General features: G+C 38.5%; 1 protein-coding gene across 2 annotated transcripts; it reads left to right on the top strand.

Moving 5' to 3' along the window:
- The first annotated feature begins 8,381 nt into the window (after positions 1 to 8,381).
- On the top strand, positions 8,382 to 46,070 carry galnt13 (polypeptide N-acetylgalactosaminyltransferase 13). Of its 2 annotated transcripts, none has more exons than XM_067409587.1 (11): positions 8,382 to 8,523; positions 15,571 to 15,739; positions 22,938 to 23,104; positions 23,345 to 23,552; positions 28,792 to 28,962; positions 30,349 to 30,466; positions 30,665 to 30,845; positions 36,843 to 36,982; positions 37,186 to 37,284; positions 39,499 to 39,633; positions 45,885 to 46,070. In XM_067409587.1, exons 1-11 carry the CDS (start codon positions 8,382 to 8,384, stop codon positions 46,068 to 46,070), a joined length of 1,716 nt encoding a protein of 571 aa, XP_067265688.1. The 2 variants fall into 2 exon arrangements, with proteins under 2 accessions (XP_067265688.1, XP_067265689.1); XM_067409588.1 differs by having other exon boundaries at positions 45,915 to 46,070.
- Positions 46,071 to 68,070: the final 22,000 nt, after the last annotated feature.

Consider the following 68,070-nt stretch of genomic DNA (forward strand, 5'->3'; position numbering starts at 1 on the left):
ATCAGATCTCGATCACAGCATCGGAAGGTGAGCCAGAGTCCTCGGGGGAAGACCCGGACGCGCTGCCGCCCTCCGGGACGGTAGCGTGGTCCGAGTCGGATCCCGAGTTGACGGCTGTGCTTTCCCGGGCCGCCTTGTGTGTCGGGCTCAAGTGGAACCCTCCACCATGTCCCGGCCCATCTCGGTTGGATGATTGGTACCTGGGGGGGGGGGGGGGGGGTCGCGCTGGCCAAACCCAGTGTCCCGCCCCAATGCCTTTCTTCCCGGAAGTGCACGACGAGGTGACCAGGTCTTGGCAAACACCGTATAGTGTTCGTTCGAGGCCTGGCCCCGCGTCCAGCCAGGGGGTACGCGAGGATCCCGCCAGTCGAGCGGTCTGTTGCGATGCAACTGTGTCCAACGGCCGCTGGCTGGCGTGGTGAGCCGCGTCTCCCGTCCCGGGCCTGTAAATTCTCAGCCGGTCTGACTGAGAAAGCTTACAGTTCCTGTGGGCAGGCTGCCTCTGCCCTGCATGCGATGGCGCTTTTGCAGGTCTACCAGGCAAAAGCGCTGTCAGAAATGCCCCAGGAAGGTCCTGACCAACAGCTGCTGGGGGAGCTGCGCGCTGCCACCGACCTCGCCCTCCGGGCGTCGAAGGTGACAGCACGCGCTGTTGGTCATGCGATGTCTACCTTGGTAGTCCAGCAACGCCATCTCTGGCTGACCTTGGCGGACATGCGGGATGCCGATAAGCAAAGGTTCCTAAATTCCCCCGTGTCCCCGGTCGGCCTATTCGGCGACGCGGTGGAGAGCTTCGCCCATCAGTTCTCCGCTGCACAGAAGCAGGCTGAGGCTATCAGTCACGTCATGCCGCCCGTGGCTCAACCTCAGCCCGCTCGTCGCCGAGGGCGCCCGCCTGCATCGTCCTCCGCCCCTGCTAAGACGGCAAAGCAGCAGCCTACACCAGCCAGACAGCAGGGTGCCGGTCGCGGGCGTGGTGCCCAGCCCGTTTCCGCTAAGCCCGGTGGTAAACGCAAGAGCAAAACACGGCACTGAGACAGGCAACCTGGAGGGGAAGGATCTTGCTCTTCGGGAGAGTTTTCCACCATCTCTCCCACCCCCTGTGATGGTGCAGAACGCGTCCCGTGCGCTGTCTCCCATGCACACTGCTGCCTCGCAGAGTCCGACCCCACTCCGGGCCGCCCCCAAGCCGTCCAGGTCGGGTCCCTCTCTGCCTTGCTGCCCCACCCCCGGTGCGTCTGTGGTGCCTTTGGTCCCGCTGGCTCAGTGTCTGGAAGCGTGGATCACGCTCCCCAGCCTGTCCAGTTGGCTCATTCGTACTATCAGACTCGGCTATGCGATTCAGTTCGCCCGGCGTCCCCCGGTCTTCAGGGCTGTCCACTTCACTCCGGTGTCGTTGGACAGTGCACCTGTTCTCCGGGTGGAGATTGCTGTCCTCCTGGTGAAGGATACAATCAAGCCGGTCCCTCCAGCCGATATGAAGTCGGGGTTCTACAGCCCCTACTTCATTGTACCGAAAAAGGGCGGTGGGCTACGGCCAATCCTGGACCGTCCCCAGGATTGGCTTGCAGCAATAGACCTGAAGGACGCGTACTTTCATGTCTCAATTCTGCCTCGACACAGACCCTTCCTAGGTCGGTCTGCGTTCGAGGGTCGGGCATGTCAATACAAAGTCCTACCCGACATGGTTGTAGCTCCCAGCCGGTTGGGTCTTCAGGTCAACTGGGACAAGAGCAAACTCGCCCCCGGGTAGAGGATCTCTTGTCTCGGTCTCAAGCTAGACTCGGTCGCACGGACTGCGCGTCTCACCGAGGTGCGCGTCCAGTCGGTGTTGAACTGCCTGAGCTCGCTCAAGTGCAGGACAGTGGCTCCACTGAAAGATTTTCAGAGGCTCTTGGGGCATATGGCATCTGCAGCCGCGGTAACGCCGCTCGGATTGCTTCATATGAGACCGCTTCAACACTGGCTCCGCGGCCGGGTCCCGAGATGGGCGTGGCAGTGCGGCACGCTCCGTGTCCCCGTGACACCGAGCTGCCGTCGCACCCTTGTCCGGTGGTTGGACCCTTCGTTCCTGTGGGCCGGAGTACCCCTCGAACGAGTGTCCAGGCACGCTGTGGTCTCCACAGATGTCTCTGCCACGGGATGGGGGGCCACGTACAACGGGCATGCAGTGACAGGTCTTTGGACGGGGCCTCAGCTGCATTGGCATACCAATTGCCTCGAGTTGCTAGCGGTTCGTCTTGCGCTGGCCCGCTTCAAGAAGCTGTTGTCAGGCAAGCACGTTCTAGTCCGCTCACAAAGCACTGAGGCCGTTGCGTACACCAACCGTCAAGGTGGTCTACGCTTCCGTCGCATGTCGCAACTTGCCCGCCATCTCTTGTTGTGGAGTCAGAAGGATCTGAGGTCCCTTCGGGCCACTCGTGTCTCAGGTGTGCTCAACCGTGCAGCCGACGAGCTGTCACGGCAGCATCTACTTGCGGGCGAGTGGCGGCTCCACCCCCAGGCGGTCCAGCTGATTTGGCAGCGTTTCGGCGAGGCCCAGGTAGTCCTGTTTGCCTCCCCGGGAACTGCCCTCTTCCAGTGGTTTCATTCCCTGACCGGCGGCACGCTCGGCACGGATGTCCTGGCACACAGCTGGCCCCCGGGTCTGCGCAAACATGCGTTTCCCCCAGTGAGCCTTCTCGCACAACTCATGTGCAAGGTCAGGGAGGACGGGGAGCAGGTTCTGTTAGTGGCTCCGTACTGGCCCACTCGGACCTGGTTCTCAGACCTCATTCTCCTCGCGACAGCACCTCCCTGGCCGATTCCTCTGAGGAAGGACCCCCTGACTCAGAGACGGGGCACCCTGTGGCACCCGCGTCCCGATCTGTGGAACCTCCACGTGTGGTCCCTGGACGGGATGCGGAGGTTCTGAGTGATCTCCCGCAAGCGGTCGTAGACATCATCACTTCCGCTAGAGCTCCTTCCACTAGGAATCTCTATGCGTTGAAGTGGAACCTGTTTGTCGAATGGTGCGCCTCTCGCCGAGAGGACCCCCGATCATGTTCGGTCGGATCCGTGCTTTCCTTTCTGCAAGATGGGTTGGAGCGAAGGCTGTCTCCCTCCACCCTCAAGGTGTATGTTGCCGCTATTGCCGCACATCACCATGCAGTTGAGGGTAAGTCCCTGGGGAAACACGATCTGATCGTCAGATTCCTGAAGGGGGCCAGGAGACTCAATCCTCCTCGCCCTTCCTCCGTACCCTCTTGGGATTTGACCCTGGTTCTCACAGCTCTCCGGGGTCATCCCTTTGAACCTTTGCAATCAGTCGACCTGAAACTAATGTCTCTTAAGACGGTTCTTCTGGTTGCATTGGCTTCCCTGAAGAGGGTAGGGGATCTGCATGCATTTTCGGTCGATTCGGGCCCGTTGATTCTCACGTCATCCTGAGACCCCGGCCTGGATACGTGCCCAAGGTTCCTACCACTCCCTTCAGAGATCAGGTAGTGAACCTGCAAGCGCTGCCCTCGGAGGAGGCAGACCCAGCCCTAGCTTTGCTCTGTCCCGTCCGCGCTCTGCGCGTTTACGTGGACAGAACGCGAAGCTTCAGGACCTCAGATCAGCTCTTCATCTGTTACGGAGGCCAGGAAAAGGGAAAGGCTGTCTCCAAGCAGAGGATGGCCCACTGGATAGTGGATGCCATCGCCTTGGCGTACGAATCCCAGGGCGTGCCTTGCCCGCTCGGGTTGAGAGCCCACTCCACCAGAGGGGTGGCCTCTTCCTGGGCGCTGGCTCATGGCGCCTCGCTGACAGATATCTGTAGAGCTGAGGGCTGGGCGACACCAAACACGTTCGCTAGGTTTTATAGCCTACGTGTAGAGCCGGTATCCTCACGTGTACTCGCATCCACTAGTCGGTAGACGTGTTGTACCCACTCTAAGTGTCGGCTTGCAATGCCATTCCCGCCACTGGCCGGATACGTTCATACTTTCACTCCAGTCGTGTTCCCCGCTTGGCGAACCCTGTCGAGTTCCTCCGCCTCCCCCTTCGGCTCGGACATTGCGGAGTGTCTGATGCCAGGCCTACATCCGTCGCTGACGCTGTCTGTTGGCTGGGGCCCATATGCCGTGACCCCCACGTGAGCGGTCCCATATGTGTATTTTCCACGGTTTAAAACTCCCTACGGGCCGAGTCCGTGTCTTTCCCTTAGCAGAGCCAGCTCTGCTGTCACCTGTCAGATGAGTCTCCCCCTACCAGGTGGAGCCATCCCAGGGACTCCATATGTGTACTGCCCCCCGGGCCAGTCCATGTGTGTATTTCCCATGTAAACTCCTCCCCCATTGGGTAGGTAGTGGTCTCCGCAGCGTCCCTTACGGGTTCGCTTCCCCAGTGTGTCTAGTTTACTTAGTGGGTAGTGGTTATACAGCAGTAGACTCTCTCGGTGTAAGCTCGCCTCTTCACCGCCAGCCGGTGCTATGGGCGGCTGAGCTTGTGCTGGGCACTGGAAGGGGTTTCGTAACTGTGGCGCTTTAGTTGGGATCCCAATTCGTCGGTCACTACTGACGTACGTCGAACGTGACCGACTGAAAGGGAACGTCTCGGTTACGTATGTAACCCTCGTTCCCTGAAGGAGGGAACGGAGACGTACGTCCCGTCGCCACAGTTTCTGTACCCTCGCTGTAGTGCGGACACCAGTTGTCTCCTCAGCGAAAAACAGAGTGCGATTGCATCTGCTTCCTATTTATATACACCTGACGGGGGCGGTGCGCATTATGCAAATATCGCACGCCAATTCCATTGGCTTGTTTTAGTTTACACGAAGATGATAGGGCTCTCTAAGCGATATCCCAATTCGTCGGTCACTACTGACGTACGTCTCCGTTCCCTCCTTCAGGGAACGAGGGTTACATACGTAACCGAGACGATTTGAATAATGTATTAGTAAATGTAGAAATTAACATGAACTAAGATTAATATGCTGTAGAAGTGTTTTACATTGTTCATTCATGGTAACTAACCAATGTTAATGTTAAAAGTGGAACTTTATTGTGAAATGTAAAGTGTTCCTGGCGTCTGTGGCATGCTGTACATTTGGATAGATGCTGAATCGTACAATATGGATGCTTTGGCAACATTTAAACATGATTCCGTTTTTACAGCTAAAAAAACATAGATTTTTTTTTTATATCCCTAAACCTTACCCCTATAGATAATATAAAAAGAATGCAGTGTAGTGGACAGAAATGTGTAGGAAAATTACAATTTTGATAACAATATAGCATTAAAATTATATTTTAAGCTGCTAATCCTACTCTTACTCCTACCTCTAAACCTACCCATAGCCATTTCTGAAAAATATGTGCAATTATGAAGAAAAAACATAACAGACAGACAAGTGTATCATAATAATTTATTTATTGCAAAAATGTCAAAATGGGCAACACAAGTAGTCCAAATGACAATATGTTGCAGTCACAGTCCTCTCTGGCAGAAATTAAATTATTAATAGCTGAAAATGTTATCCCATTTCACTCCATGAAGGCACACACCAACCGAAACATGACATGTCGCAATCTGTGACGAAGCAGGCGAGACCATAAAGTTGCAACCTCTGAATTGAGACGCAGCTAATGAGCGTTTGTTATCTCTGCTGTAAAACGTGTCGTAACGCTTCTTGAGGCGGCAATTTTTGAATTCATAATGAGTGCGGGATTTGACATTTACGTTCTCTGTTGAGAATGGAGATGAAGATCACTGAATAAAGGCCTGAATTTGGATCTGTTCCTCAGAATCGTATAGATAAATATTTGGATTATAGCGAACTAATAATTTGATGACTTTGTGTATTTTATATGGTTCTGTTGTCAGTCACACAGACTATGCTGAGAAAGCACCTTCTGTGTCCCACAGCAAACAATATATTTATTACAGGATACATTTTTACGATTACAGGTTAAGCAATTACAGAAATGGTATTCATTTTAAGGTTTTAAAGTGTAGTCTTGTTTAACATTATGTAATCCTCCGAAATGAGTTTGCAGCAGAAGTCATGAACAGAGCGAAATGTTATCTTCTTCTTCTTAGGTTTTTATTTGTGGTTGTTTTTATTGGTGACAGGAGTGTGGATCAGACTATTTGGCAGGAATTTAAATGTTAAAAGGATAGTTCACCCAAAAATGACAATTCTGTGTAATGATAAATTAGTCACCCTCAGGTTGTTCCAAACCTGTATACATTTCCTGTTGAACACAAATGTGTGATGTGTCTGACAGCACATCACTGATTCTGTTAATTTTGTATTTTGAACATAAAACATTCCTTTAATCACATGCATAAACATGTAATGGTGCTATGAAATCATCTGCTATCTAAATGCATTGGTTTTCTCATAGCTTTCACTTTGACTTTTTGCAGCTTTCATTGTCAGCTTGTGCTTTTGAGTATATATAGAATGGATTCTGGAGTTTGAGTTCACTGTGTGCTGTCCAGGCATTCCCTGGAGGAAAAGGACAGACAGTCTGGAGTGAGTGTACTGTTTCCAGACTGCAGGATAGAGCTTAGAGAAGGGGGAGAGGAGGCACAGAGAGAACAAGAGAAGACATTTTAACAGGAGCGATCTTGTCTTGTCACACCCCTAGCTTGCAGTGTAGACAACATAGTTGGGAAGTAACAAACAAACTAATTTAAAAAATGGAAATAAAAAACACTAATAACAATTTTTTTTTTAAATGGTAGTTTTCAATATAGTTTGCTTTCACAGCAAAATCCACAGAGTTAAATCAACTCTGCTCAGATTACATATGGTCCCTCTCTATATAGTGTTAAAGTAACACTGAAGCAGAGTTAAAGTTAATGAGATAATTAAGTGATTAATTAAGTTATGATTGAGCATTAGTGATGAACACCTGCTGTTAACAAGCAAGAATCACTGAAGAGAAACACAATAACTACAAATAACTTCTAGCTACAGTCTTAGATTAAATCAACTGAAAAAAAAGACATTAAAACTCAAATCTCATTAAACAACAAACAACCTATCTCATTAACATTAACTCTGTTTCAGTGTTATTTTAACTCTATGTAGAGAGGGACCATATGTTCTCTGAGCAGAGTTGATTTAACTCTGGGGATTTTGCTGGGTAGTAACAAGCAACTATTTCAAAGTGAAATGTCCAGTGAGTGTCACTAAAAGTGTTCAGCTTTATCTTAAACAGATGAATGTGAATCTGGCAGCATTTTGTTATGTTGGTTGATGTATGTATTGCAGCATATTGTAAATGAGTGGTATGCTTTATCTTGTTTAAAATGATGTACCACCTACACTATACCATATCCTAAACCTAACTAAAATTGCTAAAGGGTTAGTTCACCCAAAAATAAAATGTCTGTCATTAATTACTCACCCTCATGTCGTTCCAAACCTGTAAGACCTTTGTTCATCTTTGGAACACAAATTAAGATATTTTTGATGAAATCCAAGAGGTTTTTATATCCCCCATAGGAAGCAATGTAATTAAAATATCATTCAAGGTCCAGAAAAGTAGTAAAGACATTGTTAAAATAGTCAACATTTCTTCAGTGGTTCAACCTTATTGTTATGAAGCGGCGAGAATACTTTTTGTGTGCAAAACCAAACCATTCAGTGCTTCCAGGATCTACATCAGAATGCCAACTCAGTATTGGCCGACGCTGTTCATGTGAGCAGCACGACACATACGCAGGAGCATGGCAGGGGCAGGGGAGAATGAGGAGAATGGCAGGGGAGATACAAATTTGTTGATTCAAGTCATTATTTTAGTTTTGTTTTTGCGCACAAAAAGTATTCTCATCACTTACAAGCAACTTACATTGCATTCAAGGTACATTTGATCAGTTAGCTTCCACTGGGAATAGAACCCATGACCTTAACATTACTAGTCTCATGCTTTACTGTTTGAGCTACAGAAAAGACATACTTGCAGTGCACTTTGAATTCTGAGCACAACAATCTGTGAAATCAAACTTGCATTTCTACAAGCCTTTGCATTCATGTACTTATATATGAAATACTGTAGTACTGTATATATGAAAATGACTTCTTTGAGAGTTGTAGAGTTGAAACACAATGAGTAGATAAATGACTGTCAGAGAATCAGGGTTTATCAAATCAGCCTCAGCATATGTCTGTTATTTGGTCTTTAACTCTGCCTTGCTATGTATCATTTCTGAAGGCTGAATGAATAATGTGACTGCTCTGTTATCAAAGTTTGCAAAGAAGGATTCCAATCCTAATAGTTATGCATTTGTTGTCTTCTTCCAGTGGGATGACGTCTCAGAGCGTGTCCTGTCACAACTCCCCCTGCCCCATCTCCTGTGTCCTTCTCATCTGCCCATCTTTGGGGTCCTGACGCCAGCAGGGGCTCATGAGACGCTTTATGTACTGTAAGGTGGTGCTGACCACCTCTCTGGTCTGGGTACTAGTGGATGTCTTCCTTCTGTTGTACTTCAGTGAGTGCAACAAATGTGATAACAAGAAGGACCACTCACTCCTGCCTGCGCTCAGAGGTGAGTCAGACCGTTTAACAGAATGGTAAGATTTATTCTTTACCTCCAGGAGTACAAGTGTCCACTGTTCATATTTACTGCCTCGTAAGATGGCTCGTTGTGCATGCAGATGTGTTTGCATACTTGTACACTTACTTTTTAAACATAGTGATAAGCATACAGCCTATATTGAAAGGAATAGCTCAACCCATAATGAAAATTGTCACCGTTTGTGTTCTTCCAGACCTGTGTGACTTTATTTCTTCTGTGAAACACAAAATGTAATGCTTTTGTTCAGATTGCAAGTTGCTCCATTTTATACAACCAATACTTTTGAGGGAAAATGTACACCTTGCAACACATCACCAAGCTTGAATGTTTGCCAAAGCACAAATAACATTAGAGAGCTACGACAAAATGCGCAGAACATTTTCAGTAAATGCGACTATGCAAGTACAACTAAAGTGGATATTTCTGGCTCAGTGCAGGAGAAAAAAGAAAGGAAAAAAAAAAACTAATTTTGAGAAAACTGCCTTAAAATATATGTATTGTAATTGAAATCCACAGACATTAAAAATAAAAAGTGTGTAGTAAAATAAACATTTAAATATGTATTTTGGATGTTTCACAGAAAAAAAAGTTTTACACAACATGAGGGTGATCATTCCTTTTAATAGTTAAAAAGAAAAGAGTTAAATTTAATATAAAAAATAATCAGATTTATAGATGTTACAATCAAGCTATTTCTGTTTTTTTCCTGTTTCATTATGAAGTGAGTTGTCTTTGTTTTCTGGCCTTGAAATCTTTTGAAGTGTGCACACCAGCTGCTCATTTCTTACTGTTTAATCCCAGCATCATCAGATCCTTGTCCTCACTTCAACGCTCTGCCTGGTAAACAGGTTACGGTAAACTCATACTCGTAAGCTGCTTTCAGGTTTAGATGTGGCCCACCAACAATCATAAGTCTTTTTTTCACAGTCTTTTTCTGAGTCTCTGGAGCACATCAAATGTCTTGTTATGCATCCAGATTCTGTGGTCTGCTTGTTGCTTCTAATGAAGTGGACAAACAGGAAGCCTGTGTCTCTCTGAAATACAATCTGTATCCATGCATTCAGGATTTAATAATGGCAGGAAAGCAATTAGGGTATTAAAAAGTCAGATGAGGTCTAAGCAGCCACAATGCTGAAAGAGCAGGGCTTAGAAGCACTGCAGTCTGTCGGCTGTTTGCACTAGATTGTTTTTTTTTTTTGTTTTTTTTATAAGGTCGGGCCAGTTTAAAGATCTTCTTTTATTGAGGTCATTACAAGTGTTTAGTAAGCCCTGATTGTGAGAGGTGGTTATCTAAAGGCTAAGGAATTAACACAAAACTTGAAAGTTCAGTTTCAAACAGGGAATTTTATACATTTCAGCAAGGCACATGTACAGTGCATGTACCAAAGTGCACAATAATGATTTTATAGCCATAATTGCCTGTTAATTATTACTTTTATATTTTAGCCTGAATTCTTATTACCTACTGATTCTCTTAATTAGTTAGTTAATTATAGAGTTTGACTTCATTGGCTAGCAAATGTCTTATACTAAAATGTGTATATATATATATATATATATATAATATACAAATATAGATATTGAAAAAGCAGGTATCAGACATCTAAGCTACTTTTAAATAAGAAAATTCATAATGCCAGAGGAAACCAAAGAGCACACAAACAATATGGGTGAACGTGTGTGTGTGTGTGTATATATACATATTGTAATATTGTATATCTCCACATCCAGAATGTGTAAAGCATATGATCATTCATTATTTACTGCTTTTACAAAAAAAAAGCTCATGCACAGCTTGTTGTCACTATACTAGTGTGTTGTCAGTGGTTGCTAGGGCATTGCAATGAGGTTGCTAAGGTTGTCCTGAGTGTTTTTAGATGGTTGCATGGAATTTCTAGGTGATTGCATACTAACAGCATAAACAGATGAATGTGAATCTGGCAAAATTGCATTATGTTAGTTGTTTTCCAGTGAATGGCTCTTAAAGGATAATTCTCTATCATGTTTCAAAATATCGTACCACCTACACTAAACCAACCCTCAACTTAATCAATAGTATGAACAAATTATATGTGAGATATAACAAATAATTTATTGAGGCAACCATGCCATTTTAGCTTGCCTCTACAAGTCATTGAGCTCTTTATTGTGACTCATGCTTCACAGGACTCGTACCCAAGCATTTTGCATTGTAAGTGCAATACTGGGTAACACTTTACTTGAAGGGGTGTGCACAAGACTGCCATGACACCTTCATAATCTTGACATGACACGTGTCATGAATATGAAGGAGGTTTTATGCATGTTTATGACAACTGTCATTAAGTGTCATTTGCTTAATTATGTCATTTTTAATGCAAATATGACATTGTTTGAGATGTCTTTGTTACGACAACTTGACATAAACCAACATCATAACCTGTCAGTGTCTTTGTCATGACAACTTGACATTAGCAAAACATCATAACCTGTCATAAACATGACATAGCAGATTAATTATCAAACTTAAAAAAACTACTTAGCTTTATGGGTTAACATTACATTAAATTATTTTGGTAACACTTCAGTATAGGGAACACATATATAAACCATTAACTATGACTTTTCCATCAATAAACTCTTAATCTTCTGCTTACTATAGTTAATTGTTAGGTTTAGGTATTGGGTAGGATTAAGAATGTAGAATAAGGTCATGCAGAATAAGGCATAAATATGTGCTTTATAAGTACTAATAAACAGCCAATATTTTAGCCATATGAATGCTAATAGTAATAAGCAACTAGTTAAAAGACCCTAAAATAAAGTGTTACCATTATTTTATAATAGTGTCATCTTTTTTACGAAATTTGAAATTGTCTATTATCTGATAGACAATTTCATGTGTCATGTCATGATTATGAAGGTGTCATGTCAGTCTTATGCACACCCCTTCAAGTAAAGTGTTACCCAATACTGTACCAAGTGAGCTACTGTTTACTACATCAGAAAAGCTATACATACGGAGCTAGTTATGTGATTCAAACATCAAAATATATTAGTCTACAGATCATGCATTATGCTAAAAGTGTTTTGAGGTATTAGAACACAGCTGTGAGGTGTTGTAGGTGGGCCTGGAAACCAAGGCGGAGCAGGAGGCCAGGGCAGAGCCAGCAGGATGGGGAGCCAGGGTGGAGCTGGAGACCACCACGGTGGAGCCGGCGGAGCTGAAGACCACCAAAGTAAAGTTGAAGACCATGCTGGAGCCAGCAGAGAGTTCAGAATCAACTTCTGTGGCCATGACATAGCCAGAAGGGAGCACAGAGAATGTCAAAACAGCCTTTGTGGCCCTAACAGAGCCATCAGGGGGCACAGAGAGTTCTGAGATGGCCTCCATGGCTGTGGTGGATGCCGCCACATCGGGTGTAGTGTGTGCCCCCCCCTTGGGATGCCGGCCGCATGAAACATCATCAGTGGTGGATCCGCCACACTGGATGCGAGTCTTTTCTGCCATGAGACGGTTGCAGTGGCCGGGATGGTGATGGCCGCTGAAGTCTGTAGTGGACCAAGTTCCGATGGCTGAAATAAAAACACATGCGATGTGAACCATTTGAATACATTTTGTAAATGGGTGGTTTGGGAAAAAAAAAAGTGTTTATATAGGGATGTTTCATGTTTCATGTGTATTTATTATAGTGCTACAGTATATTAGTCAGTTTATTATAAGTGTAATAATAGTAATAGTAATAGAAACACCACTTATGTGATCAGTCTTGTCCAGTCTTTACAGTTTCCTGACAAGAGAAATTGAAACAGAACTTTCTATTTCATGTCTCTGTTAAAATATCTACTGGAGATAAATTTGACTTTTAGTCTGTTCAAAAGACTATGTTTATTTTTAGCTTTATTATGCAGCCAATTGTTCAGTTGTGCTTGCTGCAGTAGATAACACTTAAACAGCCACCTTTAAGAAAGGACAGAGGTTGCTTCAGATATGGATCTTATTGCTAAATAAATAGTGTACTGGGATCAATGCAGTAATGCAGTGGGGTATTGTTGCTTCCACATAATTGCTACATCATTAAGTATATAGCACCCTCTTCCTAGACTGATGATATAACAGAGCTCTACATTCTAATAAAACAAAGAGATGCTTAGTGATGCTTAGTGGGCATCAATTATTTAACGTCTTTTATACATCTTTATGAATAACTATAGAGAACCTCTTTAAAAGGGTCAGACTGGCTCTGTTCCAAAACTCTCATACTTTATTGACTTGGAACTGACTTTCTTTTGCTATGTCTGATTTCTTGGATTTATAATTTTTTTTTTTTTTTTTTTTTTTTTTTATTAAAGCAATACATTTTGACGCAGTTCATTGTCTCCTGCACAAAGTCTACAAGTATTGCTGCTTTGCAATTTGTCCATGATGTGGTGTATTTCCTTTTCAAAAAAGCTTATAATACTGCTTACAAAGGCAGCTCACTAGATTTTGGAACAGAGCGATAGTATGGGACAATGCTTCCAGATTTATTTCAATGACATGATATTATGGGTTGTCCTTGTGCCCAAATGGATGCTATTTTTGGACTAGGCAGCTAAGTAAGACAGCAGTGTATAAGGGTATATCAAATCCCCCGGTGTTCTGCTTTGAAATACTGTGAAGGTTGAAAAGAGACATTAAGAAGCAATGCTGCAGAGTTTCATTCTTGCACTTATTGTCAGAGACCTTGATAAGTTGCTCTTCGTCATACTGCAGTCACAGCACTCCTTCTTATATTGCTGTCTTTTGCTGCATGCTGCATCATATGCGGTTCTCTGTCAGTATTCATAAAGCCATCATGTCATGCATATGCTGTGCGGAGTAATCCTGTCTAAACCTGCCCCTGCAGACCACCAGGTTCACCCTGACCTCTTAACTGAGAAACCCATCAAATCAGACAAGCCATTACTGAGGACTGTGATTGGCTGTGAGAGGTTTGGATTGAACCCTCTTAACCTGCTCTGCCGCAGATTGATTTATCGCTCTGGGAGAGCTCGGACTGTAGGTTTTAAAAGAAGGTAGTGATAAACACCCTCAAATAACATTGTAGAATAAAAAGTGATGGTCAAACCACTCATAAAACCCTACCAACAACTCAGAACAACCACATTGTAACACCCTAGCAACCACTTAAAATGCACCCTAGCATTGTGGCGGTGAGTTTTGCCAGGGCAAAACCACTTACATTTTCTTCAAAAAATCCAAAAACGGAGTTCTTATCTGTTGGCTGTTTAAATGATTCATTTGTTTTTGTGTTTACATGTACAAATACTATTTTTGTTTTAATTTCCTAGTAATCAGATGCAGTCTGTAGGAGGGTGATTCACTAGCAGACATGTGCTACTTGAATGTTTTTGAAGGAGCATCTTCAGTTATCACAGGGCAACTATGGGTTTAAACCTATAACGCCTACTGTATTGTATTTAACATGCAAATTTCTTAAGGCATCTAAATTATTAACATGATCAAAACTTTGCTGAAAAATTTGTTGTACACAATCTGCCTTCTCTCATCTCACTGTGTAACGATGTGACTGCTAGCCAACATGTACAATGAGGGATACACTGGAGCTTTCAAAAATAACAGTTTTTATTACCATAAAACAAAACACTCAGGAGATCACACAATGTGTCAATGACAGCAGACAAAGAATTGAAATCACAAGTCTATAGAGACATTGGACGAACAAAGGCAACTAAAATAGACACATGTAAATGTAATGCGTAACTGTAGAAAATGTAAATGCCATTTACATTTAAAACAGTACAGAATGTCGAAATAAGAGTCCACATAACATGACATAAACACCCCCCTGCAGGAAGGCATTTTCTCAAGCTGTCCAATAGTGGAGGGAGGGTGGAGGTTTTGGAGGTGGATGAGGAGCTGGCAGAGGTGACTGGGTACAGACGGAGGAAGAGCCAGATGTAGCTGAGTAGTTACCCAGGCGTAACTGAGAAGCTGACAGTCCAGGGCAACATCTAAGGCCTGGAGGGAATGAGGACCAGGGCAGAGCAGGGAGGAATGAAGAGCCCGGTGAAGCCGAAGGTGTGGAGAGCTAAGGTGCAGCCGGATACCCGGAAGTCCACAGGAGGTCCAGGGTGATGATGGACCACGGTGGAGCTGGAGGGATGAGGAAGCTTGAGAGATGATGAACCACGGTGGAACTGAGGGAGCACAGAGCTCCCTAGATATAAAGATATAAAGATCATTGATTTACATTTCAAGCTATCCAAATTTATTCTTAGATTTTCAAATATCAGCAACTGTACTAAATTGAATTTTTTTTTTTTTTTCTCAGATCGGGCATATGAATAAAACAATTTTTTTCTCCTCGAATATGACCTCTATTTTCACCAATTTCATGCTATATGAGCCTTTGTGTGTGTGTGTGTGTGTGTGTGTGTGTGTATCTTTAACACACAGGTCCATATAGTATGTAATCTCTGATAACAGTGTTAAGTCAGTTTCAAGTTTCAAGGACAGAAAGTTGTGTTGACAGATCCTATAACATGGATCAATGGTTCAGAACACTGTTGCCAGTTTAGATGGATTTTAGCTGCAGTGAAGTTTCTGAAAGTCTTTGTGTTCATATACCACAAGTCATGTGCAATGTGTGGTTGTGATATCTGAGCTTAAGTATTTACAAGCCATTTCCATTATTTCCATATGTGAAGTAAATTGCAAATAGCTTCTAAGTGTAAAAGGATGCTCAACAAGAAATAATGAAAGGCAGGACTTTATTTATTTATTTATTTTTCAGTGGGAATTGATTGAGAAAATCCTAAATAATTACTTTTATAATTACCTTTAATTTCAAAGCACATTGCACCTTTTTAGATGTCATGGCTGACACTTTTGTAACAAACCAACCAGAGACACAATGTGTGTGCAATAAATATATGGGCAGATTGGGCTAAAGGACAGAGTATCATGCATTTTTTTATTTATTTTTTTATGTGTAATCCATACTGACTGTCAGCCTGCTTTCTCTGTTCCAGCGGTGATGTCCCGCACCCATGAGGCTCCAGGCGAAATGGGGAAGGCTGTGATTATTCCCAAAGAAGATCAGGACAAGATGAAAGAGCTCTTTAAAATCAATCAGTTCAACCTGATGGCTAGTGACATGATCGCACTCAACAGGAGTCTGCCAGATGTCAGGCTGGACGGGTGAGCATGTGTGTGTTTGCACAGACGAATGCTCCGTGATCACATTAATGATCCTAATCAGAGGATCCAATCAGCTGCCAAAATCCCAACAACAAAAATCACCATTAATTTTTTGCCCTTTGTGTTTTATGAAGAAAGATTTCAAGAAAGACAATGACAAGAAACTCAAACAAAAAAAATTTTTATGTTTATTTTTTAATAAAAACAACATTAATGTATTTTTTAGAGTCAAAACTCACTATAAACATGGAGATTCTGTGGCTAGTTGCATTTTGTGTATTTATGGAATGGATGGCATATGTGGTTACCTTGAAATTCATGGTTACATTTGCCAAAAGACCCGCTACGCTGTTACTTACATCCAAAAACTTAAAATTTTGCATGAGAGTCTGCCATTTTCTCCACACTCAAGCAGCTTTACTGACAACAATGTCTAAGGAATCCCGGTGTTCTGTTGTTGGATGTAATAGTGAACATAGGAGTCTTCATTTTCTCACAACATCTGAGCCACTGAGGATGCAGTGAGTGAATTACAAACCCGATTCCAAAAAAGTTGGGACACTGTACAAATTGTGAATAAAAAAAAGAATGCAATAATTTACAAATCTCATAAACTTATATTTTATTCACAATAGAATATAGATAACATATCAAATGTTGAAAGTGAGACATTTTGAAATGTCATGCCAAATATTGGCTCATTTTGGATTTCATGAGAGCTACACATTCCAAAAAAGTTGGGACAGGTAGCAATAAGAGGCCGAAAAAGTTAAATGTACATATAAGGAACAGCTGGAGGACAAATTTGCAACTTATTAGGTCAATTGGCAACATGATTGGGTATAAAAAGAGCCTCTCAGAGTGGCAGTGTCTCTCAGAAGTCAGGATGGAACACAATTCACTGTGCCATTCGCCGTTGCCGGCTAAATCTTTATAGGTAAAAAAAAAAGCCATATCTAAACATGATCCAGAAGCACAGGCGTTTTCTCTGGGCCAAGGCTCATTTAAAATGGACTGTGGCAAAGTGGAAATCTGTTCTGTGGTCAGACAAATCAAAGTTTCCTTTTGGAAAACTGGGAAGCCATGTAATCAGGACTAAAGAGGACAAGGACAACCCAAGTTGTTATCAGCGCTCAGTCTGCATCTCTGATGGTATGGGGTTGAATGAGTGCGTGTGGCATGGGCAGCTTACACATCTGGAAAGGCACCATCAATGCTGAAAGGTAAATCCAAGTTCTAGAACAACATATGCTCCCATCCAGACGTTGTCTCTTTCAGGGAAGACCTTGCATTTTCCTTGCATCAATTACAACATCATGTCTGCATAGAAGAAGGATCCGGGTACTGAAATGGCCAGCCTGCAGTCCAGATCTTTCACCCATAGAAAACATTTGGCACATCATAAAGAGGAAGATGCAACAAAGAAGACCTAAGACAGTTGAGCAACTAGAAGCCTGTATTAGACAAGAATGGGACAACATTCCTATTCCTAAACTTGAGCAACTTGTCTCCTCAGTCCCCAGACGTTTGCAGACTGTTATAAAAAGAAGAGGGGATGCCACACAGTGGTAAACATAGCCTTGTCCCAACTTTTTTGAGATGTGTTGATGCCATGAAATTTAAATGAACTTATTTTTCCCTTAAAATGATACATTTTCTCAGTTTAAACATTTGATATGTCATCTATGTTGTATTCTGAATAAAATATTGAAATTTGAAACTTCCACATCATTGCATTCTGTTTTTATTCACAATTTGTACAGTGTCCCAACTTTTTTGGAATCGGGTTTGTAATTTTTTTTAAGCTAATGTGCCCCAACATATTTTTTTATTATTATTTTTTTTTTTTTGTCAGCACAAATCATTTCACTCCACACTGCTTTGTGAAGGAGGGTCAATGCACAATGGTCTGCTACAACAGGCTTGTACTAATAGTGGATAAAAGAAAGGTGACAACATAATTTATACTATACTAAATTATACCTGTTCTGTTTCCATGCAGCATATATTCTCTGACTTTGTAGAGAATTGTCTGACTCTGGTTTGAGAACCATTACTGACACTGTTTCTGGCATTTTCAGTGCTTGAGATTGTCCTGTTTGTTTGTTTGTTTGTTTGTTTGTTGCATGAGCTCTTGAAGCTCTGCCCTCTTCTTGAAAGGGGGCTGGGAGCAGCAGCTCATTTCAATTAAAGGGATACACAAAAACTGGCTATTTTAACATGCTATAAAAAATTATCTGTGGTGTATTTTGAGCTAAAACTTCACATACACACTCTGAAAACATCATAGACTTATTTTACATCTTGTAAAAAGGGGCATCATAGGTGCCCTTTAAGTTAGCAAAATAAGGCCCCAGGTGTGACTCGATCAAAATTCAGCCATAACAAAGTTCGTTAAGAGTTTGCTTCGGTGGTTCCAAACAGCTGACCACTTTCTAGAAAAATTTGCGCTGGCTGTCAATTGGTCTATGATGATTACATAATGGGTTGGAGTGCACTGAATGCAATATGGTATTTGTCATCACAGTGGTAAAAGTTTTGTGGTTTTGTACACATACATTCTAAATCTTGCAATTTCTCTGGGAGAATAGGGTAAGATTATGAATTGACAATTAGTCAGTTGTGTTAGTGTTAGTTAGTTGAGCTGAAATATTGTAGACCAGTGGTTCCCAAACTGGGGTACACGTAGCCCTGGGGGTACATGAGGTGACAGAAGGGGATACGCACACAAAATGCTGAGTAGTTCATTTAATTCTACCCTACTTTAAATTTAATAACATTAAATAACATTAAATAAAACATTTAATAACATTAAAACTGAGCATGTATTTCCATCTGGCAAAATGTTGTAAATCCATGACATCCAATCAAATTACCTCATCTTTTGTGGTCAAAACTGACTGCATACACAAAAGCAGCATGCATATGATAGGTAGTGTCGAGAAGCATCACGCTGCAGCCTGTGGTGGACATCCAACCCGGCCCACATCCAAATGTGACATCTGAAGCCAGGCCCATGCTGCCCTGTAGCCGATTCTTAAGATTTTATTGGTCATGTCAATCACAGTACTGATTGCCTACACCAAACACTAATCCCTAAACCTACCCCTCACTGTAACCAATGAAATTACCTGCAGGGTGGGATTTCTGGTGAAGTGGTTTAGTGGGGAGTCACCAGGTGACATATTGGGCATGGGCGTGGCTTCTAATGTCACACTTGGATGTGGGCGGAGTTGGATGTCCACCACAGCAAGCCCTACTTGGCAGAGTCTAGCAAATCAAGCTAAATTACTGCCGTTCTCGACAATGCACCTTTGTAAAAGTAGGGATTTAGCACTTACTCGCATGAAGAACAAATATAGAAACAGATAGTGGATTGAGGTCGATTTAAGATTCAAACTTTCTTTGATACAAAAACGTACCTTGTGTGAGTTCTTGTATTTAATGTTAATAATGAGCAGGAATGCAATTGTTCCCAAATATCCACATGATTGCAAATGTGACATTGATTATTATACAACAGGTCAAAAACGTACATTTTAAACACAGTACTCTCAGTACTGTATTCTCCGTACATGCACTCTATTTTGCAACTAAATAATAGTTCCAATGAAAGCCACAGCTGAACTACAACACACATCAGTGTTTTGTGAACAATTCTGCAGCTTTGAACGAATTGTGAGAGTCAATGATTCAATGTTTCATTCATAAATACAGCCACTTGCTTTGTTACTGAATGAATGACCCAATGACTCACTCATAAAAACAGTGACTTGCCGCCACCTACTGGCGGTTTTAGTTTAATATTTGAAAGTATCACTTCATTTTTACCATCATTGCATATTTCTCTATTGAACATTTTTTTATTTAAAGCATTATTTATTTGATAAAGTTAATCATAAAGGTAAAAATATGCACTGGAAAATCTATTTAGGGGACAAATATTGTTCCTCAATGGTAAAGGTGTGACTGCAGGCTAAGTGGAAGAGAGGGGGTACCCAGAAGTATGGTAAACCCTTCAGGTGGTACTCCAATCTAAAAAGTTTGGGAACCACTGTTGTAGACAAACATCAACCACAAATACACAAGCCTGGCACAACTTTTATAAATTTAGATTTAAATTATTGAATTGAGTTTAAATGTTTTAAACATCCATTTTGTTATTTGTTAATAAGAATAGGTAGTAAGGATGAAAACATATTGTTTAGTTACTGTTCATTATTAATATTATTAATATTATTATAAATAGTAAACGTTTTAATTGTAGAGTTTCCTGAAGCATTTAACTGTCACTACACATTCTCTTTAGGGTATTAAAAGCATTAAATGGTTAGTTCACCTAAAAAAGAAAATTCTGTCATTTATTACTCACCCTCGATCATGCTGTTCCACACCCGTAAAACCTTCGTTCATCTTCGGAACACAAATTAAGATATGTTAGTTGAAATCTGATGGCTCCGTGAGGCCTCCATAGGGAGCAATGACATTTCCTCTCTCAAGATCCATAAAGGTACTAAAAACATATTTAAATCGGTTCATGTGAGTACAGTGGTTCAATATTAATATTATAAAGCGATGAGAATATCTAAATAACGACTTATATAGTGATGGCCGATTTCAAAACACTGCTTCAGGAAGATTCGGAGCACAAATGAATCAGTGTATCAAATCATGATTCAGATCGCGTGTCAAACGGCTGAAATCACGTAACTTTGGCGCTCCGAACAGAAGATTCAATACACTGATTCATTTGTGCTCCGATGTTTCCTGAAGCATTGTTTTAAATAAGTCGTTATTTTTTGGCGCTCCAAAAATATTCTTGTCGCTTTATAATATTAATATTGAACTACTGTACTCACATGAACCGATTAAAATGTGTTTTTAGTACCTTTATGGATCTTGAGAGAGGAAGTGTCATTGCTCCCTATGGAGGCCTCACGGAGCCATCGGATTTCTTAATATCTTAATTTGTGTTCTGAAGATTAACAAAGGTCTTACGGGTGTGGAACGGCATGAGGGTAAGTAATAAATGACAGAATTTTCATTTTTGGGTGAACTAACCCTTTAAGGTCAAACAAATTGGAAGAAACAGGGAATGAAAATGCCAGATCTTTGGTAAACTGCCGAGCAAATGTTTCTTCAAAGAGAATCATACATCAATGAGTGCAGGAAGGGGTGACATCTTTCAGTTTGCTGAACGGTGGCATAACTCAAACACAGCAGATGAATGTGGCATGTTTTGCTCTAACAGCTCTCTGGGATTTCATTATGTAACTCAAATGGCTCTTTGGATTCTGTAAACAAAGACCTTTTTCATTGCACTGAGAAAGAAAGAGGGAGGAGAACAACGAGATTTTACACTTCCTGAAGAAAATGTCAGTGGTTCTTGGCCATACAACATTCACTACCGCGATATTAGGTGGTACACCAATGTTGCTATAAGTTTGCTAATGTGTTTCTTGGATATTAAAGATGGTTGGCAAATGGTTGCTTACCAGCCCAAGTTAAAAGAGCACACCTCCAAGTCTAGAAATTCTAGCCTCTATAGATATATTGCCGTTTTATCTACCAGGTGAAAATTGTCAGCTGAACATCAAAATTGTTGAAAATGCCAGATCACTTACGCAATTAACAGCCAACAAGGTGCTTGATTTGAGGAAACATTTATGTCCATACTACAGTGTGGTATGAGTTACATGCTTCAGTTTAATACTTTGGGGTTATGGGTTTTTTCAAATCACTAATCGTAGCTGTGAGCAATAGTAACAGCCATAGTAAGCACTGCTAATGAATACTTTAGAAAACATGTAAGAAATCTCCTTGGGGTAAGATTAAATCCATTTGTCTCCCAGAGCAACAACATTGGTATAATAGTGTAGTAAAATAACTCAGCAGCACTATTGTTTGTCCAATTCACTCACTGCCTACAGCAGAAATCTCCTGTGGGTCGCCCTTGGCTGATATTCATAGATAGATGCTGCATGCCATCATCTGTAATCTGCCTCCAGTTTGTACCCTTTTGCCCCCATCCTGTCTGTGCACACAAAGAGAAGCAGAACTATTAACCTCTTTCCCCAGCTGCTCATCCATTTATTCACCCATCTCTTTTCGTTCTCTCTCTCATTGTCTCTGTTTTTCAGCTCACTCCATCTTTAGTGCAGTTTCATGCTTTATTTAGGATCTCTTGGTGACACTAGACCACTAGCTACTGTTGCTACATTAAGCCAGCAGCAGAATACACTTGTCACTCTCTTTGCAATGCTTGATACAGTTTTTTTTTCTTTTTTTTTTTTTCATTTAATGGAAGAGAAAGACCATATTCTATAACTGAAGTGATTTTGGCTGATTTGTGATGGGGACCATTTCATGTTATTTTCACTGTATGTATGTGACGCAGGGGTCAGTATTCGGCTTGCTAGACATTTAGATACCATAATTACCATTTTGCTTACAAAAAGCATCTTTCTCTAATGAGAGCCGTTCAATAGCCATATATTCCAAGTAATTACAAGAATTTGCAAGCAACATATAAACAACATGCATAAAAAACATATATTTCAGCATCTGCTGCAAGTTTTATGTAATTAAATGTAATTGCTGAAGAGTTGATTTTATGTTTGTATGAAATCGGTGATCAGCGACAATGATTCAATGTTGTATTAATGCAACCTGGGACAAATGTGTCTTGAAAGCACAAAATGATAGAATGATTCACAATATACTCTACTAAGACCATAACAATGTTTTCAATCTTTATTGGAATTTTAACCATATGGTCTTTTAAGGAAACAGTATTGTCATGTCACCACATAACTAATTAATAACACTCAACATAAGCCATATATACTATAGCAAATGTCAACTGCTTGTTTATATCATTGCAAAATGTAAACTATTATATTATTGCCCACTGTTATGTTTAAGGTTGGATATACATCCAACTTTACCTGCATATATTCAGTACACTCACGTAAAGCAATATATACTATATAGCAAATCTTGGTTGCTTGATTGTTTATATTGCCGCAAAAAGTAATCTGTATTTTGTCAGCTCTAATGTGCTAAATGCAAGGCATACAAATATTAACATTTCATAAACATTAGCATAGATTGTCTGTAAATCTGCTTTTGCACAATATGTATTGTGAAAAAACAAATAAAATTGACTGACTTGACTCTGTTCTGGTTTTTTTCTCAGCTGTAAGACGAAGACATATCCCGATGACCTTCCAAACACCAGCATTGTGATTGTGTTTCATAATGAGGCATGGAGTACACTCCTAAGAACCATACACAGCGCAATAAACCGCTCGCCCAGACACCTGCTGCTTGAGATACTACTGGTGGATGATGCCAGCGAGAGAGGTCATAATCACATCATTTGATTTACTGATCGTATTAATAACGCTCGTATTAATAATAATGTTGAGTTGTTCCTTTGGTATCACACTACCAGTCAATGGCAGAATTTTAGTTTTTATACAGTCCATTTAGTGCATAAATGTCATTCAGCTTCTTAGAGACCTCAGTAGTGCAACATTAAGATGCATTGTCCACCATAATCTCATCTATGTAGATGTTTTTTGTTTGTTGTTTTTCCCCAAGATTTTCTAAAGAAGAAATTGGAAGACTATGTTACAACTCTGGAGGTTCCAGTAAGAATTTTGAGGATGGAACAGCGATCCGGTTTGATTCGAGCACGGCTGAGGGGTGCAGCTGCCACACGAGGGCAGGTCATCACCTTCCTGGACGCCCACTGTGAGTGCACTGTAGGGTGGCTAGAACCGCTGCTGGCCCGAATCAAAGAGGACAGGTGAGTGCACTTGACTCGAACTGAAGACAACACTATATTCCTGAGTCCCTAACTTTGAATTCTGTCCACCTTATTTTTACAGTACCTAAGAACTTAACTGTATAGGCATTGCAAAAGTGAAGAATTCTCAGCGTAGCGGAGATATTCATAAAAAGCTTTTTTGTTTATGAATGCCATTCTTGCCTGATGTGTTATTTTTCCCATTATTATCTATATTATTTATTTGTTGTTCCAGATGGAGGGGTAATCATAATCTTCAGGTCTAGAAATCACACTTTTAAATTTTCCTCATATATCCAGGTTTTCCAAGATTGTGAAAACACGGTTCTTAAATGGCAGTTATGGTAAAAAAAGAAAAAAAGAAAAAAAGGTGTCAGCTTAAATCCTGACTTTTAAGGGTTTTAGCTTATTTGAAAGTTTTTGTCTCATTTTAAATAATTCTAAGCCATCTTTGAAAATGTGCTGAGGCCCCTGGACCACTACATACAGTACACTTGCAACTGCATTGTTGTTTGTAGTTTAATATAAGAATGTAGTGAAAGGGTCCAAATGTTTTAAAGTTTAGGTGAAAGTCCACAGAAACATTTATACTCACGTAAAATTGAACCAATAATCAACTTAACACTCGGAGGTCAGCTGGTTGCGCCGGCGATACTACCTTGCTCTTTTTCTTATCAGTATGAAAGAGACTCAAAATACTCTGTCAGTTTTGCACATACAATTAAGAGTTATACACCATTTTAATCTGTGAAATATCTTTTTTTTTGTACAATCATATTAAAAACAAAATGTTGTGCATTTTGCAAAATAAAGAAAACAAACATGATGCGTGATCTGTCATCTCCCTCTGAACGAAGTCCAATCTGATAGTTCTCAGAAAATGAACTGTAACTTAGTGAATACTAATAACAAAAAAAATGAGTGATGGCAATAAATATTGAATAAATATTACTCCTCTGTATAGAAAATTGACATAAACATATGAGAATCCATCAATATTTCTCCAAATGTGCATGCTTTTAAGCTAAAAGCCGATGAATGTTGTTTTGTCAAAGGTAACAATTCAGTTTTTCATATTCATAACTCCTGACGCATAGGCTATTTACAAATTACGGTCACTATAAGAGTAAAACAGAGATCAAAATGTGAAGCTTGAGTCTTAGATCTTTTTAATGATGTATAGTTTGTCAACTACACATTAACATTTAGGCTATATAATATAACAAATATAATAGCCTATATGAAATGCCATACGGGTAACATAAATGTTCAGATGCTTTGCATCACAGAAATACATTATATTTTAAAGTATATTAAAATAGAAAAACATTATTTGGTTAGAGACTTGAGAAAAAAAAAAAAAAAAAAAAAAACATATAATAATTTAAACTGTACTAGGCCTATACAAAATTTTCTTCACATGATGTGCAATAATATGTGCATGCATGAGATCACAAAAATCATGTTTTTTTGTCAAGAGAAGACATTATATTAACGTTAATACTGTTATCAGCTGTCACATATCTGCTGTTTCTGTTTCCCCTGTGACCCAGTTTTCCCCAGTCTGATTAGTTCACTTGTTCCACCTGTGTCTAGTTAATTATCTCATCACCTTGTTTAGTTCCCTTTGTTAGTCTCTTGTGTATATATACCTAGTGTTCTCCTTCACTCCTTGTCCGTTCTCGTTCATGTGTAAATGCTGTTCCCTCTGTAGTAATCTCCCGTGTATTATTAAAGTATCGCTATTACCGTTATCTTCGTCTCTGTCGTGTCTGGTTGTGCAGCAACCGTAACAGAAGAACGGACCAATACTGTTTATTTTTTGCGGTGTTTTCTTTCGTTTATTTTTTCCCCGTCTTTATGGAACCTGCTGTTTCCCTTTTATGCCTGGAGCAGAAGGACCGCTCCCTGGAGGAACACACCATGGACTTTTTGGAGTTGGCGTGCCTCACAAACTATCCTGACCGCTCGCTCTGTGTTTTCTACATCGCCAGCCTGAGCGAGCGGTCCCGTGCACGCCTCCCAGGGAGCGGTCCACAGAAAGATTTCGCCGCATGTGTGGAGTGGGTGCTGAAAAACAACAACTCGGCGTTCACCATCGGCCCAGCGGAGCCTATCAGCACCACTCCACCAAACCCAGCGCCCAGTCAGCTTACGCCCAGCCAGACGGAGCTGAAGCCTGATTCCACCACAGACACGGAGCCTGTGCCTGCCGCGGAGAAAGCGCCAGCGAGCCCAGCTGAGCCGTGCTTCACCCCGGAGCCAGAGCCCGTTATGATGTCTGACCAGGTGAGCGAGTCGGCAACAACGCCCGTCCCCGAGGGAGTTTTAGTGGAGCTTGAGGGCTCGGAAGGAAGCCCCGCCTACACTCCCACTGCTGAGTGCAAAAGCTATATGGACACTGGGAGACAATTTAATTATTTTGAGGAGGATTTAATAGACTGGTTTTCTGAGGTCATTTCTGCAGACACCCCTGTATCTCCTGTTCTCCAAGTTTCTCCAGTGTTCCCTGTATCTCCTGTACCCTATGTATCTCCAGCGCCTCCTATGTCTGCAGATTACCCACCCAGCCTCCCTCTCCCACCTCCTCTATTTCACCAACCTACTTCTACTGCTGTGACTCCTCTGGTTCCTGTCCGCCCCTCATCTCCTCCTCAGCCGCCTCTTCACGATGCTGCGGATTCGCTGCGGGGCTTCCAGTCTCCAGCATGGCCTTGGCGTAAGGATCCCCTGTCTTCACCTCCAGTCACAGAAACCCAGACTCCACCTGGATCCTATGACCGTTGGTTTCGCTTTGGCTCATCGCGCCCTCAGCTCCACTGTGGCACGTCATCCCACCTGCTCCTCCAGGCTTCCTCGTCTCACCGGCTGCGCTTTGGTCAGGCATCACCCTGGTTCCACCTCGGGATTTCTGGCTGCCGGTTGCACCTCTGCCCTCCATCCCTCCGGCTCCACCGGGCTCTGCCTTCCCTCCAGCTCCTCCGTTATCCTCGGTCGCACTGGCTCCACAGAGGTCTTCCTTTGCCCCATCTCCGCCTCAGTCCCATGAGCCGTCAGCTCCACCACGGCCCTCCGGATCTTCGGTGTCACCCAGGCTCCGTGTCTCTTCGGCTCCGTCTGGTTCTCCACCGTGGCTGTCAGCGCCGCAGGATGAAGTACCCCTGTCTCCTCCATGGCTCCTCCCTCCTGCACCACCGCCAAGGAACATCATGCTGACTGTGGCCTGGGTCATGTTCCGGCTTCCTCTGCTTCAGGCTGTCCCCTGGATCCTCCCACCCTCCACTCCCCCTTGGACTGTTTTTGTGTTCTGTGGACTTGTTTTACTCCTCCAGAGCCCCCTCCCTCCTCTGTTGGACTCTGACGGCGCGAGGACGCGCCTATCCGGGAGGGGGCGAACTGTCACATATCTGCTGTTTCTGTTTCCCCTGTGACCCAGTTTTCCCCAGTCTGATTAGTTCACTTGTTCCACCTGTGTCTAGTTAATTATCTCATCACCTTGTTTAGTTCCCTTTGTTAGTCTCTTGTGTATATATACCTAGTGTTCTCCTTCACTCCTTGTCCGTTCTCGTTCATGTGTAAATGCTGTTCCCTCTGTAGTAATCTCCCGTGTATTATTAAAGTATCGCTATTATCGTTATCTTCGTCTCTGTCGTGTCTGGTTGTGCAGCAACCGTAACATCAGCATGATCACAGAGGGTATTTGCACATAGCCTACCTGACTGAAAGGGCAAATTATGCGGGTCATTATGCAGGTCTTAGTCTTCTCAGCATTATTAACATATTCATGAAGATTCACGCCTCCACGCATACTGTGTTTCCTGACAAAAAGTCTTACAAAATTTAAATCTATATATTGTTTTACATAAACGAGTAGGCAGGATAATTTTTACATCATTTTGAAGCAAAAACTCTAGTCTACAACCCAGAAGTCTTGTGAACACATATATAATATTAGTTTTGTGGCCTTATTTCAGTGACTTAAGTTTTTTTTTTTTTTTTTTTCAATAGCCACGCATAAACGTTATTTCTTAAAAAATACAAACATGTAGCTCACATATTATGGTAGCCTAGTTCTTGCTGAATACAGTATAATGACCCTTTTCCATTAATATGTTTATGAACAACTGAAAAAAGCACAAATGTCAGGGCATGTCAACTTCTCCAGGGCCCCAAAAATCCTCAGACCCCAGAGGGTTAAGTACGAATTTGTTCTACTGCTTATTCAGCTTGCTTTGAATGCTTACCTTTCCAGCTGCTTTAGTTCACGGTTTCTCAAAATATAATCCTTTTACCCATCAGTAGTTGTGATGTCCATTTGTAAAGTGATCTTTATTACATTCACACAGATTCAGTTAAAGAACATACAGTAGATTCAGAATTACATTACTATGAATATCCTGTTACTCTACCGAGCACACACACTCAGACACTTATATTCTTGGAAGCTGTGTCGCTCAGCCTCATGCCCTGGTGCGCCTGTGGTTTGATACAGAAAACTTCTCTGTTCGAGCATGTGCTGTGCTGCATGCTTTAAAGATTTTTACTTCCCTGTCTGAGAAAATCACTGAGCAGTAAGAGATGAGTTGGTCATTTGCAGTTTGTGCATTGAGTTTGAATTGATCAGAATCAGTCTAGTGTTGCTGAAGCTGGAGGTGTTCATCCAGTTTACATGGAAGCATGAGCTACAATGCACTGTTTCTATTTGTAAATGTGTTTAGGATTAGTCTGCTATACTGCAGATAATGTCCAGTAAACCTGACATTCACTTGAATCCAGGATCTTAGAGTGCTATGATTGTTTGAACGTTCTTTAGGTGTATTTATTTGCTTGCTTCAAATACCTTTGTTGTGACTATCTTGGAGTGAATTATGCTTGTACGTTAATCCAGTGGTATTAACTCCATTAACCATTTTTTGCCAGTCTGCAAAAGTCATAATATTAAATAGTCTCTTCTGTTACCTGAAGAAGTTAACTTACTGCTTTGTAGACAAACAATATCAAAGGATTTATTAATAAGTTTGTAGAACTTAGTGAAAAGGAACTGTAAAAAAAAAATGTCCATGTTTAGAGAACATTTTGGCTTATCTTTTTTTTTTTTTTTTTACTTTCTCATGTTTTGTTGATCATTGTCAGTGATTGGTATATGACTGTAATTAATTTGATATGTTGAAAAATAGAAATAATTTTCACTGCAGTGCCCAGTTGAAGGTAAATGGGCTATTTTTGTTTGTCATTCTAGGAGGGCTGTGGTCTGCCCTATCATTGATGTCATCAGTGATGAGACATTTGAGTATATGGCCGGCTCAGATATGACCTATGGGGGATTCAACTGGAAACTCAACTTTAGATGGTATCCAGTTCCACAGAGAGAGATGGATCGACGCAAGGGGGACCGAACCCTTCCTGTTAGGTAATAAAATTTGTATTCTATTTTAAAATCTCCTTTATTAATTTAATTAAGTATAATCAAAACAAATTAATTAATTATATTATGAATTATTTTAAATTTATAAAATTATATAAGTTCAGTATTCTGATAATTATACACATTGGCACTGAGAATTAAATGTTCTGTGCTATATTGTTTCTTTCAAACACACACAATGACAACAGCTTCATAAAGACTGGGTGCCTTTATTCCAAATATTTCAAAACCCTCACATAATAGCTGATACTTCTTGGTTAATTGAGCAGACAGCATGTAATGTAGGCGGCACAATGGTTTAGTTGCTGTCACTGCAGCACTGCCAATTTTTAATTAACCATTAAATAAGATGTAAAACTCAAATCTGATATTGTCCGCTCTTTATACCAGTTCAATCATGACAACTCTCGGAATAGATTTAAACAGCATTTATTGATAAGAATGGAATGTACATAGGCTTAGTCTTGGAGGACTAGACCTGCTACGCTGCTGCTGCATGAGTGAAGGCTACTGCTGTAACACACACATAAATACGGTTAATAGAAAGCGAGCTGCTGCAAGGAAAGTAGGGAGAACCCCCTAGCAGATCTAGGCAGGTGGTGCTGGGGAAGATGGAGGGCTAGGAAAATATCCATGGTGCGCTGCACTGAGTTGAGCCAGTTTGGGATGGAAATAGCAAAGTTTTAAACTGCATTACTTTTAAATTTCATTTGTTTGTCAAATCTGTTATGCAAAATTAACAGTTGTCAGTGTAAAAATTTGGGTTGTAAATCAGACGTTTCACCACGTTTCAATCTGACATTGATTCTCTTTGCCAACGATGCGACATTTGCCGATACCTCAAACCAAGCCACGATATGGTTAGATTCAAAGGACTGCAATAAATATATTGATATTTTGATGTTATTTTTATATTATTATATATCGATATACTGTGTTTTACACAACCAGCTACATTTTTATTAACTCACTAATGCAACCAAACCTACATTGCATTAAAAATTGCATATCCTGTATCCCAATTGAGACATCTACAACAAAAAAATACACTGTCATCTCATGACATTTTATCATTGTCTTGCTCAATGGGATACGCAGTTAACAGAGGATAACAGTCAGGAAAGTCTTTCAGTCTTCTGTGCACTCTAATATGTGCATGTCATACCATTAGTCATTTGATTGATGCATCAATCCATATCGATGTGTTGTTACACCCCTATAAAATAAGGTTATCGATCAGAGGATTCTATTACACAGAAAACAAGGGTTCACATCACTTAATCTAGCTATTGATGGTCACTGTACATATACAAACCCTATCAGCTTTTTTTTTTTTTAATGCTGAGTTTTTTGTTTGAATATTTTCTACAGAACTCCCACAATGGCAGGAGGTCTGTTCTCAATTGACCGAACTTATTTTGAAGAGATTGGCACTTATGATTCAGGAATGGACATATGGGGAGGGGAAAATCTTGAGATGTCTTTTCGGGTAAGAGTTCCATTTTATAGTTTAAGAGATTAAAAAAGAACAACAGCATGTGTCATAAATGTCTCACATAATCTTAATGTTCTGCTATGCCATTTCTGTATTCATAAATACACTTTGTAATGCTCTTTGTACTGTAATTGTATGCAACTGATTTTTAAACGTATTCTGATTTCATTTCTTTTGTATGTGTGGAAATAGATCTGGCAGTGTGGAGGATCTCTAGAGATAGTTACATGTTCTCATGTAGGGCATGTATTCCGGAAGGCCACACCATACAGCTTTCCTGGTGGAACTGGTCAGGTGATCAACAAGAACAACAGACGACTGGCTGAAGTCTGGATGGATGAGTTCAAAGATTTTTTCTACATCATCTCACCAGGTAATACTCTTAAGGAAATCTTTAAATGACACTTCACTGGACCATCACATGATCTTTGTTAATCTTGGATTATGGTTGTTGTGTCTACGACTTTCAAACACAACTTAAAGTTACATTGAAATAAAAATTATGCCACAATTCTCCTAAGCCAGTTCTTTAATGAAGCAGATCTTCATTAGTGTCTCCATGAGTTATGGCTGTATTTACAGAGATTTTTCTATAAGTAGCATGTTGATTTACACATGTTGTCATGGTTGTTGTGAAAGACTGCAATTATCTTATCGTTCAGCCTCCTAGACCATTGTTGTGGTCTTTTATTTGCTTTCAAACACAGCTCTCCTCAAGCTTACGCAGACAATAGGGGAGCAGATTAAATTTCTTCAAATGCAATTCCTTCACCACACTTCCTCTTAACTTCCTCTTTCATTTTCTTTGTACCTTTTTCTTACTCTCGCTCACCTGCACGTGTTTGCTTCTTAAAGACGCTTACACTTACACTTCACTTCACACTTCACAATAATACATTTTATAAGGTATAATATAACTGAATGTAATTCAGTAATTTCAGACCCTTAAAGGTGCCGTAGAGCGTCTTTTTAAAAGATGTAATATAAGTCTAAGGTGTCCCCTGAATGTGTCTGTGAAGTTTCAGCTCAAAATACCCCATAGATTTTTTTGGGGCATCATTAAATATGCACCGATTCAGCACGCGGCCCCTTTACATTCTCGTGCTCCCCGCCCCCGGAGCTCGCGACTGCCTTAAACAGCATAAACAAAGTTCACACAGCTAATATAACCCTCAAAATGGATCTTTACAAAGTGTTCATCATGCAGCATGTCTAATCGTGTAAGTATGGTATTTATTTGGATGTTTACATTTGATTCTGAATAAGTTTGATAGTGCTCCGTGGATAAAGCTAACATTACACACTGTTGGAGAGATTTATAAAGAATGAAGCTGTGTTTATGAATTATACAGACAAGTGTTTAAAACTGAAAATACCGACAGTCTTGTCTCCATGAATATAGTAATAAACGATGGTAACTTTAACCACATTTAGGTACATCTTTATATGTAATTTCATAATTACTTGAAATATGGTTTAAGTGTACTGCAGGATGTACTGACAAGCATTTATACATTTTGTAATATGCAATTTCGGTTGAAACTTCTGTCAGTATTTAAATATATTTGTAATTACACACCACAATTATAACCAAGTTCCTGACATGTGCATGTTAGTCAACACATCAAATTGTGCTACCATTCACAAATTTTGTTTCACAAACTTACCTGTGAAAGATTTTTTTTTTTTTCTACAAAAAATTTCTACAGTGCCTCTTATTCCTAACATAAATATTTGATCCCCATTCAACTTTAACTGTGCCACATCGCCCTAAAACATTTTACATCCATCTGTCTTGTTCGTATTTGCTGATATGGAATTTTTTCATGACAGCCCGCAAGCGGTTCTGCCAGAGCAGATCAGCCGGACACATATTTCACTCTGATGAGAGATTTTCCATATTTTATTCATGCCTGGCATTGTGCTAAGTGTCTTTTGCTCTGCTGCTCACGTATTCATGAACGTTCTGCTTTTCTTATCTGCATCTTGTCCCCAGGGAGACCTGGGAAATGTAGTGCTATAGTGAGATTAGAAAGCCTCAGTATCCTGTACAAGGACAATAATGAGATTAGCCTTTACTGAAACCTCTGTCAGTTCACTTGAGAGGGAAGGATTCAGGAGGAACTCTGTGGTAATGTGGAGCACAGGAGGGAAATTGTTCCTGGAAAGGCGTCCCAGTGGTGCTGTGTTGTGGTGTGCCGACTGGAGCGTGTGTGTGATGAATAAATAGCGTGGTCTAGTATGTTTAGAGTCTAGGGCATTGGCTGTTCTATTCCTATATATTCCTACCTTATTTGTAGATGAAATTCATTCTCTGATCCTTCTTTGTAATGTTTGTTAGTTATGTTTTTAACCCATGTTGCCCGATAATGTAACCTATACTTTGTGTGTGTCAAAAATGGGGGATAATAGGTTTTTTTTTTCTTTTCACAAAGGGAAAACAGAAAAATATGCACTTATGGATACATTTTTGTTAATTTTATTTAATTGATTAGTTGGATAATAAATAATTTAGTTGGTTTTCTGTAATTAATATCTGTTTTTTCTGCTTGAGCGGGCAGTTCAAAGATAAACCACTCATAAGCTTTATGTTGCACCTCAAATGACAGGGAAATTTATATTTATGTTAATATTAATAAGCACATCCCTGCACATCCCATTCCCTCGAATGGCTCAGGTATATTGCAGAGCACAATTTATACACTCTAAAAAATGCTGGGTTAAAAACAACCCAAGTTGGGTTGAAAATGGACAAACCCAGCAATTGGGTTGTTTTAACCCAGTGGTTGGGTTAAATGTTTGCCCAACGTGCTGGGTAGTTTTATTTAACTCAACTGTTGTATAAAAATTACTGTATTGCTTGCTTAAAATGAACTCAAAATATGCTGGAAATTAACATTTATATGTTTAATAAATGAGCATTTATTAATAAGATAATGAATAATAAACAATAAACATTTATTAAATTGTTTATTAATAAATGTACACCTTTTCATGATTATTGTTGCCTCTAGTAATTATGTGTCTGATTTTTAATTTCTCACCTATTTTGGATTCATTTTAAGCAAGCCATATAGTCATTTTTAATCAGTAGTTGGGTTAAATAAAACTACCCAGCACGTTGGGCAAACATTTAAGCCAACCACTGGGTTAAAACAATTGCTGGGTTTGTCCATTTTCAACCCAACTTGGGTTGTTTTTAACCCAACATTTTTTAGAGTGTAGCATGCTGCTGGTTCATGCACTAGTGTCCTGTATGGTTCGGTGATTTACATAGAAACACGGCTTGACAAAGAAGAAGGGGGGTAATAATAATAATGTTTTAGAATTATTGATATGTTTTGTTTTAAATAATAAAATATTGTAAAAAAAACAAAATAATGGAAAGTTGATATGTTTTAAGAGTATTCAGGTCTTACCAGCGTCCATTTGGTAAAAGCACATTTATTTAAAATTTCAATACCCCAGGCTACTAATATCAGACCAACCAATCAGGCACTCATCAAAGCCTGCTTGGGTCTCAGAAACAAGTGGACTGGTGAAGACTGAAGGTTCACAGTACTCTTTTTTTTCATACAATGAAAATTAATCATACAGTCAGTCTCCAAAAAGGACAAAACAGAACAATAAAACTAGTCCATATAATAAATGTAGTCCATGTGATTCTCTGACTATATTGCTATATTATTACGTTTTATTAATCCATACAACAGCTTTGAGTAGGGAACAGAGTGAAATCTTAGACATTATTCACTGAAAATCTTCTAGTCTGCTATAAATCTCAAATCTCATTCATGCAAGGTCACAAGTTATGGTTTATGTGTATTCCAAAACACATAATGTGAAATGTTAATGAGATTTGAGAGCTACAACAAAGATTTTCTATAAATAATGGCATGAATTTCGGTTTGTTAAATTTTGACCCAACACCAAGTTACTTGGACTACTTTTATAATACATTTATATTGTGTTTTTTTTTTTTTTTTTGTCCTTTTGAACACTGTCTTTTTTCATTGTATGGAAAAGAACAGAGTGCACATTTGTTTTTCTTAGAAGAAAGAAAGTTGTATGGGTTTAGAAGAAGGAGAGTACGTTATTTTAATTGGTGCCCGAGCTCAGAGAGGAGAGACATAACAGTGGACACAAGAGCCCATAACTTAGACCCAGTGATCACATCTGAGAGCAGCTCTGCCCCACGGCGTCTACCGAAACACACAAGATCATTTATCATCTGCACTACAGACAAATAAAGAGAGAGAGAGAAAGGAGAGGTCACAAAACATAGCAGAAAATATCAAAGCAGACATAAAGAGAGAAAACGTTAGACGGTGAAGAAATGCAGAAAGTCAACACTCAGCAGAAAGACACAAATGCCTGACGCCTCAGCTGTCAATGTGTGCTCTGATCGCTGAGGCCTCTGGGATGTCAGCAGCTTTGTATTTGTGTCACACAGATGTATTGAACCTCTTCTGCAAAGCCACACATATGAGAGACCAGCCATCTAGAAGATAAGATAAAGTAGATAAGTGGTTTGTTGAATAGATGGGTGTAATTTCAGTGTGAGCAGATAATGTTTCATATAAATTGAGCTTTTACTGGAGAAAAGTGATGTCGATGCTCCCTCTAGTGTCTGATGTTTCAAATTGAGACTTTTCAATTGTGCCAAATGCACTTTATTTTAGGAATATAATTTTAGTGTGGGAATCTGTCTTTTCTCTCTCTCTCTCTCTCTCTCTCTCTCTCTCTCTCTCTCTCTCTCTCTCTTTTTTTTTTTTTTTTTTTTTTTTTTTTTTTTTGGTGGGTTGGGTTATTTGCGGTTCATGAAACCATTCTTATTTCAGCACCAGTTGTTCACATCACTGCAATGAATAAATACAATTAAATAAATAAATAATTCTTAGTTTTCATATCTATACATTCTATTCATATTCAACCATATTCAGAAAGATATTTGTAACTGGGTCATGTGTTTATTTAGCAGACTGTCATGATCACCTGCTGGAGTCCCCTTGATAGCCACCAGAGGGCACTCCACCCCGGACTATTGCCACTATCACGGATTCCATTTCCCATAACCCACTTCCCAGACTCATTACTCTAAATTGCGCTCAGCTATATTCAATCTTGTCATCAGTTTCTGTCTGTTTATACCTGGTTTGGTTTTGTCATGATCATCAAGGGCCGGCTGTTCAAATGTAATCTGATCGGATTTCGGCTATCTGATTGGATCACATCTTGAAAATGGCTTGTTAAAAAGGAAAAAAATGATTCTGAAATCAGATTAGATCACAAAATTCAATCTTGGTTTTGATCTGGATAAAATCATCAGTTTGTGTTGTTCAAAACTTTTAAGTAAGATTGGGATACCTTTGATCCAAAAAATCTGGATTATACTGATCCCATCAGAAGAGTGGATTTCAAGAACAAAAATTAAATTTTTATGTAATGTAGCTTTAAAACTGGTCAAAAAATACAACATTTTTATCACGCCATATATATATATATATATATATATATATATATATATATATATATTATTTTATTTTATTTATTTTATTTATTTTTTTTTGTTTTTTGCTCTTGATTAGTTAACTTTTAATAAATTAGAAATAGACTACATATTTAGCCTTTCGGTAATCTAACCTAAAGTAAAAAAAAAAAAAAAGCGAGTTTGGTGCCATAAAATAATCCCCAAACAGCTGTAAATATGAAAATATAATATTATATTTGATTCCAAGTGTTTGTATCACTATTTGTAAACTACATTGGCACAATCATAAGAGATGAACCAGTCAAAATTTCTTTGCAGGCAAACACAAAGTTTCTCGGAAGAAAGCTACGTGGAATTTTTCTGAGAGAATGCAAAAGCATTGAAATGTGTTTTTTTTTCCCATCTCATATTCTTTCTATCACCATGTCCCTTTAGGGGCTCTGTAGAGCACTAATAATCCAGATTTGGTAATCTGAAAAAGTGTGTATCTGCATCAGGGAGATCCAATACAATTTTGCTTTGAAAAACCAGCACAAAAGAAAGATGGATTACCTGATCCTGGATAGCAAAACATGGGATTTCCAAATCCAAATAATTCTGATCCATATTAAACTTTTTAAACACCTGGCCCCAAGGTTTTGTGTATTGTTACCTGCACGTCTGAGCACTATCTCTGGTTTGTTTTCTTGTTTTTGTGGACTGTTTTCATGGATTTTGACCCTTTGCCTGGCATTGTACTCCTCTTTGGATATCCCTAAATAAAAGCTGCAATTGGATCTTACCCGCAAGTCTCAGAGCACAGTGACAGCAGACACTTTTACTTTTAAGTGGCCAAAATATGATGAATTTAATGAATTTTAATTGCTTGTGTTTCTTCAGGTGTGGTTCGGGTGGATTATGGGGATGTTTCTTCTCGGAAGGCTTTGAGGGAAACTCTGAAGTGTAAACCATTCTCATGGTACCTGGAAAACATCTACCCCGACTCTCAGATTCCACGCAGATATTACTCACTCGGGGAGGTAAGAAACTTTCATTGTTTTCTTTTTCAATATGGTCATTAATAGAATCAGAGTTTTTAATAAAATGTTTCATGTTCAGCTTTCAGTTTGGCATTCTGCACACATCTAAATGCAGTTATGCAGTTCTCTGTACAAATATATAAATAAAAAAATAAATTAAAACAAATACTGCGTTGTGTGAGACATTGTCCTCTTCTTCATAGATCAGAAATGTTGAGACAAATCAGTGTGTGGATAACATGGGCCGTAAAGAGAATGAAAAGGTTGGCTTCTTCAACTGTCATGGAATGGGTGGCAACCAGGTAAGAGAGCTTTATCTTAAATGCTTATTTTGCATATGAATATAACCTAAAATAAATTAAAAATCTACAAAAAGAAAAAGTTCACCCAAAAGCTGAAATTTTGCCAACATTAAACATATAATTTCAAACCTGTACATAATGGCTTTCTTCTTTTTTTTTTTTTTTCTGTTGAAAACAATAAGGATACATTTTGAATAATTTGCTGGTAGCTCTTTTTCTTGCAATTACAATGCATATGGGCTGAGGCGTTCAAAGAATGCACAATGAAAGTATGATTAAAGTCAATGTTCTGAAGTAGTAGAATAGCCTTGTTAGACAAACATTTAAGGAGACAATATGATGCTATTTTAAAAGGTTGTTATTTTATTTATTGGGTGTACTAGAATAGTTGTAATGTTTTAATGTCCAAAAAACACATTATTTTCTCACATACTCTACATTATTCCAGTCTGTCTGAAAACCTCTACCAAGCCCCTGCTTCTGCTCTGACTGGCCAGCTGACCCAGTGCTCTCTGATTGGCCAAACACCTCAAGTGTGTGTTGGAAATATAACTCCTCCTACCATATTCACAAGTTTCAGTTTCCAAGGCTTCTAAAGCAATTGTTAACACAAACGCTTAATACTGTTATCGGTTTTACCGTATCAGCCTGAGTCAGATTCTGACAATGCAGCTAATCAAGCAGATCGATCAGAATGCCACGACATGCCAACAACACAATGGCGACATTGCTATGTCTCTCTCTCATGAACATTGTAAGGACAGCTAGGCAAGATGTCAAGATTTTAGTAAGTAACTTAAATTGTAATCTTTTTTTAACTAGAAAGCCCAATGTTTGGCTGAACTAATCCTTTATTTAGGAGTAGGCAGTCATGGCCTAATGGTTAGAGAGTCAGACTGGTAACCCGAAGGTTACAGGTTCGATTTTCAATTCTGGCAGGAAATGACTGAGGTGCCCTTAAGCAAGGCAAACGCTCCCCGGGCGCCAGGGCAAAATGGCTGCCCACTGCTCCGGATGTGCGTGTTCACTACTCACTACATTTAAAGGTGCCGTAGAACCTGTTTTCAAAAGATGTAATATAAGTCTAAGTTATCCCTTGAATGTTTTGGTGAAGTTTCAACTCAAAATACCCCATAGATTTGTTTTTTTTATTCATTTTTTTAACTGCCTATTTTGGGGCATCATTAAATGTGCGCCGATTCAGGCTGCGGCCCCTTTAAATTATCGTGCTCCCCGCCCCCGGAGCTCGCGCTTGCCTTAAACAGCATAAACAAAGTTCACACAGTTAATATAACCCTCAAAATGGATCTTTACAAAGTGTTCGTCATGCAGCATGTCTAATCGCGTAAGTATGGTATTTATTTGGATGTTTACATTTGATTCTGAATGAGTTTGATAGTGCTCCGTGGCTAAGCTAACATTACACACTGTTGGAGAGATTTATAAAGAATGAAGTTGTGTTTATGAATTATACAGACTGCAAGTGTTTAAAAAATGAAAATAACGATAGTCTTGTCTCCGTGAATACAGTAATAAACGATGGTAACTTTAACCACATTCAACAGTACATTAGCAACATGTTAATTAAACATTTAGAAAGACAATTTAGAAATATCACTAAAAATATCATGATACCATGGATCATGTCAGTTATTATTGCTCCATCTGCCATTTTTCGCTATTGTCCTTGCTTGCTTACCTAGTCTGATGATTCAGCTGTGCACAGATATAGACATTAATACTGGCTGCCCTTGTGTGATGCTTTGAACATGAGCTGGCATATGCAAATATTGGGGGCGTACATATTAATGATCCCGACTGTTATGTAACAATCGGTGTTATGTTGAGATTTGCCTGTTCTTCTGAGGTCTTTTAAACAAATGAGATTTATATAAGAAGAAGGAAACAATGGTGTTTGAGACTCAATGTATGTCATTTCCATGTACTGAACTCTTGTTATTCAACTATGCCAAGTTAAATTAAATTTTTAATTCTAGGGCACCTTTAATGAATATGCATTAACTTGGATGGGATAAATGCAGAGAACAAATTTTACCATACTTCACCTTCACATGTCACTTGCACTTTAATCTTTATTCCTGAATTGAAAGATTGGCTAAGTGTTAGTGAAATATATAGGAATAATTGTATAAAAAGTAAGGAATTTCATAATTATTAACATAATTAATTCCCAGTTGATCAATCTGTTTGCAGGTGTTCTCATATACTGCTGACAAAGAGATCCGTACTGATGACCTTTGTCTGGATGCATCACGGCTTAATGGACCTGTTGTTATGCTGAAGTGCCACCACATGAAAGGAAACCAGATGTTTGAATATGATGCAGAGGTACATATTACACACAATATACCACACACACCAACCACATCACTTTTGCACACCCTGAATCTAAGTCTATGGAACATAGATATCAAATTATGCACAGCTTTCCTCATAAAAAGTAGTTTATTCAAGTTGTTGGTAAGTATACTACTTATAAATGAAAAATAAGAGAGTATAAGTTTAGTCTAGCTTGTTGAGCTATACTTTACAAAATAGAGTATAGTAATATATAAGGTATAGGAAAGTAAACCATTTTTGGTTTATACTGACAAGTATACATAAAACTTGTACTTAATCTTTTGATTGAGATAAGCTTAGGTAAAGTTTAATTTATTCTGAGTATACTTGAATTGTAGTGGTGTTTTGACTGTTTTGATAAAGTAACCTGTTAAATATTATTTTCACACATATTAGGTTATTTGAGGTCCACGTATGTTTTACATACTATGTTATAATCTTACATATTCAAGTTTATAGTAACAAGTGAACTGAACTTGACTTTTTTTTTTTTTTTTTTGTAACCCCCACAGAAATATAAACATTTGGATTTTATTGATTTAATTTTTTCAAGGGTGTGAAAGTATTCTAACAAACATGATTTGTGCTGAAATCTAATATAAGGCATTACTAAAATAAATCATTTTAAATCTCATCACAAAATGTCAAGTCAAATAGACAAAGGACCAAGGAATTTTATGTAATGCATATACCTTTGGCATAAATCCACTGGTATTGTACATAGGAGTTACAGTAGCTGCAAGTCCACTTACTGTACCTAAAGCAGCGGTTCTCAAACTGGGGGTCAGGGGCGCCAGATAGTGCCAAGGGGGCCTCACAAAAGTCCTAGAACTATAAGAAATTTTGAAAAAATAACTAATTGTTTTTAATTCAATATATGTAAATTAAAAGTTCAGTATTCATCTACTATGTGCATAGTAAATGAATTAATTGTTAAGGGCTGTGCCGGTCAGCATGGCAACCTGCCCACCGCAGTGGCACATTTTTGTGCACATGATTGCTTTTTAATGTGGAGTAAATGTCAGGATACAAGTGAAGTACAAAAAGAGTGTTTACCAAATAAATGACAGGTTAGCAAACAAATGTTATGTAGCGACAATGGAAACATTTGTATTCATGCCAAATGAGAGAGATATGTGCTGAGCCTGTTAAATCAGTATTCTGTTTGCGCTTTTCCATGAATTTAACAATAGCCTATTACACAAATTAGCCTATTCCTCTGGACATGAAATCTCGTTTCTTTCCCAAAATCCTTATTCACGTATCCTTTCACATGGGGATTATAAAAATGTCTTCTTTTCATTCACTTTTGTATGTTTTATTATGGTAAAGGAGAAAAACACTGTATCTCATTGGTTTCACAGTTTTTGCAAGTTAGACAAGGTAATGTGCGTCAAGTTTATTTGTATAGTGCATTTCACATGCACCGGTAATTATTGGCATTCCTTGCACGGATACTGTTCTAAATGCTCACGGAGCAGAAACGCTCCCACACAAGAGTGGTATTCTGCTCCTGTGCACGCACCTACTTTTTATGTGCATGAGTTTTGAGACATAATAAATGCCATAATATTCAGTTGTAGTAGTACATTTTTTTCTTATGCAGAGGATAAAAGAAAACATAAATAACATTGATAGACTCTGTTCAGCTCAGTCCCCAATAAGCACAGAGTAGGATATATGTGAAACCATTTATCTTTGTGTGGAAATATGATTAAATTTGGCTTAGACCTATACATTTTGAGCAATTTCTAGGCTATTGATTTCCAAAGTTCAAGGACTTTGTCTATGTTTTTTTTTTTTTTTAAATACATTTTTAAAGTTTGAATTAAATTAAAAGCATGATTTCTGCATTAATCTGCAAAACTTTGTCCCTTTACAATCGCAGTGGTAAATAAATAAATAAAAACAGCCACGTACACAGCCCATTTTGTTGCACTTTTCTCAAAACAAAAAATTCTGAAGGTATCAGTTTTATCGCAATACATTTATAACAAAACAGTTTCGTGAAAATTGGTCCATTGTATAAGATATAGAACCAGCCAACAGAATTGATGTTCCAGCACTGTATAATTTAATATGCTTTTGCTTTAATTAAAATTTGTTTGAGACTGTTTTGTGTTATGAATTTTCTTTGGGGGGCCCCAAAAGGGATGCATCCTACTCAAAGGGGACCTCATGCTGAAAAAGTTTGAGAACCACTGACCTGAAGTACTAGTATGAACCTAGTAGTAAACCAAGCACATTTTACCAATTTTAAACTACATGAATCTTAAAAACTACTATTAATTTTGAATTTAATAATTTACAAGTGATATATAATTTTTCATGAAGGCTGGAAGTGAAAAACGCCTTATATTCAGGTGTGCATAATTATTAAGCAGGTTTTCTTTTACAGATAAAATGAGCCAAAAAAGAGATTTAAGGCAGACCGAAAAGTAATTTTTTTTTAAAATACCTATGAGAAGGATGCAATACTAATGCAGTACTAGAAAATGCAAAGTTAAGGCATGACCATTGGACAGTGAAATGCTCATTGGGTCAGCAGGGTCAGACAAAAACAGGTAGAAAAGAAAAGACGCTTACAAGTATACTACTAGTGCATTGATTTTAGTATAGGAATTGTTACATAAAGAGTTTTTGGAAAATATAATTAACTTTAAATTTACTTAAAATGAACTTGAGGAAATGAACCTCTTTTTTTGTATGAGTTGTTGCATATGACATGTCATGTTCGCCCACAATCATACACACTCCCAGGCAGTAGTGCAAATTTAAAGCTGGTGTTATGCAGTGGCAAAATCCCAGGACTATCAAGAAGTTGTTGGTTTGAGCCCCACAAAGATCATACAGACTGGCCTGAGACCTTAAAAGAATATTCATCCAGAAATGAAAATGATCTTTTATGGCATTTTAAACAAGTATAACTTTTCTTCTTCCTTTCTGCTATAGCTCTCAAATCTCAATCTCACCTCTGCATATTCAGGCTTGCAATTTCTTAATTGGTCATATGACACAGATGTCGTTCACATGCTCACAGATTTATGTAAAGAAAGATATATTTATAAGTATTCACATTTATAGAATGAAAACATTTACTTGTTTTTCCAGTTTTAGCATTGTTAGTGCCCTGCTGTCCACAACAATATCACATCAGTACTTCAAATAGTCTCTGCTTTTAACCACCAGATGGTGCTACATATCACATTATTATCCACCTTGTGTGCTGCTTTATTTTTGTAGTATGTTATAGTTTTTCCTTGTCTGGATATTGATCACAATTCCTGGAGCAGAACTGTGTGTTTGAGATACTGTGCACTTGCTGGCCCTGAAAATTGATGAACTATTCTTTGTGTACCTGTCTTAGTATGTTGGCAAATGGGAGTATGACTTTAAGGTAAGGTAATCGGAATTGTGTTTTGCTGCGTGTTGTTTTAGTATTCTGGTAGTGATGTTTGTGAACTAGACTCCCACTGTATTTGAGTCACATTGTGAATGGTATAGAAACACAGATGCATAAATTCATTTACAGACATATTTGTAGACCTGTTTAGAGTGATGGCATATAGGGTATTTGTTTACTATACAGCCCTATAACATCTCATCTAAGCCTCCACGGGCATTGATTTTCAGTGAATATAACATAATCAATATATGAGATTCATTACAGCATTCTCAAGATATCAAGAAGCACATCACATACGCCGCAGCTGAACAACAGCTGGATATTTCTGTTAATATAACAGATTACACTTCTTTGTCAGATGGGTCGATTCTGGTGCTTATATCTCAAAATAAATAAGTCATTTGATTAAAAAGAAGACATCACACTTGAGCCGTAAGCGACATTAGTGCTGAATCACAAAGGGGCACACGAAATCAGAAGCCATCTAAAAATAGATCTCCATCCCCTCGGTGGCTTTGGTTTTAATGTTGGACAGACATGAATCCAGTGTTTCTTTTTCACCTATAAATTGCCTCTAATGCAGGGCATTGTGTTTATTCCACCTCCTAGAGACTTGTGCTGCAGGACTTTAGCCATATAAATGATCAAAACATAAAGAAAGATGATACTGTCATCATTTCACATCCTAGAATTTGCCACCATTAAATTGTGATTCAGTTTCCAATTTATTAATATATGGACTACTCAATTCTTAGCAACCAGAGAGACAGACATTTGTTTTAAAAATAACTCTCAGGTTTTTCACACTGCATGTGGAGATTGATGATTTTGGTTTACCGAGATGTCATTTGCTCAGTTTCTGGCACTGTTTCCAATTAAATTGCTATTTTAGAAGGTAAAGAGTCATTAATTCAGCATTGCTAGTCAGCCCTGTTACAGTTTATTTCTGTCATTACGAGACACCAGCAAATACAAATTACACACCCAGACTTTCCAGCCCTACATTTACATTTCAACATCTGACCTTTTCCATGACTCCTATTAGTTTGTTCCCTTGTTTAGAACGTCTGTGTTTTTTTTGTTTTGTTTTTTAGTCTTAGGCACGTCAGTATTTTCACCCCCCTCCCCTATTTTTTTTAAATCCAGTTTTTTTTTATTTATTTTTTTTATGTAATTTGCTGTAGTGTGTCAGTAGGTAACATCAGTTTACATCTCCAAACATTCATTTTGCCATTAATTGTAATTTCTTCAAGCATCTTAGAGACAGGGCCACAGTTCTTCTGGATTTAGTTTGTCTCAGTTTCATCTGTTTCTTCATGTAATCACAGACGGATTTGATGATGGTGAGATCAGATCTCCGTGTGGAGCACCAGCTGTTGTCAGACTCCTTGTGCATACAAAAATCTCACTGGATTATTACAATTAATGGCAAAATGAATGTTTAGAAATGTGAGCTGATATTTCCTACTGACCCACTACGGCAAAAGATATAATGTATATACCATAATGTATACCACTTTGAAAATCTGGAATTCAAAGCCTAATTAAAACCTGGAAATAAAGTTGGTTAAAACTTTGTTGATAAAGTATTTACAAATCATTTGCAAACTATTAGTTTATAGTTAATAGTTTATAAACTGTAGTTAATACGTTAATAGCCCATATACAGACATTGTCACTGTAATTAACAAATTATTATTGTTTAATTAGCTCATATATAAAGATTTAGATAATGCTTTGTTCACAACTAATTAACCATTAATAATTCTCACTTTAGATTAGGGGTAACCCTTTATTTTTAGGGTCTTTTAACTAGTTGCTTATTAGCATGCATATCACTAGAATATTGGCTGTTTATTAGTAATTATTAAGCGCATATTAATGCCTTTTTCTGCATGACCTTATTCTACATTCTTAATACTACCCAATACCTAAACTTAACAACTGCCTTACTAACTATTAATAAGAAGAAAATTAGGAGTTTATTGAGGGAAATGTCGTAGTTAATAGTGAATATGTGTTCCATATGCTAAAGTGTTATAAGACTAGGTCACAGAAAATCGGAAATTGTCTTTAATTAAGTGATTTAAACGAACCTTTACTAGACATAATTGCATTCACATTCATGTATTTCATATTGACAGTATTATGTTATTTTTTTTTAAAGTGATTATGTTTAGTTTTGATGATAGGCTTAATGTATTTGTAAGCATTTTAAGGAACACTTAATACTAATGCAATTAATGTCAAATTGGTTGGTTTAAAGCACTTATTCTGTGAAATAATCTAAAGTGAGAACTTACGGTTAACAAAGCATTATCTAAATATTTATATATGAACTAATACTGTATGAGCAGCACTATTTATAAATCATAATCAGATCAGCAAATTAGTGCCATTAATCATGTGAACTTTCTACAGTAGGTCAGATTTTGCTCTTTGAAACATTCTGAATGTTTCTAATGCTTCTAATGTTTCTGAATGAATAACCTGGATCATCAGGTTTTGTCCATGTCAGTTTAAGTACTGCTGTCATTAAAGCAAATGCATTCTGAAATTCATTCACATTTTCAATTCATTTGTTTTTTTGTTTTTTTTGTTGTTTTTTTTTCATTTGTGGTTTCAGTCTCTTTTTATTTCTCTTTCGGACACTTCATTGCATGCTAATTGCAATTAAATAATATAGTTTACATTTACATTAAATGCAATTACCTGCAATTAAGTACATCTTTATATGTAGTTATTTAAATTGTAAGAGACTGGGCCATGTTTTGACCTAATTTTCATCAGTACCCATACCTGGTTTATTGTCATGTTTCATGGGAACCATCAGAAACGCACCTTCCTCCACATCATCACCCAGTCGTGTCTAACCATCAGTCGGCTGGAGGATGGAACGTACGGCCCAACAGTGGAGTACTGTGATGATAGCCCTCTTCAGGCCTGGACCCTCCGCAACTTCACCCGACAGGAGGTCTTTAAGAAGCTCTACTACAGTCCAACTGATTACTTTCTGTAATTACCCGAACTTCCTGTTGATGGCAGGTCAGTACTGAATGAGTCAAGCAACCCTATCCAAAATCAACCCGTTTAACAGTTCCTCGGAGGTGATAAGGATTTAGGTTGGCAACCCATAGTTATTAGAGCTGTCGTGGTGTAACAACCTAGTTGTTGTAAGAAATATCAGGCATATCTGTTTTGCACATGATTCTGGGTTTAGTTTGACTGTTATTTTATTTGGTCTCTGTGGTATTTTTGAGTTTTGGATATGTAATTGTGCCATTAATGGACTATGCTTTCGACATTCTCAATTTGAAAAGGTTACAGCTGAACTTTTTTTTCAACAGACATTTGGAGACCACGATGGGGGATGTGTCCCAGTCAATATTCAAATGAATGGTTGGCAAACATGGGTTTAAAGAGCATATGATTACTATGTCAGTAGTTAGTTACAGCATTTCAGTAACCAATCACCAAGCAGCTAGACAAGCAGATGTGGTTGCCAGAAATTTACTGAAAAAATATGCAAAAAACATTTTACAGGTCTTTGGTTAGAATTTAATTTTACAGAGAAACATTTTGGTAATACTTTATTTCGATGGTCCACTTCAAAATAGACATTCAGTTTATTTCATCATTAAAGAATAACTACACAGTGACTGGAACAACAATATTAACTGCTATTAACTAACAAGAAACTCTGATTAACTAATAGCGTTCAGTTGAATGAGCTAATCAATAACTAGTTTTTTTCAAACCTCCCGGAAGACTACTAACTACTATACAGGTTCATAATTAATGTGAATAATGCATAATGTATAATTAATATTAAAGTGAATATCATGGTAACCCAATAGTAATGACTCCGGTATTACCACATCCATCAGAAGGAATTACTAATTATTTGGATCAGTATTTTAAAGTGAATATAATGATATCTGCCCAATAATGACTGACATCATTGTAAGCTTTTGAGGTTTTTGTAAGGTTTTGGATAGTATTTGCTTCTAATGGATTTGGTAACACTTGAGTCATTACTATTGGATTACCATGATTTTCTCTTTAGAATACTGATCCAAATCGCCAGCGATTCCTTTAGAAGGAGTTAGTAACACTTGGGTCATTCAAAAACCTTACAAAACCCTCAAAAGCTTACAATGACTTCAGTCACTACCAGCAGTCAATACTGTGCTTTTCACTTTAGAACTGTTCCAATATTAGTAATTCATTCTGAAGGATTTGTTAATACTTGTTATTTCTAGGGTTACCATGAACTTTAATTTAGAATTAATTATACATTGTGCATTATTCACATTATTAAGAACCTGTATATAGTAGTTCTTAGTAGTCCTCTGGGACTCCCAGACTGGGAGAAAAAAAAAAAAAAAAAAAAGTAGTTACTGATTAGCTAATAGTGAACTACTTCATTCAGTTACTTAGTTATTACTTACTAATTTGTTAATTGAAAGTTTCTTGTTAGTTAATAGTAGTTACTACTAAATTTTATATTGCGTTACTCATTTGTTCCTGTGTAGTTATTCATTAATAACAGAACAAATTTCTAAAGTGTTACAAGACATTCTGCTAACTATATGTATTTGCAACTACATGTCAACTTCTTCTACTAACCTGAACCCCTTACCCTACCTCCTACCCCACCCACAGCCTAACCATAAGCTCTACTTTTCAGCACAATAGTAACCACAAAAATCAACTTAACAGAAACTCTTTTAAATGCCAAAAATAACTGAATATTACACATTAAAAGGTTTTTCCCTTTACTAGAGCGCATTAAATAGCACGTAATTTCACCACTTAATCTCCTCATCTAGTCCTTTACAAAGCATTCTAGAAACTAGAAATCCACTGCTCAATTTCAATCAATGCAACAAAAATGATTAATGTAATCCCAACACAAATGGATTAAGTTAAAACTTTACAAATTTAATTTCATTTGATGCAATATAATTGAGTGAATTACAATTAAGTAAAAAAAAATAAATAAACATTTTGTATTGCTTTAAGTCATTTTAAAGTAAACTGAGAAAAAAAAAAACTACTGAAAAAAAAGTGTTAAAGAGAAAGCCACATTATTTACCATTATTAACCCTAAACAAATTGCTAGAGCATTACACATTTTCAACCATGTTACATAATTTCTGTTCTTGTAATTTGTATATCTGGAAGCATCACTCAACTTCAGCTTATATAAAATATCAATAACCCATAACCCATTTCTCTTTCACAGCGTGTTTTATAACAATATTGCTACATTCAAAATGTTTTAGGCATTTACAATACATATTCATGTGCTTTGTGCCAAGCACAATATTTGTTTAAAAAAATAAAAATGCTTTTCTCCCATAAAGAGTTGAGCTCGACGAAGTGAATTTAACCGTAAACAAAAAGAAGAATGACTGTAAGAGAAAGAGCCCAGTGTTGTGGGCTTTTTTATGAAGTCACTGCCTTAAATATGATGTCAAACCATTATTTTTATAGGGAGAATAGGTTTTAAAAAATGTAGGGGCAAAGACACATTCTCCAGATGCATACAGAATTTAAGCATGATTAAATCCATTTCAAAAAAGCACTAAAACTAAATTTATCCAGAATCAGGGTTATTACTAAAACTAAAACCATAAACATTTCAAATATTTGAAATAAACGTTGACTGAAATGAAATAAAATTAAAAAATATATAGTATAAAAAAGCTTTTCACCTAGTCACCAAAGCAACATTTTTTATTTAGTTTGGTTCATTTAATTTAGTTCATTCAAGTCGGCATGAAACGAAAGTTGTGTTTTTCTTTTCTTCCCTAATGTGACATATCCAAAAAATGGCTTCTTTAACAAGAACAAATGTAGGGCAGGAATTGATTTTGTCAATCGGGAATTGATTGGATTGTTGGGTCATTGTGGTTTGCTATTGGTGGATCTCATGTGAGTGACAGATTGTCCTGCCCTTTGCAGTAAACAAGTTGTCAGAGAAGAGATGTCATTGCACAAGGGAGGGGAAGTTATTTTGATTAAATAAAACAAAATAATGATGTGCACGGATAACTAATTTATAATACATACTGCTATCCACAAACAAGACTATATATATATATATATATATATGTTTGATGACAAAACAAGACAAAACTATTAAAAATGTAATATATACATAACTCAAATTCTTTCTTTTATTTAAAAATAATGTTTTTTTATTTTAAAGTTGTTGTGTATATAGTCTAAAATAGTTAAATATATCAAAAATGTGTTAATAAGTCATGGGAAGATGCATAGAACACAAATCACAATTATTAATTTTAATTTGTGTGCTTTTAGTGAGTATTTATTGAATGTGAGGCATTTTTTTTATCTTAAATTGGTTTACGGAGATCAGGCTGTGCTGTGAGTCTACATTCAAGGCAGGTTTCAATGCGTTTAGGAGCAATTACTGTTGACCTTTTGAGGCAAATGGGAGGGGACAGCAACTCAAAGACACACAAATGCAATAACAGACATCACAGGAACTGCTGGATATATACCGCTATTTCAAGGACCTTCAGAGCACTTCTCTGTCAAATTAAATTTTATTTGAAATTTATTTTATTACATAAATATTTTATGTTGAATTGAAAATTTACTGGCAGCCAGCATGGCCACCTATATCCCAGCTATTATTTAGCATCAGATCAGAGAAGGCGGTTTTATTTAAGCTTGATTATCTGTTCGTGCTGGATTGAAATGGGCCTGTCTTTGTTTACAAGCTCTTTTGAAGTGATCTCATTGTGAAAGGTTTCTTTCATGGCCCAGGCTTGCAGAGACGGACCCTTTGCATTAACACGCTCTCACGGTCACACGGCAGCTGCATTGAGCACAAAAAGGAGGAGGGTTTTTTTTTTAATTATTATTATTGTCTAAACCCTGAATTTGAATGTCCACTTCAGCATTTTTAATCTGCATTTTTTTTTTCAGCTTATGTTTGGCCACCAACGCTTCATCAATGCTTGTGTCTTTGTGCATGCTTTTTTCACTCATAGGTTTTTCTTTTCATCATTCGTTTGTCCTCTAACTGGTGCATATGAATGACAGCAGGACTGTATGATTTTACACACTGTAAAGACTTTATTTTATGGCTTTAGAAGCTGAATGTCTTTCAAAGGATATACCATTTAACTTTTATTCTTTTGACTTTCTGAATGCATATTCAGTTTACAGAGTGGACACCTAAATATATCACACATTCATACACAAATAAATATCCTCTTTCTTTCTTTCTTTCTTTCTTTCTTTCTTTCTTTCTTTCTTTCTTTCTTTCTTTCTTTCTTTCTTTCTTTCTTTCTTTCTTTCTTTCTTTCTTTCTTTCTTTCTTTCTTTCTTTACCCCCCCCCCCCCCCCCTCCCCCAACACAACTCTATAAATGTGTTTTAAAACATATTTTCACATTGCTGAATTCATACAAAACACACTGTTGAATTCAAACAAACTAATGACTTGGTATCTAATCATTTATGATGACCAAATTCAGTGTTGTGTAGTCTAACCAGCATGCAAAAACACATTTTGTCACATTTCACATTTGATATATCCGATATGTCATGGCAATGTTTGTTCACATGTTGCATTGGCATAAGCCCATTTAAAATGTTTAAAAAAATTAAGAGGTTTGAAAAAATCTCTTAAGATACCAGTGCTGTTGGAAATGGCATACAAGTGTTTTGTGTTTATTAAAACCCTACATGAATATAAAGAATTTGGAAGATGAATTTTAAGTTGTTATGTGTAATCATCTCTGTTGTCCTGATCTCAAGGATATAATTTAACTCTTTTTCAAACTTCCCTGTATTATAGAGCTGTATCTTTTATTTGAATGAGTGTTATTGACTTTAGTGAGGATGGGACATCCGTCTGTGTCCGTCGCTGCTCAGATGAACACAGATAAAAGCATCTCACCCAGAGATCCCTGTAACCCCACACAATGAAACTATATCTGCCACTGAGAACCACACAGGCTTTGACTGCCATTGTAGCCAAAAAAAAAAAAATCTAATGTAATGGCTTCATATAATACTGCTTATTATTTTCCTCACCTCTGTCCATTTCTCCTCCCATATGTGACAAAGTGTTCTGTGTTACTCTCAAACATGCAGCATTAACACATTTCCAAACATTTGTCCCATTGTTACTATCTAGAGAATTTCCACCTCCAAATGGTTCATTCTCAGTAAATGCTGTCATTTGTGCCTGAAAATTTCATTTTGTTTTTTGATTATCTTTTTCTGGGTCCGTAATCACCATTGGGCGACTATCATGTAGGCAGATGTGTCCAATTATAGTGGTCAATAAGTAGTGTTTTTAGGGGTTGATTATTAAACAATTTCACTCAATCCTAAATATATGCATGGAGTCTTGCAATGGTTATGTGTCATTACAAGCCTAATGCTTTACAATGCTCCACACCACACTATTTCTAGTCAGTATTCTTGTGCTTTCTGCCAATAACTATTTTTTTCTGTAATATATTGATCATTATGATTTTTTATTATAAGCGATTTGAACTTTTGAACTTGATGAGGCCCTTATAGGTGTAGCCAGAATTAAGCCATGATGCCAGTCCATTCATTAATAATGATGCCAGAAAGGACAAACCATTATTATTTTAATGCATGCGAAGAGATGGTTCTGGAAGTATTCAGAAATAGTAAATCCCTTTGTAATTTCTTGTTTATTGGATTATAGTATGTGGATGGGTCCTTTTTTGACATTAAAGGGTTAGTTCACCCAAAAATGAAATTTCTGTCATTTATTACTTACCCTCATGTCGTTCCACACCCGTTAGACCTTCGTTCATCTTTGGAACACAAATTAAGATATTTTTGATAAAATACCAAGGGTATGTGATCCACACATAGGCAGTAATGTCATTGCACCTTTTGATGTCCAGAAAGGTAGTTAAAAACATAGTTAAAATAGTCATTGTGACTGCAGTGGTTCAACCTTAATGTTATGAAGCGATGAGAACACTTTTTGTGCGCAAAAACAAAAATAATGACATTATTCAACAATTTGAACCATTGTCATATGTAGTGAACTCAGTGGAGGCTTCATTGTTTGCCAGCTCATTAACGGCAAGAGGGTGAATACTTAATGACAGAAATTTCATTTTTGGGTGAACAAACCCTTTAAGTGAGTTGCCATTAACTTTTTCCACATAGATGTAAGGCAGCAAAAACCACTCAAAAGAACTTGTGACATTTAATACTATAACTCCCTGTGATTGTCTTGGTCAGAAGATAAAAGTCTAGTTTCAGTCATGAAACTCTAGAGGACGCAGGCTGATAGGTTCTTCACATGCAATCCGCAATCATATCATTAGCGTATGGCAAAAGCTGATTGGCTTCTGCTCATCCTGCAGCCAATGAGATTGCTTGCTCGACATTTAAATAGTCTGGTTCAGTATTTGCTATAAGCTGGTCCTGCAACATGCTATCAAAGTTCCTCTGAAAGCATCCACCTCCCCCAGCTCCACCTGCCTAGATCTGCCACAGGATTTATGTATGTATTTATGCAGCAGCAGCACATCTTACAAGATCACAGCAGCACTAGCATTACCAATTCAATAACATGTTAAAACTGTTCTGAGATTTCTGAGATCATGATTGAAATGCATTAATCAAAAACTTTCCAAATTTCCAAATCAGTACCAGTTGTTCTAATCCATCTCATATTTTAATAAACCAGTATTTTAGATCTACATTAGTGGATGTATATCAAAAGTGGAACATTTATTAGGATTTTGTTTTGTCTTTTTATTTGAATGCTCAGCAAGCCACTGCAGCAGCGAGAAAAACCCTAACAAACAAACAATAGATTGCATCTGTGTGCAGATTTCTGTCACTGATAACAGCCACAACATGCACTTTGAATAAAATTGTAAAAAGAAAAAAGGATATGGTTGGTTAAATCTTCAAAATAAGTTATTAAAAAATAAGTGAGTTAGTAAGTACATTTTATTTATAAAGCACATAAAAAGTGCTGAACAGAGTAAGGAAACAAAATAAAAAAGTGTTCCTACATGACAGAGTTCCCTACTAGTAAATGATGCTTAAATGCCCAGTTGGTATTTTATCTTCTTTCCACATTACTTCGGATGAATAAAGACCGGGTGTGTCTCATACGTTCTGAAAAGTGAAGCCACGGGCTCTTTGATCGCCCCCTGGAGGCTGGATGCAGTACAGGTCATAAACCCCGCCCTCTCAATGCAGTCGAATGAGACTTCAGTGAAAACTTAAAAATAAATTCTGCTTCAAATAAAACTTTATGAAAAATGTTTTTGGTCATTTAAGGTAGTTGTTATCACACTGATATATATTCAATTGTTCGTTTTTGTGATGATTTAGATTTTAGCTAGCAATTTGATGCTATAAAAACGGGGCGTGTCGTCATGATTCGAACTTGATTGACAGCTCAGCTTGTCTGAGGACTGTCGGAGCTTCGAGGGGAGATTGAAGATGTATTAACTAACTGTTAATTTTCGATTTCTTTGTTATTTAACACCAACAAAATGAGTTGTTCAGCAGTAAACTGTACTAACCGACCTACAGGATCTGACGGATCACTGAACCTTTTTCTGTAACATTAAATATGGGTGTTATAAGCTAATTAATAAATGTTATTAGTTAAGATAACACACCTAATGTTAACAATGTCGGGAAAAAGCAGGTGATCGTTATCTGGCAGTTACTTATTATTTTTATGGGTATAAAATAATAATTAGCAGGACAAAACTAATGATAGCTTACTCTAATTACAGCAATCGATCTCCTGTAACATTAGTTGAACTTGATTTAAAATGGCAGGACCGTTTCTGACGATTTAGAGTTGTTTCTAGTGGCATATTATATTGATTTTATCTACTGAATTTGCTGTTTTAAAAGTATTATTGCTCTAGAAATAGAATAGCCTATTATTTTATAGGTAGAATTTTAAATTGTATATAATTTTTATAGTCTATTTAAAATACATGAATGATGACGCAGTCGTCTGGGCGGAAGTTTGATATCGCGACTCCGCCTCCGGCTCCACTGACGGTTCCTTCTGCGCATGCCCAGGCTCCAAACTTACGTATTGCGTAACATGTCAGCGCCCATTCGGTCGGCCATTTTGGCTTCAGTTCATTACAATGGAAGGAAGCGACGTCGCGTCGTCCATCTTTTTTTACAGTCTATGATAAAGACCTTGCTCTTGCACTACTGTTATCAGTGAAGAATAAGGTATTGCCTATATATTGTGTGTTTGATCAGACAGACAGACACTTTGACAAATCTGTCTGTATGTCTGTCTGTGTCGCATAGCAACAACCCGGAACAACCTTGCATCCACCAAGCAACCCCCACAACACACTAGCAACTGCATAGCAACATCTTAGCAACCACCCAGGGTAATCTGCTGCTTTGACACAATCTGCATTGTAAAAAGCTATGTATAAATAAAGATGATTTAACTTTACTTAATCCTCACACACCCTTGAGTAGGATTCAGGTAATCAGTTTTGACTAGTTTACCCAAAAATAAAAATTCTGTAATCATTTATTATCACGCTCACTGTCTTTCCAAAAGCATACTTCTTTCTTTAAGTGCTTATCAGAATGTTGATCATACAATTAAAGCAGACAGTAACCAGGGGCTGTCAAACTTCAAAAAGCACCATAAAAGTATCATAATAATGTACTGTAAAAATGATTTTTCAGGTTTTTCAAAGATGATTGAAGTGCTTTTTACAAGAAAATACTATTTAAGTCTTTATACTGATGTATAAAGCATCAGTATGCTGTGAGAGCTCTAAAGCACAACACATGCTTCTCATGTTTGGACATTAACTATCTGCTGTTCATGGTGAACTTAAAATGCTCAGTGATTTATAATAAACCTGAGACTGCATTCGGTCAACTCATTTGTCTTGCTGTCTTCTGCATGAACTGTAAAATAGTGTCAGAGTCTGAGCAGTCTACAGTTGAGGAGAGGCAGAACAGTGCATATTCTCACCTATCTCTCAGTGTGAGACAGTGACTGATTACCTTCATTCAGAGCTGTTGAGGAGCAATCACCCGCAGGCTCCAGGCTTTTTGGAAGGGTGTCTGGACTCAGCAGGGCAGCAGCTTTCATTATCCGCCTCTGGAGTTATGTTGCATGGCATGATGCATTGGCGACTGTGTTGAATACCCTCTCTGAAGACTCATATAACTAAACGGTGTTAAAATGGAGTTTGGTTTTAATGAAATCTGCCCATGTAACTGATAATTTACACCATATACAGTATTTAATAAATGTAGTTAATTCTGTGGGCTGTTTTTGACATTTCTGCCCTGCACATTTAGGGCATGCAGAATGAAATCACATCTATGCTGCTAGAAATGTGTCAAACCAATTTCAGTGCCACAGACATCTGTATAAACATTTACAAAGTATGTTTCCCTTTCAAGGGAACTCAATGCTGCGTCACATTGATGCTATGGGAATGGCTCTGCATGAGCCTGTGTCTGAAGCGCGTGTGCCAACACTAGGCTGACCATACGCGTCCTCCTTTTTACTGGACATGTCCTTTTTTATGGACCTAAAAAAAATGCGTCCGGCCGGGATTTCTAAATCACCCAAAATGTCCGGGATTCGGATTTTACTTTCTACAGTCGCTATTCCTTCTCACACGCTAATTTGGAATATTGCATAAAACATTTGCGAATAAAGCAGCGTTTCCATACAGTGAGCTGAAGAGAACGAAATTGTCACTTCCTGATAAACTGGTGCTAAATGGAAAATTGGAATTTGCTGTAGTAGAAGCCACTGTAAATAATAATTGTAGTATATAATAAATTATTTGCGCCTCAGAGCGCGCAGATGAAACACAATAAACTCATGTTATCTTGCATTCAGATGCCTGGTGTTTGTGAACGCAATCGTGTGAGAGGCTTCTGGGAGGGAATTATGCAGAACCACATTAACGACAGACTTTGCTCAGGCATTACAGAATAACCAAAACAGCATTTCAGATGCTGTGCAATGTTTGGCTGGTTGGTCCAGTTATGCTCTCCCATTGCAAAGTCATGTCTTTTTTTATGCACATCATGGAATTTATTCAATGAAATTGGCCTTTAAAGTAGTCAGTTGACAACCGTTAAGCAAGTCAGTGAGAGTTGTCTTCAGGAAGCTGCTTTGTTTGATGTGTGTGTGTCTATTTTTTTTTTTTAGGAGTTCTAAAATGGCAAGGAAGCAATATGCCTCCGTGCATATGTTTTTAACGGAGGATCACTCGTATGATTTGTGCATTCAGTGTTTGGGAATGGAGCATTACGAGAGAGGCATTGTGAGTGTTTCATGCTGAAGAAGGTCCACTCCTGCCGGGCTCTTTTAAATGATGATGAAAACCTGGAGTACCCGTGGTTCAGGTCCCGTGACTGCTGAGGCAGCTTGGTGATTAAGATTTTGTGGATCGCAGTTGGGGTAGTGGAGGGATTTAGGACAGGAATCTCCCTTTCTTAATCTTCACCCGCTGGCTCGGAAGTTCTCAGGTTGGATCTGAAAGCCCACCTTTGTGGCATTTTCTGGCTTGATCTAACTCCGAGGAGATGGATGTGCTTGAAGTTTAGGCACAAGCCGCAAATTAAGTTACATCCTTCCACATCCCTGTGAACGAGGAGTTGCTGGAGGTGTTGACCAGCGATTGGAGGGAGAGTGTAGATCTCAATGAACCACACCTTGTGATCCTTTCTGGCCTCAAACTCTCATTTTCAAGAAGATGTTTAGCTGGGGTAAAGGGTTAGCTGGATAGAGATTGATGGACATACAAAAGTAAATAAATAAATAAAATGTGCCTATAGCGTGTTGAGATGGTTGTGTTTCTCTTGGGATGGGAGTAGGGCAGTGGTTTTTGAGAGAGAAAAAATGGCACAGATTGTGCTACAGACTATTTAAATTGAGTAGTGTAACTTTTTATGTTTGGTGGATCATTCTATTTTAATAATGAACAGACTGCAATGTCAAGATAGCAGTGTTAGAACTGGTATGTTGTGTGTGCATAAGGCATCTGTGCGATCACTTGAATTGTTTCCTTATAACAGCGAAAACAACTTAAAATACTTTGTCATTTATGGTCATACAGATAAGAGTAAGACATAATTTGAAACCCTAAAGTGTTTAATTTATTTGTGTACACTCAAAAAAAAAAAAAAAGTGGTTTTATAAAATAAAGAAAACAAACAGGATGCGCTTTCTGCCGTCTCAGTTTCTTTTCTGTGAAGTTGTTTATAGAGAGCGCCACACATCAAAATGTACTCGAAACTCAGCATATACTTGTCACACGCTTTTTTTTATTTCTTTCATTTTGTTAATCTGTTAATTATTTAAGTGAAATAAATTTGGTGTATTTATTTATTTTATATGTAGCCTATTATTTTATTCTGTTTTTCTCCATTCACAGAAGTGCTGCAGGTGTGTGAAGTGACGATGAATCCTCATGTTCTGTTGTTTATGCTGCTATTTGCACATGTAAAACTAGAAGAAAAAAAAAAGTTATTTTTAATGGGTCACAGACATCCATTTGAATTTAATTCTAATTTAACAATCTTGTCAGTTAAAGGTTAATGATTGGCTAATAATCATTGGTTAATGGTTAAGAAAAAAAAACTAAAATGAACATCCCTAATTTGTGGCATGAAGCTGTGGGAGCGGAGTGAGGCCAGTGGAGCAAATGTTAATGAGCGACACGTGAATAGACCTGGGGATGAAGCTCTTAGTATAAAGTCGGGTGTAAAAGCATCCCACCTGGCAATATTGGCCTCCCACCAGTGTGTTAGCCTGGAGGTTGTCATGCATTTTTTGTTAGCATGCATCTCTGAGAAGTCTATGAGGGGATGATGAATGTTAGACAGAGACTGGGTGTAGCTCACACTCTCTCATTAATTAATCCGATATAATATTTCCTCATGTTTTGGTACAACAATGTGGTCAGTTGGTTCTTTGTCTGGCATGATAGATTCCACTCATCTCATGCCCCCTTCAGCACTTTAGCTGGAGTTGATAGTGTGGACATGGATACAGCTTGATGCACAATTCTTGAGTGAAGGAGGAAGAGGCAGATTAATCAACAGCAAAGTGGACTGGGGAACCCACACTTGCATTTTAACTGCATTCTTCAGTACTATGCTGGAGGTGGAGATGTAGATGCTTCCATGTGGTACACTACCTGTAGGAGTGGCAACAGAGTAGAGATAATCATATTTCTATAAAGGTGAGACCTAGAGAGCTGTGCAGTAGTATGCCCTCTGCTGTAGCTGCAGCCTCCCTGGCTGACTCTGCTAGTTGTTCATCTCCTTTGTTGCCTCCTCTTTCAGCATTCTAGCTGAAGGTGAGAGCATGTATGATGATAAAGTCATAAGTGGTTGTAGCTGCTTTAACACTGTGAGCTGAAGGTGAAAGTGTGTATGCTTTCCTGTGAGTAGGATGGCAGTAGAATCTGAGGCGTTGCACTCTGTTTGACCTGGGAGGGTAGCACTATAGTAACCTGCCCTCTTCCATTGGAAGTTCCCGCTTCCTTTTTTGCCCCCTTCGGCATTGAAACAGGAGTTGAGAGTATAATGTAGATGCATCAATCTATATAACCTTCCTCAAAGTTTTCAAGGTAAATGGACAGTATATAATCCAGCTATCTGTCATCCTACCCCAGGGGTCACTGTGTGGCATCAGCATGCCTCCTTGATAGAACTCCCTATATATAGCAACCGTTCAGGGCGACCGTGTTGGCGGCCCACTTTCTCAGTTGCCCCTCCAGTCTTCTTTTGGAGGGAGTAGCCTATGCAGTTGATGTTGGCTTACTTCCCTAATGACGGTGTCAATGTTGGGTGGTGTTTGTGGTTGTTTGCCCTCGGGCATCCTGCCCTCTGCCTCTCCAAGCTGTCTTGATTGTAGTTGTATACCTAGAGCATCTTGTGGATTGCCCTGCTAACGCTGAATGTGAAAACCACCTCAGCATCTTCCACTATTTGTCCATGCCTGGGGCCAGTGGATGAGAGTTGTAGTGGTCTCTTGGGGGTCTGCATAATGAGCTTCTAATATGATACCCGGGGAAAGATGACTTATAAAGTAGAGAGCGGCTTGAACGGCTTTCAGATCTTGGCTTTTCCTATTGGAGTACTGAGGGTTGAGCAGGATGTTGAGAGAGCTGAAGGGCTTTGCTCTCTCTTGTTCATGGGATTCCATGTTTATATTTGTTCCCCTCTTTTGAGTCTGCAAGACAGGGTAGGGCTAATATAGCGTCGCAGTAACCTGCGCTCTTCCAGTTGTTAGTGGACACAACACAACTTGACTGAGTTCCACTTTTTCTGTTGCCCCCTTCAGCATTGTGATCAAAAGGTGAGAATGGTAATAATAGTAAAGTTAGAGGTGTTGCAATCTATGCTTAGTCTGAGGAAGGTAGCAACCTGCCCTCTTCTATTGAAGTTGTTGTCAGATGCAGTTGCAGTTTTTATTGACCAGGCATTTTGCAGTATGGCGGCATTGGTATTGACTGTCCCATAGCGTCAATCTTACGCAGTGTCAAGTTCAAGTTCTTGGGGTTACGTATGTAACCCTGGTTCCCTGAGAAGTAATGCCTGGGCATCTTCCTAGACAATTACAATCTGATGACCTCTGTTCATGTGTCTGTTTATAGTCTCACTGACTTGCTTACCGGTCATCACCTGACAACTTCAAAGTCAATTTCATTGGCGTGTTGGCACACATGCTTCTGACACTGGCTCACGCAGAGGCATTCCCATTGTGTCAATCTGACGCAAAATTTTGTTCCCTTTTCATTCATACAACATGGTTTCACATACCATTTCTATGTTACTGCACATGCGTAACATTATTGACACAGACAGCAGCAGGTATATTAGGCTAATTGCATGGATCCAATCTGGGCCGCATTAATGCACGGGCTTACCTGGGCGGGCCCCGGTGATGCCGGAAAAAATATAACCGCATTTTATAATGTGATGACTGTCCCTTTAACATCGCTTTGATTTGAATACATGTGCTGTTCTGCGCGTGAAGTTCATTACGACGCACCACGTCTAACAGCAAGCAACTGAGTATCTGGACAACGCGGACAGACCCAGTGGCGCTGCTTGTGTGCGTACACAACGACGCGGGCAGTGGAATGAGGGAAACCGCAAGGTCTCGAGACACTTTTTAAAACTTTTTTTAACTTAGCTGAACTGATTCATGGCTTTAGAACGCCATGTCATGCATCAAGACGCGAGCGCAACGGTTCTGCACGTCCTTCTAGCGCATGTTTACATAGAAAAACAAAGAAAAAGTAGCGCAGAAAAGCGCGTTCTGTGTGAACAGCCCCAAAGAAGACAATGTGTTCGAATTTTAAAGATGTGGATCGTAAAGATCGACCGATGTGTGACCCTTCACTCACTGAACCCTGCAGTCGTCAGTAGTCCAATAAAAATACAAATCATAGCCTACAAAAATACAGTTTCTGAAAACGTTCAATGAGGTAAAATGTTGAAATGTTGAAATTAACAATGAACAATACTTTTATTAACCTTACAGATGGAATCTTATTATAAAGTCTTACCATTTCATATAAATCCATGAAAACATAAACCCACAAAACAGTCATGCTTAAAGATGACCATCTTTAAATACACAAAGGCCACATTGACATTAGACACACACTGTATGTATGAATACATTAGTTGCTTCCATTTTAGAACACTGGTTATTGTTTAAATAAGATTTATTGTATTTGTATTACAGTGATGATAAAAGAAAACTGAAATCAAATGCATTTCTGATTTGTTTATATATGTCTGCTGCATAACGATACAGTTTGCTTTCTCATGACACTAGTTTTAATTATGCAACTTTGCTGCATAACGAATCGATAACCAGCTGGATATAAACTACTGCAAATACTAATGGTAGGCTACTAATGGTAACAATCATGACATTAAGCATTTGGGTCGAACTTGCGTGTGTTTTTGTCTTGTGTTTTAAAGATCAAAGTGCAGGATAAAAAAGTAATTTTTGCCTTAAAGAATGAATTGATTCTGAACTGCCGAAATGAGTCTTCAGCAATTCCAGTCTCACTTTCTATTACAACCTACATAACAATGTAAAAATTTGCGTAATGGCAACCGGTTGCTCGCGAACAACATCTATTTTGACCCGCCTTCAAAAAGCTGAGACTGGAAGACTTGAGACTTCAAAAAGCTGAGACTGGAAAAGTTTGGTTTGTGTTGTTGACATGTTGACGTGACATCTTTACGGTGTGAAAGCAAATCCACTTTGCATGCACTTCCAAAAGACAAGGACTCACGCTTGAATTGAAATGGTAAAACTGACGGCTTTTTTACTGTTCGAATCTGCGTCTCATTTCAGAGGCTGCGTCCTCCGGAGCTCGCATTTGAAGGCTGCATACATCGTTAAGGATGTCTTATTTAAGAAAATTAACCATAATAAAATTGATGCTTATTCCTCGTGAGGTTCTTTCTTTCAACGGTTGTTTTTCTTAAATGAGCTGGTCTCAATGACGTATACAGCCTTCAAATGCGACCTCTGGAGGATGCAGCCTTCGAAATGAGTAGCCTGTACAAATAGTTCAGACAATGTGCCAATATGTAGTTAATGCAGTTATTTATATTTTATAACAGACCTATAGATTCGGATGTTTTGGTAATGTTATTTATTCATGCAAAATAAAAGGCTGATGACGTGCACTTTGTGATTAAGAAGATTGAGTGAATGTATATGGTGGATGAAGGGCCCCCTAAAGAGGTAAGCCCAGGGGCCCCTTGTAGTCTTAATGCGGCCCTGGATCCAATATACTACAGACATCTGATTTTCTCCCACCTTTTTTGAGCAATAAGTGTGTGTATTTGGCCATTCAAGCAAAATAACTGAATTTCAGCGCTGATGATACACATTATATTTTGCTAAGTCATAATTATACTTGCTAACTTTTAATTTATTACAAAATATATCACTGTTGATTAATTGGACTGTGCTGGATAGTTGCTTCAAATACAATCCAAAATTTGGGGTTAAAATCTGCTTAAATGTCATTAAAATAATGTCAAATGCTGCTGGTCCTAAAAAAAAAATATTTTATTGGTAACACTTTACAATAATACTCTAAAAAAATTGTTTATCAATATAAGTCTCATGATCAGTATATTTTTAGAGCATTTATTAACCTTTGTTAATGTAGGTTAATAAAAATACAATTGTTTAGTTTTTGCTCATGTTAGTTCATATGCATTAACTAATGCTAACAGACACAATATGTGATTTTTAAAAATGTATTAAATGTTAAAATTAACATTAACATTAATACATGTCGTATAGTTCAATGTTTGTTCATGTAATGTTAGGGTGAAACCTTATTGTGAAAGTGTTACCATTTAATTTAAGCATTATTTATTTAATGAAGTTTATTATTTTTATTATTAATTTATGGTGAAATATGAGCCAGATATGTTGCTGACAGGCTTTTTGAGATTCATCGACACCAGTTTGTTTTTCATTTTTCTATAAATCTATGTTCCCCCACAGCGGCTGACTCTGCTCCATGTGAATAGCAACCAGTGTCTGGACATGCCCTCTGAAGAGGATAAGATGGTTCCCACTCTCAGAGACTGTAGCGGCAGGCGCTCACAGCAGTGGATCCTGAGGAACATGACTCTAAGTGTCTGACAGAGCGAGCAACATCCAGATCAGACCTGAATCTCGGCACTCACAACACAACACGAGTCCTGGAGTCAGGTTTATGGCCTTCTTCACAGCTCTGTGAACTTTCATTTTCTGGTTCATGATCAAGTCCATCCAGGTTTTGATTGGAAGAACCACACACAGCCCATTTACTGACCCATTTGTGACCAGGCTTGTGTCTCTGTTCATGTCTGGACTGCATTCTTTAGCTTTCAGATTCACTGCTCTGGGGTCAGATCACAGCCCATGACCATCTTGGCAAGGTTTTAACGCATGCTGTCTCTGATATGAGCATGTGTCACTGGCTATCTATGCTGCTCATCCTGTGTGGGAGTTCTGATGCCTCTTAATATCCTCCACGTCATATCTTTGACAGTAGCCCATATGTTTCTTCAGAGATGGAGTGATTGTGTCAGCCTCCACTGTGCTGAAGTGCATTTAACACTGGGCAGAATCCTCAGCTCCGCTTTCTTTACAGCACCTGAAGGGATTGTGTGTTTTTCAGTGGATTATATGGCGACAATATTACTTGCTGTTGTTTCTCAAAAATATCTTGATCTATTTCAGCGAGGCTGCAATATATACTTGACCTGCCTTAAGGAAACTTGATCAGAAAAGCACATTTGCTTTTTGTTTTGTTTGTTTGTTCGTTTGTTTGTTTCATGAACAATGCTAGGTAGTAACTTGGATATGTAATTTGGATTACGTATTCAGATTCCAAAAAAACAAATACTTGTAATTAGATTAATTGATTCTCCCCAATTCTTCTTTTTTATCTTTCAAATTTTCCTTTTTCAAAAGATTTGTGGAATTGCACACAGATCAGCTATGGGTCAGGCTACTATAATTACATGGGAAATTGAGAGGCCACAGAGCATAAACAAATAAAACATATAATCTTTTTTTAATTTGTGTTTTATTATTATTATTATTAGTAGTAGTAGTAGTAGTAGTAGTATTTTCAGATTATTTATTTCTTATATTTTAACTTTGTTATAATTGAATTAATTATTAGCTTTTCATACATTTATGAACCCCCTGCAATTTCTTCCTAAACCCTAGTTTGGGAAACCCAGACACAATGTCCCAGACACATAAATAGATTATGTTACTAACTACAAATTTTATCATTTAATCTGTATTCAGTAAGGGACTACAATTTGTAAGTAATCTCCCTAGCACTGTTCATGAATTAAAGTTTGTTGTTTTGTTTTGGTTTTATTAACAGCAGCTCATTTTGAGGTTGCATTTCATCATAATGCATAGTACAGTTTATGTGATTTATGGGTGTATGATTTATCTGTATTGTATTTAGTTTATCTGAATTTAGTTTGATAATAAAATCTTGGAAATTGTACATTTTCATAATACAATTGAACCATATCACATTTCATCAGGTTCATATGCAAAAAAGTGGCTTCATATTTAACCCCAAATCGGAGACAGTAAGAAAGTGTTGTTTAGGACTTTTTTTTTCTTTTTTTTCTTTTTTTTCTTTTTTTTTCTCGTGAATTTGGGGTAAAATATGACCTGGACATTTCTTATTTCAGGGTATTTACAAGTGTCCATTTTTATTTGTATCAAACATTTCTAGAAATGTAGTGATTGTTTGGTAATGTGCTATCATTTGTGTATAAAGCATTGTAGGCAGCAGCATCTCATAGGCAAAACTAAAACAAATCATTTGAAGCCATCATCATCATCATCATCATCATCATCATCTCCATAACCACAGGTGTGTGTGACTGATGGATGCTTCTGGACACACAACTGTACAAATTATGAACTAGACCTTTTTGAGCATTGATGTACATATTAAAGCAAATATTTTTTTAAGATGAAATCTAAAAACTCCAGTGGAAAAATTGATACTGCTGTGATACTGCTTGGTGTATATAAAATATGTTTGAAAATTACTGTACAGCTTTATTCCACTCCTACTGTATGTACACATCTAATGCATCCACCATGTATTGTCAGTGTTCTATTAATGTCTGTTTAACTCACACACACACACACACACACAAAACTTAACTTTAATAATATTGATTCTTGAATTGGGGGATAAGGGTTTTTGTGTATTTAGTTATTAAACATGCACACAATTGAGAGTGGTGTTATAAAACTATATCTCAGTTATTATTATGAGCTATCACATGCATGGCACAGTCTGACTCTGTACATTTCTGTATTTTTTTTTAATCTTCATAAAACCGAAATATGTGTGACTTTGTATTTGTCTTAATGTTAACTGTTCTTTCTTTTTCTTTTTTTGTTACAACTTTTTTTTTGTCTCAACTGACTTCATGTTTAATAGATTAATGTAATAGAACTGTTAACTGTAATAAACAAATGTTGTTAAATGTATTACTTTCTTATGCATAAGATTAGCACAGTAAGGGGGGCATTTCTCTTCAAGTGTGAAGAGAAATGCATACGTCACCAAAACTGAAATATAATTTGTATAATTCTAATTCAGCTAAACCAAACAACTGCATTAGGGTCAGTTCTTGCATTTAGCCTACTGGGAATTGGTTTTACCTAAAAATTCTATATTTTTAAACTTCAAATCATAGTTTATCAGTGTATCTTTGTTTGTGACTGGAACACTTCATTTTGAACGTGTCTTTGTTACTTTTTACCATGTGTAAGTATGCTTGTATATTAACGAATACTACTTAGTATATAAAAAAAAAGGGACAAGAAATTTGAGAATTGCAGTCGTACAGAGCCGGAGCTGGAGCTCTCTAATTGCTCTCGCAATATTTTGATGTCGTACACCAAACGGTCGGTCTGTGCATTGGCGTCACTTTCGCCCTGGTACATGCCCCCTCAGCCAGAGAGGCAAAACACCCATGCAACATGAGTGGCTTAATTAGGAGAAACGGTGAAAAATGTAGGTACAAATCTGTATGATTACTTATATCATTGTTATATATCGTCATGCCAACCAGCCCTAAAACTTGGCATTATAGACATGACATTATGATTTTCTATAAAGAAACAATGTGTATTGAAGCACTATTCAAATAAATTTGACTTTGACCTGATGCTTGGTCTTACGTAAAGACGGCATTTGTTAGCAAAATTTAAGTGACAAGGACATTAATCGATGTTCAGTCTGTTTCATTATATTTTGTAGAAACTTTTAAAGTCTGGATAACTGGCAGACGAAGGCAGAAAATACAGGGTTCCACAGTGTAAACTTTGTGCTCCTATCTATTTATCTGTCTAAACTTGCTTTGTAAGGACAACGTCTCGGGTTACGTCTGTAACCCTTGTTCCCTGAGAAGGGAACGAGACGCTGCGTTGGCACGACACTTTGGGGAATGCCTCCACCAGAAGCTACAAAGGTAAGCCGGCACACAAGGTTTTGATAGGTCAGGTTTTGATATGTCGAATCAAGTCGTTCTCAGGCACTCAGGGGGTGTGGCAAAGAGAGGCAGTGTCTTGTTCCCGTCTCAGGGAACATTGGTTACAGATGTAACCCGAAATATTCCATTTCGAAGGAACTCGCGCTGCGTCTGAACGACACTTTGGGGACCGAAATACCCATTGTGTCACACCGAAGTGTCTGCCCTGGTGTGAAGCTTGTCAGGCACAACTAAGGACATGAGAACTTGAGCGCCCGGCGTTTAGACAGATAAATAGATGGGAGCACAAAGGGATTCCTAAATAGATTCAGTTTACACTGTGGAACCCTGTATTTTCAGCCTTCGTCTGCCACTTATCCAGACTTTAAAAGTTTCTACAAAATATAATGAAACAGACTGAACATTCATTAATATCCTCGTCACTTAAATTGCTAACAAATCCCGTCTTGATGTAAGACCAAGCGTCAGGTAAAAGTCAAATTTATTTGTATAGTGCTTCAATACACATTGAGTGCCAGGGATAACCCTTCCAGAACCACTGCCAGGTCCCACACGGGAACTCTGGCCTGGATGACAGGCCTCATCCTCCGAGCACCACAAGGGGCTTGTGGAAGGCCACTATGGCCACATTTAATGTGGATGGGGAAAGACCATCAGAGAAACAGCTTTGAAGGAACTCCAGCACTAAAGCCACTGGCAGTTAACTGGTCCAACTGACATTCCCTGCACCATAAAGTGAACACGTTCCACTTTAGGGTGTAACGTTTCCTCGTGAAGGGAGTTCAGAATGGTCTCAACAACCTCGGTTGAGGTCAGTCTTTAAAGGTTTATAAGTTATTGTTCAAAATTACTTTCCTTATGGAGAAAGTGAATGGAGTTTTTACTTCCTGCAATTCGACATTTGCATTATTCATCAGGATCAATGTTCAAAGTATTCAGGTCGTTAGTATTGTGTATTCACCATGGTAACCACTTCTTTAGAACATGGGGACCATGGAAGCCTTCCAGTGACATTAATACACACGTACAGTACAACACTATGTAAACGTGTTGAGAAAAACTGACCACAGTCAATCTTCATTTATTTCCACATGATTTCACGCTAACAGGTATTGCTGAAGCACCCACACACACACACATGCTGGTTTCCATGTTTTATAGGGACATTCCATAGACATAATGGTTTTATACTGTACAAACTGTATAGTCTATCCCCTAAACCTACCCATTACAGAAAACTTTCTGCATTTTTATGTTTTCAAAAAAACATTTTGTATAATTTATAAGCTGTTTTCCTTATGAGGAAAAAAAATGTCACCACAAGGTCAAAAATTAGGTCAAAAAAACACACACTAACTCACTGCAGACATCCAATCCCCCAATCTATTCATTATGATAAACACACACACACACACACACACAGCTCCCTGAAAGAAACGTGAAAGATGTTTAGAAGAGCACTGCAACATTTCTCTCCTCTGATGCTGCTCAACATGACTCCTGTGCTAGATAACATAGACCCTCCTTTTAACCATGGGAACACAGCCTTAACATCCTTTCTCCATGGTGAATTGGCCTTAATATTTTTCTTACCATTCTGTGCCAACTTTAAGGGCTTGGGATAATAATTCATTTTTCAGACTGCTCTGCTGTCCATCACTGAAAATGTGCGATCAGAGCTAATTCCAAATCATCCGTCCTAATCCTTCTAGATCTGTATGCTACTTTCGACAAACCACATCTTCCTGTTCACTCTCTTTGACCTCGTTGTCTCCACTGGTTTGAGTCCAACCTCAAGATCCTTTAAGGTTTTCTGTAAATGTTTGAGTCATATTAGCTAATCCACGGGGTACCTCAAGGTTCATTGCTGGGCTCCCTATTCATCTCTATATACACAATTGT

The sequence above is a fragment of the Chanodichthys erythropterus genome, chromosome 14 (assembly GCF_024489055.1).
Source record: "Chanodichthys erythropterus isolate Z2021 chromosome 14, ASM2448905v1, whole genome shotgun sequence".
NCBI classification, from domain to species: Eukaryota; Metazoa; Chordata; class Actinopteri; order Cypriniformes; family Xenocyprididae; genus Chanodichthys; species Chanodichthys erythropterus.

Bases quoted from the DNA above. Each gene is read 5' to 3' on its own strand.
- galnt13 (XM_067409587.1), top strand. From the start codon at position 8,382: ATGAGACGCTTTATGTACTGTAAGGTGGTGCTGACCACCTCTCTGGTC. The intron at 8,524-15,570 runs GTGAGTCAGACC...TCTCTGTTCCAG, and splicing joins ACTCCTGCCTGCGCTCAGAG to CGGTGATGTCCCGCACCCAT. The intron at 37,285-39,498 runs GTAAGAGAGCTT...ATCTGTTTGCAG, and splicing joins ATGGAATGGGTGGCAACCAG to GTGTTCTCATATACTGCTGA.